Below are 72089 nucleotides of genomic sequence, written 5' to 3' on the forward strand. Positions count from 1 at the left end.
AAGGACATGTCAGGTACACAAAAGACACGATTCAGACAGCATGACTGCCCTAAAATGATAACTTTAGCATAATGCACTTGACAGTGGAAAAGCAATAATAGCTATTTTGGGAACAAAAGAAAAATACAATAGATCTGATGACTAAGTGTTCTGGTCCCCAGTGTAAAAGCAAAGTAGATCCCTGTCGTATTTAACTTGATTCCTTTGAATTAAACACTTCCATTAAAAGTTTCCCACAGTAGCTTTAATATTTAATTATGTATTCCACCAAAAGAAAGAACAAAATCTTTGCAAAGGGTTTTTTTGTGCATGTGAAATATTTATCAGCATATCTCTTTGGACAAGTATTTTTATCCCCCAGGCTGGGAAAAAGCTTCCATGTACAAATCAGTTTCAAAACATTTTATTTTACAGCTTGAAAGTTTTCTATACTTCAGCACCTCATGCCGTGACTTTGTTATTTCACTTGTTAATGAATGGTAATTAAATCTCTTTTGGCTGAAAAGGTTGGAGGGCTCCTGCTGTATTACAAAAACAATTTCTGAAAGTTACAAAAATGCCCAAGTGTCTAGAAATTAAAGAGCAAAGTTTGCCATGTTTTGAGTCCAAGTTTGAATCGCTTGGAAGGATTTATGTGGGAGAACAGCATGTCCCAGTCAGTGTGTACAGTCTCCCCAGCTGAACAGACATAATTATGTCACTTTGTGTCTACCACAGTAAACAGAATCACATTCTTAATAATGTACATTGTGGCCACAAACTTCCTTGATCTTACTAACAACTGTAGCAAACACTGCATAAACCCTATTATAAACTACCTGCACAAAGAACTGCTACATGTGTACATCTAAGTAAAGACTCCTTAATTTTGCATTTGCTCAGTAGGGCTTGAAACATCAGCCTATTAATTTTTCTTCTTTTCTGTTTTCTCATTTCTTTCAGGTGCTTTGAGTCAGAAGATAAATGGAGTAAGTGCTTACAACAGAGGTAGATAAAGGGGAAATAACTATATATTAAGGCATTTTGTGGTGTTACAGTGCTAAATAGAGACACAGTATTGAAGAAGAAATATCTGCATGGTCTCCATTATTCAGTTACACCAGTGCAGGCTTCTGCTGGCATCATATGGGCAGATTTGGTCCACAGTTTGTAAACCAAAACTACGTTAACTCTACTATAAACTGCCTTTTCCTGAAGGCAATACAGTGATTTCAGAGGGAAAGTTGATTCTGAATTTCTTTTAAAATTACAGGTTCTCAAACAACCCAGCACAAACAGAGTTTAGCAAGAAACTGGGGACAGGAATGTGATGAGTCCATTCCTAAGCTGTAACTCTGGGAAGGGGTCTGCTGAGAGCAAAGCCCCCTCCGGTGAAGCGAGGAACATCAGATCTGTGGCGTGGAAACTCAGGCTCCATGTCAGTCAAGAATCGCTCCTTCTCCCTTTAAATAGAAACAAAGAAAAGGAAAATACATATTTCATTCTGCAGCCCAGTGATGTTTACAAACTAAGGAAATCTGTGTCCTCCAAAGTTTCTTTGATGCAACCACATATCAAGAGATCATTAAAAAATTGTTGATTAAAGCCTGTTAAGCTAAACCACCAAGACTAGGTGTCTGTTTGGATCTAATTACAAGCCTACTGATGGGTTTTGGAATTAATAAAAATTAGAAATAAATGAGCTCTCTTCGTGCTACTCCCCAAAATGGTCAGAACACCTCATTAGAGCAAGTTTGTACATGAGCTCCGTGACTTCAGATTTCTAATCACCATCCCATTCCAGCAAGTATATGCCTGTTTTCAAACAAACAGCTAGATTCATCAAAGGGAGATATTTTTTCTTTGTTGAATTTTAATGCATAAGTAGTGTTATCTCTCTTCACATTTTAATAAAGTTCTAGTGATAATTACCCTGCCTATGACATTTGCAGAAAACTAACAGTGTGCTGTGGGTGCACTGATAGCCCTGGGAAGTTGCTCCATCTGAGGATCCAGGAGGGCTTGAATTTTATGGCCTTAAGAGGAGGGAACAAGGGTTAGCTGGTTTCACTCTTATGAGATTGGGGAGTTAAGCATAGCAGAACAAATACAAAGGGCAGTATTTCAAACTCACTGTGATATACCTGGAGGTTTCAGAGAAAGGTCCTGAGATATTTAAAATTAACCAAGTGGAGCTTTATGAAGTACTAGTTTATCATAACAGCAGAGGTCTCAAGGCTTTACAAAGAAGGTCAGTGCCATTACTTTTATTTTACAGTCATTAAGACTGAGACACAAACGTGAGTGCAACCACGCTTTTGCAAAATCCAGCGTTGTCACATTAGTACCCTTTCTCAGTCCCCAGTAAGGAAAAAGAAAACACTTCCCAGACTTAATACTTTTCTCTTTGTCCCTAAATAACTGTGTTGGGAGAGGAGGAAGTTCAGAGAAACCCTGTAGGATGACTAGTTATACTTCCTTTTCCAAATTTAACCCATATGGAGGTGGGAGAACAGGCAAAAGATGGCACAGATGAACTTAACCATGAAAACCATTTATAACTGGTTTTAATTTTATGAATGTAGCACTAATGGATGTGCCAGCTGACAGCACTAAAAACTAGCATGTTATATTTAGATGGCTCATCCTATCTCACTATTGGGCTTCCAACTCTGGGGAAAGAAAATGATCCAGAGTCCACGCTCATTCTTTCTTCATGCTCCCATGGAGACAGCCAACAGATGTGCTCATCAGTATGGAAAACTCTATGCAGCCGAATACTGTAATATATTTTGTAGAATTAATGTGCAAGCAGCCACGTGCAAAAGCTCCCAGTTACTACTGACATCCCTCAGTGCATTTATTTACATATATAGGACTGCAGGATCATGTCTCTGGTGTGGATTTAAGCTTCATATTTTCTCACCGATCCTTATCAAGATCAAACTGGAACCCTGGAGCTAAAAGCAACTAGGAAAAGTAGTGAAGCAGAAAGGAGAGAATGGGAAGAGTGAGAAAAAGAAAGCCTAAGGCATCTGGGAAAGACAACACTCAGAATCAGAGAGCAGAAAAAGAGGATTTCAAATTCACAACCAAAATCTTAAACATTGGATTTTCAGCTTGAACACAAAACAAAGCTAAATTCCTGTTGTCAGTTGTTATATTCCTTCAGCATCCCATGGAAAGCTGCATTAGTTTAGTATCAAGACTTTAAATCACAAACCAGAACTGTCTTGTGCAAATCAATAAAAGCTTTAGATGATACCTTTGTGTGAGGCTATCTGAGAGTATTAATTCTCTTTCATACCTGGGTAGTCAATAATGCTATTAATGCTATTGTCCTGACAGGATCCTCTTTTATTAGCAAAACCAGCCACATTTATTTCAGACATGATGTTAACATTAGCCAGCATGATAGAGATCAAGTCAGTGGTTTTGTGTCAGCTGGGATTTAGAGCAACCTGAGATTGTACAAATCAAATGGCCCTGGCTCTTTGGCGAGCACCTACACACCAGGCAGTGCCTGTCCAGCCCAGTCTGAGGCAAGAACAATGTGGAATGGCTGTGAAGGGGGTGAAGGACTCCTTGGGGAAGGATCTGGCTGCGCAGCAAGCTCTCTCCATTGCAGAAAGCAAAAGACATGTCATGGACAACTGGCACTTTGGAAAAGGAAGGCTGCAGAACAAGGTTGTTTCCTTTGCCCTGCTGCTGGGCAACACAAAGCACAGTCTAGAGACTGCAGAAGCTGCTGTTATCCAGGATTGATATGCCCAGTTATGCCTTGGGGTGTGCATATCCTTCAAAGGATTGATATGCCCAGTTATGCCTTGGGGTGTGCATATCCTTCAAAGCAGGATGTAGTCCAACACGTTTGACTGGGGAACAAACCAATGAGGGACAGAGGAGAGCAAAGCCCAGCACCTGCCCACCTCTTGGCTGCCACAAAGAGAAGAGAAGTGCAAGTCAGGGCTGACAGCACAGTATTGGTAGCTTCTGAGCCTCAGGTGGGAGCAATGAGATGCTATCATCCTGCAGAAGCACCACTAACAGCATCAGAATGTACTTCCAAAACACAGATGTCACAAAGACACCATGCTTATCGGACTACAGCCATGCCTGCCCACAAGAACAACAGCCTGACAAGCTGCACTAATGGCAGATATCTATCCTGAACCTAGAAACAGTGTAATGAGTCCGGCACTAACTGACCTGCAACATGAAATTCCATTCACTGTGTATGATTAACAGACCCAAGTTCAGTCACCATCACCTCACAAAAGATTTTTGTTTTACTTTGAAGGAGTTATGCCCCTAACAAGTTGGGTTTTGTCAATAGTTATGTCAGGAATTAATTCTAGGTACAATGTAACAGCAAAACATGAGTGGATTTCTTCTCATCTGATGAACAGAAAGAAACATGATGCCAGGGTCCAAAATGGAAACATTAAAACTATTGTGAAGAGGATACTTAGTTGCTGGAAATGGATTATTAGGCATTATGGTAGCCTCACATATTGATCCTAAAACTCCAGGAAGGCCATTTGCACTGCACAATTGTTGCTAATTCCAAACCTTAAGGTAACATTATGCAATTTGCAGATGGACAAAAGTCACTGTTTATCACTGACTATTTTGCTAATTCAGTCATCAAAACTGTTTGCTGGCTGAAATATGATTAAGGAAGAAATAGATACAGGCAGCTTTGAATTATATTCAGCTACATAGAGAATAGCTGGCTTTAGTGTGTGAGGAAGGGACAGGCTGGGGATGGAAAGGGGTGGAAAGACAGAGGTTCAACATGAGGTTCAACAAGGCCAAGTGCAAGGTCCCGCACCTGGGTCAGGGCAACCCCTGGTATCAATACAGGCTGGGGGATGACAGAATTGAGAGCAGCCCTGCCGAGAAGGACTTGGGGGTACTGGTAGATGAAAAGCTGGACATGAGCCGGCAATGTGCGCTTGCAACCCAGAAAGCCAGCTGCATCCTGGGCTGCAACAAAAGAAGTGTGACCAGCAGGTCGAGGGAGGTGATTCTGCCCCTCTGCTCCACTCTGGTGAGACCCCACCTGCAGTACTGCGTCCAGCTCTGGAGTCCGCAGAACAGGAAAGACATGGACCTGTTGGACCAGGTCCAGAGGAGGGCCACAAAAATAATCAGAGGGATGGAACACCTCTCCTGTGAGGAAGGGCTGAGAGAGTTGGTGTTGTTCAGCCTGGAGAAGAGAAGGCTCCGGGGACACCTTATAGCAGCTTTCAAGTAATTAAAGGGGGCTTATAAGAAAGATGGGGACAAACTTTTTAGCAGGGTCTGTTGCAATAGGACAAGGGCTAATGGTTTTAAACTAAAAGAGGGTAGATTTAGACTAGATACAAGGAAGAAATTTTTTAAAATGAGGGTAGTGAAACACTAGAACAGGTTGCCCAGAGAGGTAGTAGATGCTCCATCCCTGGGAACTTTCAAGGTCAAGCTCGAAGGGGCTCTGAGCAACCTGATCTAGTTGAAGATGTCCCTGCTCATTGCAGGGGGGATTGAACTAGATGACCTTTAAAGCTCCCTTCCAACCCAAACTATGCTATGATTCTATGATTTGATGTGAGAGACCAGACACTAATCTGTGTCCTCTGGGCACCATCTCATTGGTATGAATAATTTAACTGGACTGCAGAACATGTCAGCAACCTCTCTGCTGGATGTTCTTGTCCTGGCCATAGATCATGGTAAATCTAGACCAGACTGAAGTAATATGAAGGATAGCATTCAGGAAAATTGGGCAACAATATTATATCACCTCAGTCAAATTTGGCTACGTTCTGATCAAAAGGGTAAAGCAGGATCTAAAGAAAAATCTAGTTTATGCAGAAAGTTGTATAGACAAAACTGTTATTTTCCCATACTTGGCCTGTTGTTCCTTGCGTTTCTGAGCCAGATATTTCTTCTTCACATTCAGAAGCTCGTTGGCAAGTCTTTCAATTTCATATTTGTATTCTTGGCTCTGCGATTCATACATATTCAATTCTGAGGACAAAACCTAACAAACAAAAGAAAAAGCAGAAACAGGAGATGTTAGTTTCACTTACACATAAGTTAGTACTTTTACAAGCACTTTTTCCTTTCGCATTTGATGATATAAGACATCACCATTTTCCACCACATCTCATCTTCTATCATGATGTTTCATTTGATCACCTCTGCTCACCTAAGGACAATTTACAAAATTAAGGCTATGCCATTTAACCCTAACAAAACATGTAAAATACGCTCCAAGCATTATGGGAATGGTATTAATACATACATTAGCTCTTAATGTTCTGGGACGCAAACCTGGGTGAAAATCCAAAGTGAAGGTCTTAAAAAATAATAAAGTAGGGACTTATTTAATAATAATGGGGTTTATTCACAGGGATGCACTTTGTTATGTGAAGTAATTCAATCCACACAGGCAAAGTAGTACCAGGCAGTGTAAATACAATACTGCTTTCACGTGAATCAGTAAATCTTAAAGAAAGTAGGAGCATGCATAGTGTGTTTTCCTTCTTTAAGGGGAATAGCTTGACCTGGCACCACAAAATGGCTTGCATGCCAGTACGCTACAGCATACTGTGCCTCAAATACACAGTAGCAATTGACTGCATTAAGGACAAATGGGAACCATATGGAAAACTTCAAATCACATTCAGTTTAGCTAAACTTTGGCTTCTATTTTACATTTTCTACATTGTTTTTCTTCTCCGTGGACTAGGATTTGCATAACAGCCTCTTTGTTTCCTAAGGGCCCATCTGCTCCTGCATTTTTTTCCTCATGGTTAGTATAGACGTGATTATGATGCAGTGAACAGGAGATGATGACTTCAACAAAGAGAGGAGCTGTAGAAGTAGATGAACTCCTGGGGAGATCTTTCATGCAGGCAAGAACAAGGGAAGATCAGCTTATTCTATCAAACAATCACTTTTTAATATCATGCTTTCAAAGTTTCCCGTAAGATTCCTTCAGAAACAGGAAAGCCTCCCTTCTAGTGACAAAGGGTTAGGATAGGTTACTCCTGTCATCCCTATAAAAGTTGCAAGTCTAATATACATGTACACATTGCATGAGAAATAACAAGAATTTGAGACTGCATTCTCAATATATTCCCACTAGTTTGTTAAAAAGAAAATTAAATTGCTTTGATTTGCTTATTAAAGATCTTAATAGTTCAAGAACAGGGAAGGAGAATAAGCGTAATGGAAAACTGATAGTGTCCCAGTATGCCCATGCACAAAAAGCATTTACAGCATTGTGCTGCATACTCATATTCTAATAAGACTTCTCCTCTATTTTAATGAAACAAACTAGCATGATGTGACAAAAAGTTCTTCTACTGCTATTGGTTCTCCCTTGGGGAGATGCAGTATTAACCTTATTTTCCTGACCTAATATACTAAGGCATGCACACTGTTTATCCAAAATCTTCCTGAAACCTCGCTCCCCAGGATCACCGGTGAAATCATTCTGCAAGCCTGGCAGCCCCTCAGCCAGAGACAGAGGGCATCTCTTACTTTCAGCTGTTTAGTCTTCTCTCGCAGAGTGTGCCGGTAGAGCTGTAACTGTTCTGCGGCTTCAGGCCCAGGCTGCCGGGCCAAGACGTGCTTCAATTCCACATACAGTTTCTCTTTTTCCTAAGAAAAAGACAAGAGGAAGAGCTCTTATAGAACTACTATAGCAGCAGCACAACCTGTGATGAAATCAACCTCACTGAAGAATGCAACTCAATCAGGATGATATTTGCAGAAACAAATCTGCCTGTGTGTCAGTCTTTCCTCAATAGCCATAAGGTATTTAAAGTTGTTGTGATAGCAGCGGGAGAGCTCATTAAGAGAAACATCCAGCTACTTCGAACCACGAATGAAATACTCTTAAACATTGTCATCAGTGAGCACGCTCTACCACAGAGAATATAAAACAGTCACTGGAAGAGTATCCAGGGGTGGAAAATTAATTACTAGTAACTGTGCTTATTGCAATCTTTCTTCTTATGAGCTACATTTCCTTACATTAAGGATCATAGCTTCACCCAACAGGATGTGAGCAGGCCATAGAAATGTCAGGGAAGGACTGTACAAAAGAATAACTTCTTCCAAAGAAAATCCTGCAAAGCACATGTACACACTCACATATGTATGTATGTGTGTATATATATATATAAAACCTTTCAGTTTAACTGCAGGGGCCCTGGGAAAGGGAAAGAAAGTATAAACAGCAACAACTATGACTAGCACAATTACCACCAAGTAATTTTTCTTTGTCATGTGTCTCCTCTTCCTTCATGTTGGAACAGTATACTTGTGGGAATTTGATATAGCCATGCCTGAACAGAAACTACACCATGGACCCACTTACAGCTTTCTGTACTGAAATGCTGCTTTCAACTGTGTTTTGAGGATGTACTTGGTTTTAGTCTGAGGAATAAAGGTCTAGAACAAAGCCACCTTCATAGCTTTGCACATTACAATATTTTTAGTATCTACCCTGTCAGACTAAGGCTATTATTATTTAACATTATTTAGCAAGATCCCATCCTTGTCTGGTACCTGGAGACCTGAAATTAAAAGGGAGGGTTATTTGACTGGAAGTCGGACTAGCAGACAAAAGATTTAACTGAAGAAGACAAAAATGCCAAGTAGGAGATCAGACACGTGATTATTTACACTGGCTTTGACAAAACCCGCTTTTGCTGTCTTTTTTATAAGCTCTGTCTAAACTCTTCCCACAGAATTCTTCCATTGATGTGGGAAACGGTGCCATCACATCACCTAGAATTGTTACATTTGGCCTTGCTCAGTGGTTGAGCGAGGATTTTCAAAAGTGGCTTGTTATTTTGAAGATGTAAAATTCTAGGAGTCCAGTCTTCAAGAGCATAAGGAGCCTGGAATTTTTAAACCTCAGCATTTCCTGAAAACCATGTGCTATAATGGTCACAAGTTGGGACCCAAAATGGAAGCACTTCAAATCATAAATTACTTTTGCAAGCATTGCTCTTAAACTCTGAATATTACTGAGGAAGAGTTCTTTATAAATGAAGTTGTTCACAGTTTATCTTTGGAAAAATCAAAACCTCCTGAGACTCAGACTGAAGTTTGCATAGTGGCAAAAATTAAATTGACAATTCATTCTCAGCAGAGAGTTGTTATGTCACTACAAGTGGTTTCTACTACCACCTTTTCTTTCTGAGGAAGCAAGATTTTACTGCAAGTTAGAAACAACAGCAAAAGAAAAATCTGCCTTGTCAAAATCTAGCCGGTCAGTATTAACATTCCACCCCTGAATGTATCACAGATTTGTATTTTGGAAGAGTGTAATGGTAATTTGGATAAATATGGAGCAGCTGATGGATTGAAGGTCTTATGTGCAATTGTTTTCCAATTTATTTCTCTCCTAACCCTCTACAAGGGCCAACCAAGCTCTTCAAACATTGTGCAATGGTGTGTATAATAACCTCATTTAGAGACAAAGCGTGCAATTCTATTATAAGGAGAATCTATCTTATGCAACAGAGACTCGTTAGCTGTCCAATGTATATTGTCTCCATAATCCAACAGAGGCAGAACCAGCTGTCTTATAATGCACATCCTGTCCTTCCTTGCTAAGCGCTGTCCATCTCTTTTACATCCAGTCAATTAATTTGTCACTGTGTTAAAAGCACCATATGTCAGCAAAACGTTAAAAGAAAAACCTGGATACTTCTTTCCTCATCAGCAGAAGTTTGTATTCACAGGTTGGCATTTCTATAATTTCTGACATTTTACCCCAGGATGCAAGAAAAAAAAATAAAATCAATTCATTTCAATTAATTTTAAAACAGCAATCACCAGAGTATATCTAAGTCAGTCACAAGGTTCATGTGATAATACCACCAAAAAATGCATTGCTTACAGTAGGTACTTTTATCGCTACACATAAGAAATCAGGAATGCCCAGGGAAAAAAAATCAGCACAAATTAATAAAGAAAAATTTTGGCTTCTACTATACTCTAGCTATATTCAAAGAACAGACAAGCTGTGCAATGTGCATTACATGCAGATATCTTATAAATAGTCAACTATCAGATACAGCATAGAACATGCAGAAAGACCTGTAGGGTTGTCTGATGTGTGAGTTGTATTCAAAGTAGCTTTCAGCTGTAGTGCATAAATTAATACCACCAGAAGATGGATCTATGTTGCTTTATTGTTTTGGAAACAAGTAAAATGCATGTGCATTCCCTAAAATGTCTGAGAACAGTGGGGCCAGATGGAGAGAAGGTATCTTGACACTGACAAGAAAATCCTAAGTCAGCAGTGATGATCAGCAGTGTAGCAGTAATTAAAAAACAAGAGAGTAAGCTGATCTGGTGCCTATTGGAAGTCAGTTAACACTATTTTGCCCAAAGCAGAAGTCAGTAAACATTTATTTCTGTTGGCGGCTGCACAGATGACGTTGCAGAAAAAGCTACCTGAAATCTTACACCCATTGTGCAGGAATAAGTCAATCCATTATAGCATGTCTAAGATGGGTTTCTTTGGCTTGTCCCAAACTGCCTTCCCTCAAAACTCCCCTCCGTCCTTGTGCCAGGCTGCAATCACAACGTACATCTTGTCAGTTATGTGTTCTTGAGATGAAAAGAACTTTAAGTTACAAACACGCTACAAGGCACTACCCTTCTTCTTGAGGAGGTGAAGGAAGATCCATCAGATCTCTCTGTAACTCCATGCTGTTAAGCCTTCACCGTTAAGAGTAATGTACATGTCTTCAGATCAGGTCTAGACCAATAACAAAGCTTTTTATGTGATCCTTCCCATAGCAAAATTCCCATGGAATTCAGCATGTGTTTGACTATAGGACTGAACCCATAATGTCAACCAGCTTCATTGGTTTATGACATAACCAAAGCCAAGCCAATGGTGGAGAGATGAGGGCACATTCATTTTGTGCACGTAGGGCACACTGGGAGACTCAGATTGAGGGTTACAGTCACATTTCAGGCATTCCAAAGAGAATTTCAGCACCTCTGTGACTATCTGCTGTAAAAATTGTGTAAATAGAACTCCACATTAGTTTTAGAACAGCCCTTCCTGTCTTAGATTTGTTTTCCAGGGGAGCTCCAAGGAGCCCACAGATCTACCTTTAGGCTCGGCCATGACAATAAGTTTCTGCATCCCTAAGTCTCTCACCCATTAATTGGGAGAGGGAGGGTGGGGAGGTGAGTGGTGCTTTCCCCTAAGCTTAACTAGCTGCTGTCTCAGCCAGAATCCGGAGTTCTCCTGGCCTGCTTGCTCTACAGCAAATTGAGAAAAAATAATTTTCTTCTGCAGAGAACTGACTGGTGTTTGGCAAATTTCAACTGATTCTTCAGGAGCCGGTGGTCATGAGTTGGCTCGGTTTACAGCAAGAAGAATCACTATTGCAAGCACAATCCTACTTCAAAAGAAGCTATTGCTGACCAGCACAGCCCAATTTGCTCATTTTTTCCCTGCCAGAGGTACCATCAGCACCATCAGACACATTCCCAAAGTGACACCAAGGCATTTCACTGCTTTGACAAGGACTGGGAGGCAGTCACCTAGGATAGACAAATGCACCTGGTATTAGCTCTAAAGATGTGACTTCATTTTATGTCATCTTCTCCCTCACCATGACACCAGAAAACTCCTGAAATAACCCATCTTGTTAGTTAGCCCAGGGTATCATTCTGAGCCAGAGACGATGGATGACCGTACATTTAATGAAGATGTATTCACAGCAGAAATAGGGCATGAAGTCCCAGCTTCCTCATTTTTATCAGCTTGTCTTTCCAAGTAGATAATTCAACAAATTTACCTGGCGTAGCAGCACACCAACAGCCTTCTCAACCAGTCCTGCAAAAATCCTATTGTGCACCAAAAGCTTTCAATCACACAAATTATTAAAAAAAATCCCCACAAAAAAAATCCCAAAGCCTTTGACTCAGAGTAAATTTCATTTATGTTAGCTCCTGTCTCCAGCCATTGAGCTGAAGAAAAAAACCCTGCAAAACAAAGATGTAGAGCAAAAGTGTGCAATGTAGTATATGGTGGCAAACCCCAAAACGTTTAACCTAGCTAAAAATCCTTATTTTAATTGGTAAGGTGGAGAAAGCAACACAGTTACTCTGTAAGCATGCTACAGTTCCTCATGGCTTTGGTGAGGAAAACAAGTCAGTCAATGTGCCACAGGGGGTTTCTTGTTTATTGGCATTATAACCAAAATGTCAGCGCTATGCTGAACTCCAGAGCCATTTTGTTTATGATGCCATGCAGCAGCAGAGCATCCTTAAGGGGTTGTGATTCCTCTTCAAAAGTGTTAAACAGGACACTGAAATCTGGATTAAATACATACATGGACATACACATCTAGTCATCATCATTTTACCCATATAAGCTGCATGTTTATTTGTGTGTATGCGTATACCTAACACAGTAGCTGTTGGCTCAGGACATCTATGATTAAAAGTTTTATGAGGTGTAGAAAAAATTAGCATACGGTAACCTTCACGAATTTTATAACAATAGAAGAAAGTTGCCTCCAGCACTGGGAGAAATGTGCAGTATAAACTTTCTCAATAAACACTTTTCAAAAGCTCCTGCTCTTTCTTGTCTATTCCACATCCATCAGCAAACACCTTTGCAAGCATGCAGTTCCCTAGAACAGCTTGTATTTTCATCATCATCTAGACCCTCCTTTAACTGTCCAATGTGAGGTTTTTTATTGGGTAAATTAATTCAGGTTTGAAACAGGGCACTAAAGCCCTTTTGCAATGTGGCAACACTAACACTGCATGAGATGCTTTGGGTTTTCTAGTTAAAATGCTGCCACCAAAATCTGTTTCCTTTGGCACAGAGCAGACTGCACCAAATTGACTGGCATTTTCCAAGCAGCTTAATGAGAGGAAGAAACACCTTGGAGCATCTTCTAAGGTCTTCACCCTTGACTCTTTTTTTTTTAACAGTAAGAGCTGAATGCTGCATTATTACCATCTTCCAGGAACAACAAAAGTACAAACATTTCCAGCTAAAGTGCAATTGCAACATTATTATTTGTATTATTATTGTTAGGTACTGGTATCATTGTATCTTTCTCAGAAAGTGTGTGGGAAAAGTGTGGGGGGGGTGTCCAATGGACAAACAAATAGGTTACATATCCTCCTCTCCTTTCAACTTCTGAACTCCAACACACAAGGATAAGAATCTATCAGAAGCAAATGGCATGGATGCCTCTTGCTGAAACAACAGCTGCAATTCCCTTTTTACTATTGACATTACACAAGAGTTTATAAAATTATTAATCAGGGTAGCTCATTTAATCATAGTGTTTATACTTTACATTGCAGAAGACTAATTATCCCCTGTTCTTCCATATGTGTGAACAGGAACACACATACACATATATACACACAAAATAAAAGTGAGCTGTTCCTTGAAGCTGAGAATTACCCTTGACACAGCATGGATTGATGTAAATATTCTAGCTATTTCCACAGTGCCTGCAGCTTGACAGTTGGGCTGAAGAGAGCTCTAAACAAACCTTTGTTTCACATTATAGAAGCAGCTTGTCTTAAAGTGTCCTGGAGGAGATTCAGAGGTTGATACAAATCTTATCAACAAGGAATCTAAATATTCTAAGTGAGTAAGTCTACAAAGCAAACACTGGAGAACCTTTTACTGGCTAATAATTACTATATAGAGGGTTTCAAGCAAAAAAAAAAAAAAAGTCTCTTCTTCAAATGTAGACTATTCGACTTAAAACCTCTGTATTTTAACGTCAGTGTAAGAGCATGTATTTTAGCTATTCAATAGCCATTTAGATTTTTAAAATAAAAGATTAATCAAATGAGAATTATCACAACTCTGCTGTTAATGATTAGCTGTTCCTGCAGGTGGAGGCTTGGGATGGGGATTCCCAGCATACCCAGCTTCTGCTCTCACTTCTGACTGATCTGACAGATGACCTCAAAGGGTCAGAGAAACTGCAGAGCTGCTTCTAGAAATACCTATCTGTGAGTTAGACACCCACATCTCTTTAATCACCTGCTTGACTTAGATCCTTAGATTTCCCTGAAAGATGAGAGCACTTAGCTTCAAGTCCTTTGGTGTTCTGGAATTGCTACCTCTGAACAGCTGTCTCAAAGTCAAACCACCACTTAAACCTACAAATACTTGTCTAACAAGGCAGTAAAGCCTACATACATCTTTCTGACAGGATAGCAGAGTTTCTCTGCATATGCCAAGTACCTCAGGGAAGAAAGAGTGGTCTCCTGTTACACTTTGGAACCTATTAAGAAATAACAGTACATCTAAGAAACACACACAGCAATTCTGAAATCATGAATGTTTTAATATATGGCTTCCTTCAGACTCACTGTAATGAGAGCTGACCCTCTGCTAGCCTTCGAGGAGTTCTGTTTCAGCTCCCCTTGCCTGCTTCTTAAAATTCAAAGAAACAGAAACAGGACTAAAGGAAGGGGAAAGAGAGCAAATCCTAATGTTCATGTAAAGACAACTGCTGTGCCCTAGCATGCCATGCCCTGTTTAAGATTACAGCTATAGCTACTAAGACAGGCACGGAAAGACTTGAGCTCTGAGCCCAGAGGATGTAGAGCAACTGGCTGACTGATGCACCCTACTTGGCAGAGAGTTTCCCTACATGGAGTTCATGGCTCCTGTGCACTCAGCAGCTCATGTCTGGCTGTCTCAAAGTGAAGAATGGAGGAACAGGGTTCTTTCTGCACCTGCCTGTGTCCTCATGTGTCCAATTTTAAGCTACTTTAAAAAAAAAAAAAAAACCAACACCAAACACAACGCAGTGACTCTGCCTGCCTGCCTCTAACTGCCCCAGAACAGCCTTAGCGCTGCTGCATCTTTCTGCATGTGTTTTCTCAACAGCAGCACCATTCACACTCCTATAAGAATGAAAGTGATCCAAAATAGATAAAAATCTAGTCTGTCCCTATGGAATGTCTTTTTTTGTTGTTGTTGGGTTTTGTTGTTGTTGTTGCAACTATCATACAAAATAATAATCCATCACTGAATGGGATGCTGTAGGTTGTCCATATCTTGCTGCTGGGGGAAGAGCAGAACACCCTTGCCTCAATGGAAGAACACCTGCCAAAGGGTACACCTGAATAATAAAGATTTGCAGCTGGCTCTGGGCCACACTATATAATATTGGCTTGTGAATGTATTGCTACACTGCTGTTGCACTCGTCCAGTATCTTAACTTCTCTAGCAGCTTCTGGATGGCTGACAGTCAGTATCGGATTGCTAACAGCACTGCAAAGTTTGTGCATTGCAATGTATTCAGTCAGCACAGCAAGTCATTTACTTTCCCTTAACAAGATAACTGGTTGATTAATATACTTTACCCTGGGGTGTGCAGCAGATTTATTTCCTTCCCAAATACATGCTGAATACAGGAATGAGGAGTAAACAAGTTTGTTTTCAGTAATTTGTTATTTACTGGAACAGTTCCTGAACTTTTTACTCAAGCTTTATTCTAGCAAACTATCATTGAAGCTTATGGCAATTTTGACTGAGTAAGAACTTTAGGAATGGGTCGTTTTACAAAATATTTTAAGTCTAATGACACAAGGTATCCATGCTCAGGATTTCTGGGTTCAAACCAGATGTAACGCATTTGAATAAAATACTTTGGTGATCACTGTTTCTGCTTTTCTGATGCAGATTACAGGTAACAGTGATGTACCTTGGGTACTTATATGGCCTCCTCCTTTCAGTATCTGAATGCTGTTAAATCTTAATGTACTTATGCTAAAGTACGGCTTCCAGGCAGGGCAGTGATCCTCTTCTCATTCTACAAGAGGTCTGAACACAAAGAGTTGCTACATGAATTGCCAAAGTTCACTAAAACTCCTCAAAGATACACAGAAATGAAACTCAGTCTCCCAAGCTTCCAGGACCACCATGCTGAGTAAGCCAATACATCTGCTCCTTGCCTTTCAGAAACACCAGGGCTAGACTACAACAGTAGTTTAGAAGTGTGGGAGAAAAGTCACAACCATAAACCACAGTATACTTCAAGCCAACAATTTCTTCATGCATGCTAAAATTCATGGACTATGAGTACATGTATTAGAATGCAGGAAACAAATATATACTTGACATTCATCTATCAAGGATAGTATTTGTGTAATTAAAACAATCTTGCATGATGTGGAGGAATGGCATCTGATGACCTACTAGAGCTCTCTTTCAAGCTCAAACTCAAGTAAATATACCAATTCTCCTAAAAAAACTATAAAAACAGATTACATGTTCAGGTACATTTGCTACCTATAAACCCCAAGAGATTTTTACTCCACCTGCAACATCTTTGTAAATGGCATCTGAATATTTCTGACTAAAACACCATTAGAGCAGCTAAAAATGGTGCAGATCCCCAGAAGTTATTTTGATCTGTTTTCTTCTAATTTCTCAAATCAATTTGCACCTTGCTTCTGTCCTAAACCATTTATCATGGGAAATCTGTTTTGTTTATGAGGGCAATGTAGTTACACAAAGATTCAGTAAAAATTAAACTCTTCCTCTAAGAAAATTCTTCACCAAAAATGTTTTGTTTCATCGCTCAGTAATCTGCTTTGCTTCCCATTTCCCAGTGCCAGAAACATTTGCACTATTTTTATTGGAAAATTATTTTCTTAGTCTAAAGAGCAGCCGATTATCTTCACCTGATGACATTAAAGTGATCAGCACCTTTCCTACCTGATTTTTCAAAACCCTCCTTAAACAAACATATCCTAAACAAAAAAAACCAAAAAGGCTATTTTCCTGGGAAGACTTTATTCTCTTCCATTTGAATTGCAGCATATGTGGGAGGAGGGAAAGAATGTAAATGCCAGTGTGTTTTTTAAGAGCAGTTTATCATGCTGTAAGTTTCTATAGCATAGAACAACTTCTAATTCTAGATGGACTGAGATTAGAAGGGCTAAAATAAACTAATGCGCCAAGAAGTGTATTCAAAATATGCAGAAATAGAAATCAGCTCCTTTCTGAGGAGAGCGAGGGCAAGAACTGAACACCCCTCAAATCCCTGTTGAATTCTTAAGGTTTACAGAAAAGTTTCAGGTAGATATGTAGGCCCTCAATAGACCTTCACACAGGTGACTCCTATCTTTTCTGTTTATGTGATGTGATTACTTATTATATCATAACAGGATTGCATATGAGCCCAAGTAAATTGCACTGAGAATTAACACAACGATCCTACAATTTGCTCATTGTGAGTGGTTCTACACTACTCACAGAACCCTACTGGATACACAATCAGTGTTACAAAAAAAAAAATAATTAAATTAACTGGAAAAAAATAGTATCAGTGTCAGAACAAAAGGCACTAGAGAAATTCTAATTGTATGGAGAAATCACCATGCCAGGCATAGAATCACTAAAAGACACTAATCCTTCAACTTAACACCAATACTAAAACACAGAACATTTCCACTTACAGCCAAAGTTAAAATCCCCAATCAAAGCCCTAGTTCAGCAATGAACATTTCAAGCACAACAAAAGGAAAATAAAAGGACAGCACAAGAAGGAAAGAACCTGAAAAAGTAGTCCTGAAGGATGACTCAATGCATTAAGTACCTCCATATGTCACTTCATACTGCATTGGAGACTCCAGTTCAAATCAGACTCAAGGCACTAACTCAGTAGACTGTTGTGCATCAAAATATTGTGCTGATAATTAGATATTTTCTGTTCATCCTAGTTAGAACTGGGTTACAGCCAGAGTTCATGGGAATACATTATTTTTTCATTTGAAAACAGAACAGAGATTCTCTTCGGAGTCCAATTCTAAATCAAGGCAATTCTTACAGTATGCCTTTAACACACCAGTGCCTAATTCCGCATGACACTGGGGAAGTAAACTTTTTCTTTATGATTCATACCCAGCTGAAAGCCAAAAAGTAAATGTTAGGCCTGAGCCCTTACTGTATTTCTCATTCTATATTCCAATATAAATCCCTTGAAATTCTGGCCACCAACTTAGAACTGGAGTCATAAACTCAAAAACCACACTCCACCACGTACTGTTTTCTTTCTCTCCTCTTACTTAAGATACATAACAACCCTTAGGTTTTTATAAGGACAGGAAAGCATTTTTCTGCTTTTTTTTCCCCATGTCAGGAACCATTTGATCAATGGTTAGAAGTTTTGCCAGCTTAGCTTTCTCAGTTAGTGGTGCAATTTCTTTGTGCTGACATGGCTATGCCAGCTACTGGCTATGCAATTAGATGCAATTATACTGGCAAGAAAGTCTTCTGCCATTCAAGAGCTGGTATAAGCTAAATCAGAAAAGTGACTTTTTTGCCAGTAGGAATGGTACTTTTAAGCATAGAAAAGGCCTAAAGCTCAATATACTCACCCCTTTAATTGAGGGCTGAGAGAGCCACTAGCTTCAGCCGCAAGATAGGGCATTAATCCAGTGCTTCCAGAGGAAGTCAAATCCTCCAGGAAATAGAGAGAGAAAAGAGCCAAGTCCTAGTAAAGTATAAAAAGCCAAAAAGAAAATTTCCCTTTTCATTTTCAGATGGAAAAATCCCTTCAAAAGGCTGACTTTATATATAAATGATAAAGGAGCAGCAAAGAAAGGATTGTATTTTGGCAGTGGATTTTGCAGTTCACCTGTAAGTTTCAGTGCGTACAAAGCACTCTCCCAAACTACCTCTGCTAAAATCTCTCTAAAGGCAAGATGACAGAGAAACAATAATGGGCAGGTCAAAAGACACTCTTAGGGATTCTACAGTCATTAGTTTCCTGACGTGAATTGCAGTTATTTTTATGAAAATAGACAATTCTGCCAAAAAAATCCCCAACTCAGACTACCTACTCTACATGTAACATGTAAGTAGGTTATACTCTCAAATCCAAGCAGAATCTATACTCAGCACTGAAAATATATAAATGCCAAATTTGAGAGGGTAAAGTAAATCTCAGCCATTTTGAACAGGTGCAGATAATACCTAAAATAAAACTGAACTGGGCCTTAAGAATATCAAAATAAAGGCAGGTAATAGGAGAGTATTCTCCTATTTTCCCTAGCAGGCTGGTTGATGAGAAAATCTCTTACTCTACATTTGAGCACACTTTTCTGTACTACATGCTGTATAATGGAAGCTACATAAGCACTGCAAAAGCAATGAAGAACCTAGCAGAAGCATGCTTCATGAAACTGCCAAGCTAGGGAAAGAAATGATTTTCAGAAGGACTAGGCTCTCATGGACTGGGCTGAAAAAAGTGACACAAGATTGAAAAAATAGTATTTTAGATAATGAATGAGCAGAAAATTTTTGTATACACGGAAGCAAATCCCAAAGCTCCTCCATTAGTTGGGAGAAAACTTTGATTTCAGTAGCTGCCAGCCTGTATAAATCCACATGGTAACACACTGTTCTAAAGCAGATTTCTTTATGAAACTATCATACCAGCTCTGAGAAATAAAGATGGTTATGTATATGTTCAGACACTATAGCAACAAGCACCTCAAATTGGATAGAATAGCTCTACTACCAAGTTAGCACAAATGAAATAAAACATCTGCCTATTTTGAGTGTTTAGCTAGCTATCGTTACTACTGAATTGAGTCATGTCTCCAATATATTCATTCACATACCACTATAAGAGTGGAAATGATTTTATACCCTTTTTACTTGATGTGAGGCATGCAAAAGCTAAGTAAGCTGCCCAAGGTCACACAGAAAGTCTCTTCTGCTCTCTCCTCCCTGTATCTTACAATACCTGAAATGAAACTCTGCTGATTTATACTGGAGACAGCAGCATCCCCTCTACTCCTCCTACTCTCTGTCAGTGGGACTGTCAGTTCTTTGGGGGGATTGAAACTTAGCTCAAAACTTGGCTCAACACAAGGACATGTGGGTGTTATCTGGCTGTAATGTCTGAGTCAGATATATGAGCTAATCATGCCTTTTGCCCTTGCACTCTTTGAAACTATGAGCTCAAGATGCTAACAGTCTGGAAGCATCACATCCTGACTGCCCAGTCCTGGTCTTTGTTTGTTGACAACTTAAAACAATAGTGATTAAAAATATATATGTACAGAAAAACAATACTTTCACTACTACATGCAAGGCTTAAATGAGACACATTTGCTTTCGCCTCCCTCCACAAATAGTCTTGGTTGCACATCTCTTTTACATTTATGAACAATCTTCTGAGATGACTGACAACAGAGGTAAATGACATATAATGTGAATCTTCCCACTGTTATCCATTCCAAGACGTGCAGCTGAATAAAATTCCACTCAGTCAGACATAAAAATCAAATTAGAGGAGTTCACTCTTAAGAGAAAGAACTAAATTTGAAACAAATAAAGCAGTACATAATTCACTTTTAATGGCATAAGTTCCTAAACCACACTAATCATAATCCGAACAAGGTAATACATTACATTGTGAGTTTACCACACCACTGTTCAGTATGCAGTAGAGCAGTAGAGCTTCAGTCACGTGAAGGATTTGCCTTACATGCAAAGTGAACGAGTAGTTTTTTTGCAGTCAGGAGTTGTTCAGCAAAGCCTTCTGTTTTTTAATAATTATACCTTATGGCCATACAACACATTTTGTTCATACCACATGTGTTCACAAAGACCTTCACCCATCATTGAAAGCCCTTGTTTAACACACAACGTATTTCTCCACAAAGCCCTGCAGTATTACTCAATGGTTTAGAAAAGAACCAAAAACGCTGTACCTTTTAACTGCACAAATTCAGAAGGAAGGTAATGACTCAAACATGGAAGTTGGCTAACCCTGAAGTAACATTTCCTATGTTTGGCAAAAATGCCATTGGATTTTTATTGACTCTAAGTATTCAAGACCTTGGGTTTGGATCTGATTTTTAAGACAGCATTTTTCATCAGCACAGCAGCTCACAACTGTGAGAATGTCCGAGTTAAAGGAGAAAGTATGACCGCCTGCTTTGCAGCTACTCTTCAAAGTCTCAGGATTTCCACACTTATTCGGTGTATGAGAGCTGATAGGTTATAACCCAAGGTGCTGTGGCTACAGGTCATAGATAAATCAGAAACAAGAAAAGAGTTTAATAATTTCTGTAACATGGGACATCATTCTACACCTTTATTAAGTGTTCAACTCTGAAAAGTCATTCCAAGAAAAACAACATTCATCATGTTGCATATTCAATACCTCTCAGTAAATGTCTGATACAAAAAATGTGCCCTGCTGACAGGTTAAGCGATATTTTTGTATGGGATTTTAGAGTCAAGCTGGGTTCTTCCTGTACTGTCAGCAATCAAAATTTTCTGATTGAAACATAGTGTATCTTTCTTTAATCACATAGCATGGATTGTAGCATGCTTTTACAGCTGCATCATTTTTAAAGAACTAACAGGTGGAAAACAGTGAAAAAGCTAACAAAAAGGATATGATCAAATACACATCAGGAGCAGGTAAGGTAAGAAAATGCTTTTCTACATTAATCTATATACTGTGATCCTTACCTAGCAAAAATTTCTGTTTATTTATCCAGCTCATCCTGAAACATTGTTCCCTGCATAAACCAGCTTTTATTTAAAAGACCATTTACCAAAAAAAAAAAAAAAAAAAAGTAACAGTCAGAAGACATAACTACAGTGCATACAATACAAGTGGAATTATTTTTTCCTTACACAAACATTATGGCTCTGCATGAGGATGCAGCAAGATGAATACCCTACAAATCAAACTGCAGGTTGCTGACACTGGGCTCAACCATTTCCAGACGTGGGTTACTTCTAAATTCCAAAGGTGTTTTTAATACTCAATATTCAATCCACATAGATTTTTTTGCACTCCATTTCAATACTACACTTTGATGTGAGGGAATTTAAGTTACATAATATGCACACACAGAAATCATAGACACAGACACTCGCAAGCTTCACCTTCAACAAATATCCTATTTGCCAGCATGATGGCCACATATACATTAAAACAGTTATGTATGGGAAGCAAGAGATTAAGGTCGGTTCAAAGCAGATACATTCAATGGCTATGCCCTTGTCACAGGGCAAGATGTAGACGAAGACAACTGGGAGTGTGGAGGTGTCACTTACGCGAGCAAATACAACATGGGCAAAGCAGTTATCTGATGTAGTAGGTTTGTATCCCTCAGCTCCTCCAGTCTCTAACTCTGAATACAGGGGATGTTACGCCAACTAGGCACAGGCCAAGTCATCAGCAATTCTCCCACTCCTGCAAACAAGTGGAGACTGAACTGAACTGAGCTGACTTCCAGGAGAGACCCATGAAAAAACAAGAATGCCTTTAAGCATGAGGGGTTTACCAGGATTTAAAGGAATGATTAGACCTTATGGGGGAGCAGTGCCTTATACACTGGCTGTTATATTGATCAGACAGCAAAACTCTAAGCAAGACAAATTATATTGAGGGGAAAAAAATTAAAAATTCCAGAAATGGGAGCTAAATTTCTGCTGTGTCCCATAATTCTAAATTTCAGTCATGATCAAACCCTACACTCTCTATCAAATAAGAATACACTGCCCAGAAGGGGATCTGGTGAAGCAATCATCCTGGTGCGTACAGCTCAACTCCCTCTGGAAAGTTAATATTACTGCTCTCCATTAATTTCCTTCTGCTGGAGGTGTTCCTCATGCCTGCTTTTTCACCAGAGAAGTTTGGAACACGACAGCATCAGTTTCATAAGTTATTAGCCAACATTTTGCTTCAGTGAGTATCAGAGTATCACTTTACAAAACAGACATTATCATCATGCCAAGGAAAACACGTCCAAAGAATAATAAAATTACTTGTACAAGGTTATCCAGACACTTAGCAAAAGCAGCTCAGCTAGTACACTTAACATGCGAGCCCTATGCCAATGACCTATCCAGTAGGACATACCCTTTGAGGAAATGAGCTGGGGATGTCCTCCATCTCTGGTTACCTCTCCTTACCCATGCCCTGCTATGAAAAAGCCCTATTTAAGTCATTGTGGAGGACTCAGAAACACTGTGGTAAAACAGAAAAGAGCTCAGAAATGTTGATGGTAAAGCCCTGAACAGAATGTTGAGCATGGTATTTTTGGCCTTTTCTTTACTATCAGTCTCTCTGAGCAAGACCTTAATTTCAGTATTGTCGCACAGGTATCAGTGACTGAATTAAGGACTCAAAGGATCTCATTAACAAGTCTAGGCATAATAATTATTTTTTATATAGCCAAACTCTGACTTAAATCTAGGAAAATAATAATAATAAAAAAAATAGAGTTGCCATAGAAGGACTGCTGCATAGACAGAAAGATTGTGCCAATGGCTAGTATAGTAACATAAGCTCAAATACCTATTATTTCAAAGATTTTCTTGGGCAGGCAACTCAATGGCTCTGTATCTCAGTTCTTCACTTCTAAATAAGGATAATAGCTAAATGGGAGCACACTAAGGATAAGGCAAAGTACACAATAGAGACTATGTAAAAATCTAACAGAATTGGGTTTGTGCATGGGTAAAGCACAGTAAATTTGAAGCTATTTTTGCTACATTTTGTTTAAGCTAACAAACTATTTCACTGACAGCATTTCAGTGCTATGCAACAAAAATTACATTTTTCCAAGCAAAGGCATAATATACCATACATTACCTTCAAATGAAATTGCAGATCTATTTTTTCCTACAAAAAAATAGAGAGAGACAAATCCTGCCTTGATAACATCTGCTGAGCTTCTTAAGACAGAAGGAGATTCAGGTCACATTCCACTCTCCATTGAGTGATACCCCACATAGGCATCAAGACTATTAGGGTATTTAAGACCAAGATGTTAAAATCATACCTAGAGTGGCAAACTGTAGCTATCCCTACAGTCACCAGAGAGAGGGAGGAATATTTCCCAGTTTTACACCTATGGTTGAAGCCCAGAGACAGTCCTTTTTTGTTATATTTGAGAGCAACGTTTGCACTATAGGAATATAGTCTCTCCTTGATTCTACAACATAAATCTTACTGGTATCACTGGGGTTAAGGGACATCTGATACAGTTAAAAAAAAGATAAGCTATTACAAAAATTATTTTTTGGCAAAGTTCAGCACAAAGACCTTGAAGTCAAACATCGTTCAGACAGCAACATATCTAAATCATGCAAACTCTGTAGGATTCTTTCTGCCAAAAGCCAAGCTAAGCACAAATGGAATCAAGCAAGGATTTTCCTTCATGTCCTGGTCATAACAGGCATGTTTAAAAGGACAAAAAAGCCTTTCCAAAAGTCTAACACTGACTTGAAGATTAATCTATGACATGAATAAACTAAAGCAAACCTTTAATTTTATTTTCCAGAGTTGTCCAGGTATCAGTAACCAGAATATAAAAATCAACTAATCAGATGCTATTTGTTCTCTTTCAGTGAGTCAGTGCTGCCATCTAAAGCTATCTAAGGGGCATGCAAAAGAAATTCAAAGTCATGCATATAACATGAATATAACATTCAGTAAGCACATCTGAGTAGACAGAGAATGCAGGGTAAGTCAAATATGTCAATAAGATACAATAAAATAATGATGCTGTAGTACCTGAAGGAGCAATTCTTTCTCTATCACTTCACCTGTCTTGCTGATAAGCTGCTTCTGTAGTCTTTGTATTTTCTGAATCAGCTCATAGGTACTTGGGTCACTGGCCTAGACAAGAGCAAAGCAGTCTCAAAAATTATACATTATAAGAAGTTAGTGTTTCTTGGTTGCAAATGAAATCTATAATATTTAAGTGTTCAAAAGTGACAAATATAAAGGGGGGGGTAGTGTTGGGTTTTTTTTAAATGGCACGTACACAAGCAGTCCTGAAACTGGAATCTCTGTCTCTTGAAGATCAGTTGGATCATGCTCATGTTTAACACTATTACCCTTACGAATCGTGCTCAAAACAACTAATATAAAAAGGAGTCCTTCAGAGCTTAACCCCCAAACCAACAAAGATTGGTAGAACCACGTGGCAGGGAAGCAGGTTAGTATATCATTTTTAGCAGAAACTGAAACTGCCTACTGACAAATGAAGAGCAGTGCAAGTACTTCCTACTGTTTTAAAAACTTCAGAGTGCCAGCTGAGTTTTAAGGTGAGGAAGATTTTTCTCTTGAACAAAAGAAAGAGTAATTGCAATAGTCTTGAAACAGGTCGAGAAGTTAAGAGGAACAAATTATAGGGGTACATTACATTGATAAATTATTATGAGGCTTTAAAGTTTCCATACGTGTGGAACCTCGTTCTTCAATGGAATTAAGTGCTTAAAGAGGTGACAGAGTGTAGGCACTATACTGCTGCCCTCTATCTACATAGCCTGTAAAGACCAGGAGCTAGTAGATGTCTGCCTCTCCTTCCTTTTTCATTCTTTTGTCAGAGATTGCATCTGGAGGAAGCTTTAAGGGGCAAACAAACAATTCTGTGAGGAGCAGCCAGCAAAGCTCACTTTCCCCACCACTTTTTATCTTCTTGTTGGATCCTTTAATGAAGGGCAAACTCTGACTGAAGCTTTTGCCCACTTGGGGTTTCACAACACCTCTCTCCCACGTGGTTTTTCCTCTCTCATGTGGTGTCTCATAAGCATTAAACTCACACTGCAGTAAAGGCTCCAATAAAGTCCTGCTCTCTGTATATTTGCTTGAGTTCATAAGGAACTTGGTATCTCATGGCTCAATCTTTTGTCTGATTTTATCTAAACTGACTAATCAATTGAAGTGTAACTGGGACACTAACACAGATACACATGCAGGGCTCACAACACAACATCATTTCCTGAGAAACGAGGCTAAAAAGTAGTTGAGCTCCCATGACCCACTCAGTCCTTGATTTTTTTATAGCATTGCCCAAACATGGTGTCAATTTGTAACAACTGTAATGATATGAGGGTGTCTGTTCATTAGGAATTGAACCAAAACTGCATCAGGATTATTTCATATGGATCTTGCCATCTGCTGGCCTTCCTGTGTTCCAAATACAAACCAGTGACATAGAATGGAAAGACATCATTTCCCATTATCAGTCTCTTCATACATTCATTTTCCCAACACTGGATGTTTTGACTAGCCTGATTTTCCTTTGTTACAAGGTGCTGCTGCAGATTGTACCTAAATGTCTTTAACCTAGTTCAGCATCCTGCGTTTCATCTCCCTTCCACAAGAAAAGCTAACCACACCACTCAGCTTTAAGCTCAGCATGGAAAGATCAGAAAGTAACTATCATGCTAGTAAGCACAGCCAAAATATTCAGCTCTGCTTCTGTACAGACTAGCATGTTGCCACTCATTATTAGAGCAGCTAAGCAACCCAGGCTGGCATCAGATCAGAGATCCATGCAACAGAGAAATCTCAGCTAGCTCTGACTTCAAAAATATCCAGTGATCCCAATTGATGTTCATATATTTGGTCTGTGCTTGACAGATTTTTTATTTTTCCCCTTTATTTGGCAGGTTCAAATAGTGTGAAACATAACAGTTGAACTCACATTACCTGGAATGGCTATCTTTGGGAGGCCACCACTGTTTATGTGGAAGCCTCTTCCTTTTCTCACAGATGTAATTTACCTTCTGACTTCATGTCTGTCTACTCCCCAGTCTACCTGTTCTATGAACCTTTCTAATTCCGGCTTTCTTCCCATATACATCTCCCTAATTGGTGAAGGTAGGATTGTGTCTTTCCCCTATCATCCTCTTTCTCATCATCCATGTTAAGCAATCAACCCCTTCTAAATTCACCTTATGCATTCCTATTCCCTTTAGCATTTGACTGGCTCCTTACAAATCCCTCTGCAATTTTTCATTGAGAAAGTGACACAAAAATAACACTGATTGCATTGTGCAAGGAAACCATTCAGCAGTTAACCATTCCACAGGCACTATGGAAATTTCAGTCTGCCTGGCCCTCCACATAATTTGCATAACAGTAAACGAAATAGGCTTTGTGCTGTGTCACTGATTTGGCAATATAGGCTTTGGGAACTTGACATGCTGACACATCACCTCTAATTTTCTCCATCTGTGAACATTCAAGGGATTCTCCAGTTCTTCTTCCAAAACTTTGCACCGAGTCTGTTCCCTTAATAGTTCCTTCCGCATGTGATGAACCTCCTGCCTTAAGACCAGCATAAAACAAACAGAAAAAAAACCACAATGAAACCACATCAGTGTGACCAAGGCACTAATATAGACATTAACAAATTATTCTCCCAAGCATTACAGCACTGGCAAAGTGTCTCTTGTGATTAATAGTCGACACTGATACCATGAAACAGGTGGAACCATAAGATAACACAGTTAGACCTCTGCACTCACTTCAGTAAGAATGGCTCCAAAAAAGGGACTTTTCATCATTTCCTGTGGAATCTACTCCACAGCCTACTGGATCTCACTGCCCACATCTTCCCATGTACATTAAAGCCAGAAGGACAGTTAGTTCATCTAGAGTAACCTACAAATCAGTTATGGAGTCATATCCAGTTACTGCTGTATTGAAACTAACAGCCTGTGTTTGAAAGAAGGTTTTAAATCTACATGGCTCACACAACCCAGTAAACAAAACACACTTTAGGACCTAAGTGTGATGGACACTGTTCTTTAAAGAACCCAAGTTTGATTTCTTTTATTACCTCTCCCCAAGGAATTTCAGGGGTGATTTGTTGCTGAATTTAAAATTAATTGAGGACTCCCAGGATGCTTTGACAACTAGGCTCTTACAGTGGGGATAGGCGGTCAAGGAGCAGGAAAAAAAGGCACATTTTACAGTGGTCTGACCCTTATCACTTTAGTGTGTGGATCCTGTAAGTTCTCCAAGGGGAAAGGGCGTGAAGGATCACCATGTGCCTAATCTGCCACTGAATCTTTTCCTGCCAAGCTCAGAGTTGCATTTAGCTCACTAGAGAGAAAAAGGCCTTTTTTAACTGTGAGGTTGGACAAGGTTATGGAAGAGGAAAAAACCCCACATCTCCAATTGGCAAATCAAGAAAGCTAATTAGCAGCACCAGTGATAAATGGAGTCTTTCGACAGGCAGTTTTCATGACGGTTTTGGACTTCATTAAAGTACGTGATTACTGCTGCAGTTAGCAAGAATTGATCCACCCATCATGGCATGCATTGCACTATACTTCAATATCGTCACTGAGTTTCAATACAGCACAGACTTTCAGCTGAATGCATTTGGGCAGCAAGTTCAAATCCTATTCCTATCTGCAGTCAGTCAATGAAAACTGCAATCGCTAATGTTTTGCGCACAGTTGTCTTTTCTGTTACACCAAATCAAACTGGCATAATTCCACTGGAGTCAATGGGACTGACCATGGACTGAAGTTAATTTGCTCCAGTGAAAGCCGTGGAATTATACTAATACAGTTAAGCTAAAGATGTCACCCAAAACTGTGGTAGCTACACAGAATTAGTATGACTTATCTGCTAAAAACATAGCTGCCTCCCCTTACAAACCAAGACTGATTCTATAGAAAACGACAATAGTTTCCCATCAGCAAAGAATTCACCTCAGATACGGGAGGGTTAAAAAAAAGAAGGGAAGCATTAAGCCAGAGAAGGAGGAGATAAATCAGGCTGGGGCTATTAAACTTCTGTTTTAAAGAAACACAACCTTCAATGAAAATTTAGCTAAATCTTTCTTAGAGAGCAAGTCTGCATATAAATCTGGAAGGAGAGAGCTCTGAAAATGTGCAAGGGTTTGTTATAAATATGTCAAGTGCTCCCCATCCTCTGTGGATTGCCTAATAAAAAGCAGTTCCACTAATTTGGGCCTTGGGTACCACTAAGTAGCTCACTGAACTATGAACACCTTTTCTGCTGCTGTCTGTCAAGTTTATTCTGTAGGCAGTAACTCACAGTACGAGGGGAAATATGGAAACTATTTCAACTTTGGCCAAGATGTCTTTTTTCCTGCTTTCCTCCTTCTTATGTTTTGATTTTCTTAATTGCTGATAAGTTGTTTTGTGAATTTAATCCAGTCTGTGTTTGAGGTCAAACCAAACAATCCCCTTCTCTAAGGTATAATATTTGTTGATACAAATCTTCACCATGCATAAAACATATTTTCTGTCTCAAACACAGAATCATGGATGCAGTCACTATGGAAATGTATTCAGTCAGTTTTTCTACCTGAGCTCCTCCACATTAGCCACACTCTTGCCAAGTATTCCTTTCTCACGACGAAGTTTTTTGATCTCGAGCTTGAGAAGTCGGATGTCTTCCATTCTCTGTCGGTATTGGGTTTCACCCTTGTTTAAGATGGACTGCTGGATTTTTATCTTTTCATAGAGCAGAGCTACTTCATCATTGCGCCGAACAAGCTGGGACCCTAGGATATCTCTCTCATTGATAACCTAAGGACACAGGGCAAAACAATAATTTCACAGTTCCTCAGTACAATCCCGAAGTATCATGACTATATTTGCATCAGTCAAAATCATGTACATTAAGAGGTTTCACTGTTATTAGTGAAAGAAATATGGCAAGGGCCTAATAGTTTCCCCTATAAGGGTTCAGTCACCTGAATAGTATAAACTACGTATACTGTTCAATTCAGTATCTTAACATTTTTGTTTCAATGGCACTATAAAGCTTTAGTAGTACCACATTTACAGTAGCTGAGTATCTTGACCTTAAAAATACACTGGACAAATGAGGGAACAAAATGCAGTGTGTTCGAAAAGTCAATTAGAGATTCCTACCTGGTCAAATTCCTTCTTCTGCTTCAGCCTCTCAGCATCAGCTTCAGCAATGATTTTTAGGAGTCTTCTCTCTTCTGCCTCCTGATTTTCTATAAAGTGTTTGGTTTCCAGAGCCTGTTTTTTCATCTTAAGCAGTTCAGCCTGATGGAGTCAAAGAATATAGGTAACCTGTGCTTAGTAATAACTTTCCATTACATAAACCTGGGATTAAGAGTCAGGATTTTAATAAAATCTCATACGTTCTTTTAGTTTCCTGAGAGGTACATATTTTAGTGATTTGTTCTCAAAAACTAACAAGACAAGCAAGCATGAAGAACCATAAAGAATGTTGTAAACAGTATTTTAATATCGTTTTGTTATACACAACAGAAATTTGAATGGATTTTTATCTATGACAATGGCTCAAGTTGTAATTCAGGGACACTTCATTTAATAAAAATTTTTTTTAAATTAAATAGGTCATATTTGGAAAGCTTTTCAATGGAGTTGTTATTCAAATTTCAAAGTCAGTCTGGGATGTAAGAAAGGATAGTTCACTCTGCTGGAAAGAGAAACATCTATGGTACGTATTACAAACCAGCATCAACTCGGAACAGGCTTCAGACTGGAATAACAGAATTGGTGGAGAAGATGCCAACCAGGTGTGGAACAGCAAAACTAAAGAGCTTTAGAACTTTCTTAGTGGATGTGTAGATGAGGAAGACTGTGAAAAGAGGGGCTGTCCCTAAGCGCAGGAGTAGTAATGCACTCTTACAGGAACTGCACACCACTAATACAAACTAACACTGGAATGTGCTCAATAATTCTATCCCACTATCATGAACTCTGTAATTCAAGGCATGTTTGTAGATAAAAACTAATAAGGTCTTCTTGGATTATTAGAAATTTCTATCATTGCTAGGCAATTAGTTAAAGCCAAGATGGAACTAGCTGACTACAGCCCATTTTCACAGATATGAAACTTTCAAGCCTTGACTCAAAGACTTTGCCACAACTCTGACCCTTATAAAGGATGATGTTCAAGCTGCCTTTTGGGAAAGAGCATCATCCAATGCTGAAAGAATGAGGCTGTGATGAAGGCTGCACCTGCAAAAACATTGATTTAAGACAGAAACAGTTCCATTGTCATAATAAAATAGCTTATTCCATTCTTATTTTCTTTAATAAAATTCTCATTTTCCCATATGTGCAACATTCATATCTCTCTTACTCAGTGTTAGATGTTCATCAGAATCCATCAGCCGAATAAAAATGCAAGCCACTTGATATTGAAATGCAATCAACACTGTGCAAAAGCTGTCTACAAATGTAAAACTGCTCATGTGTTTGGCATTGCTGGATAATATTTTTTTAATATATCAAAATTCTATGTTCTCCTTATGTCAGAAAAAATATGAGTTGTAAACAAGAAGTGGCATTAGATGTTGGCAGCAAACATTCATATAAACAAATCTCCTCACTGGAATGCACTAAGTTATAATAAATCTGAACTGCCTTGCATAGTAAAGAACATAAATACTTTAAGCCACACAAAGGCCCCAAAAGCTAACAGGACTTGCAGTGAGATTAAATATGCTAAAAACTACAGTATGAGGGTCTGTGTACATTAGGTAAGAAAAAAGGAAATGAATAAACAGTCACTGTGCAAGCAGAAAAATGGTCAGGTCTAAAACTGCTGTAAATCAGCACAGCTCGTTTGAAGTTGGTTCAGAGAGTTTGTAAGAACTGAAGAACAGTCAGCAAGAACAAAGAATTTAAATGGGACCTACGCCAATATCTCAAACCAAATTCTTGTTTAGATTCTGAAATATTTGCCTAAGTGAAGACTTTTTTTATTTGTTCTAGAGGTGGGAGGAAGATATGAATTTTATAAAAGGTATAACTGGGGCTGGACACAGAATGCTGAAATAATAACAAGTCAGAGGTTTAACATCCAGATTTCTAGAAAATGCTTAAAAAAAAAAAAAACCAAACACGAAAACCTGCATGAACACCTACAAAAAATATACAAAAGCACTTGACAGCAGGTCAAACCTGGAGGGCCATAGCTCTTACAGCTTTCAGATATATATTTTTCAACATTTGGATGCTTTGTCAAACCAGCCCGATCCACAAGCCTGTATGAAGGCCAAGTGAAACCAAAAGATGGCATTGTACTGGCTTTAATGGAGCTGGGATCAGGCATCCTCCATTTCATTTACCATGATTACACATTTAAGACCTCTGTGCTAGCTGAGGCAAGCATAAATCCAATGTCTGTATAATCTCATTCCTATAAATCCCAGTCCTCCATGATTTAGCATGTTCTTTAAACTGATTTCCCAGGAACAGCTTGCTCGCTTCCTTCACATCAGCACAAACAGGACAAATTGAAGCTGGCCTGCTACACAAATAATTGGGTTCTTTTGCCTGTGTCAATCAGCTCCCTCTTTGAATCCCCTTCTGCTTTAGTATTCAGCAGAGACGCTCAGGTAGAAGACCACAATGCCCCAAAGCTAGCTGGTAATGTGATGTCAGCGTATGGACATACTTGCTAGTGAATAATTGAGTGGGTAAACCACGTAGCAATCACACGTTTGTCAAATGGATGGCAGACAGTTCTGAGGTGATGAGACAGAATTGGGGACTAGTTAAGGCAGAAAGCTGCACACAGGAAATGAAACACTGTTTGACTTCTCCATCACTGATAGAACAACTCTGAGACAAATCAGGTACAAGAACACAAATTCATCACCTTTTTACAAAGCTCTATTGACATTTTGTCATAACTGTAATATGCTGAGAGGGGCTGAAAACTCAAGGAGTCATTGCAGCATAGCAATAAACTGACAAAAGAAAACACTGTGGAAAGTGGCAGGGGACTTTTGATTTTGAGGGGTGTTGTTTGTTTCCTGGTTTTGGTTTTTTCCTAGTGCTTAGTGAAGAGAAAAAATAAGCTGCTGTGGACACTAACTCCTTAAATCTTTTGAGAGCGCAGCAAATTAGGTTGCGATATCACCACAAATCTAATAGCTTATCTAAGGATGGGCTGCAGCCAGTGCTGAGAAGAACCAGAGCTTTAAGTTCAGTTTTCCTTTGATTTAAAACAGATTCTTGCTGCTTTATACCACAATATTAAAATAACTTTCTGTGCAGATGGACCTACTAAGAGGCACTGCCTAACTCCCAGAAGGCTAATGCTTGCTAGTCACACAGAAATACAAGATTGTGAAGTGTAATATAATGGGGTTTTCACTTAAAAACAGCAGAGAGAAAAAAGTTTTTAAAAAGAAAAAACTTGAATTATAAGGGTCTATTTTAAAAAGTATGTTAGAATCAAGCTATCCCCAAAATCCACATTTCTACAAGCAAAATGGAACTTTTTAGTAAAAATGTTCAGTCACCCAGAGATTTAAAGCTTCCAACAGACAATCCAGGACCTTTCTGATTACAATTATAGGCAGAGATTAAATTTGTCAGATACACAGAAGATTTGTGTAACTAATACCTCTAAAGGGTAGTGAAATCTTGTGCTTCAATTACAGAATAGTTTATTAAAATACAGCAAAACCACTAGCACAGACCAGGAACATAATACAGTCTGTGAACTTATGGAAGCCATCCTTTGTAAGAAGGTATATATGTAAAGGCTCTTACTTTCAATGATTCCTTCTCCTTCTCTGTTTGCTGATGTTCTAGATGTGCTTTCACAAGGGCTGCTTCTTTGTCTGTGATCTCTTCTTTCAGCTGATCCACCTGATGTGTCACAGTTTTCAGTTTCTTCTTCATTTCTGCTATCTCATCCTAATAGGACAGGAAGTGTGATCACAGAAAGGGATCAAAAAAGAGGAAGTTTGTGACTGGATGTTCAGGCTATTTTGATGTTGGAAAATGCAACAGATCTCCTCTCAAGAACTGTGGCTGTACATATCACAAGACATTACTTTTTAATCCAACAGAACAAAACAGTTTCATTAAATGACATTTTTTTGTTTATGCCAGCATGACATTACAGTAAAAAAGCCTTTAAAAGATACATTGACAAAAATAATGACCAACAGTTATGAGTATAATAAGCCATTTAATTTAAAGTGCTGGGCACACAATAAGAACTAGCATTCAATCCAAATTAATAAGATTCTGATCCTACCCATCTGTTTTCATGCTTCTAGTAATGTGTTTTTCAATAAGGTTGTATGCAGTTGGGCACAAATGTTTGGAGAGAAGCTGTTTTTATGCAAATGAACACACCCATAAGTAAGATAGTTATATGCCTTTAAGGGAGTATAGGAAATGCTTATCTCCATTTTGCCTACGTGGTAGCTTGCACATAGGTGCAAGGGGGAAAAGAGTGTGCTCAGAGATTGAGAAGTCCCTGGTATGATAATATTTAGTATATATTTTAAGCTCAAAACACAGAGCAAAAAGCCTGGTATCACTGCAGAGAGATCAGGTCAGTAGGAATACTTCTACTCACAGCAGAGAGGTGCCTGCCCATACAAAATTAAGAAACTGTTTCAACTCATTGCAGTGACAGCACATGTCGTGACGTGAAATGGAAGCTAATAAATTCAATGCTTAGACAGACATGCTCTTCTGGATCTAATGAAAGTAGCTTTAGAAGCTATTACTCCTCCGCCAGAGGCTGCCACCTCACAGAGAGTACATCATAACCTTTCATGTGAATACACTCTGTTTCAGTACAAAACCAGGGTAGCTTAGAGCTCTTTCAGCACTGTCCACCATAGGTGTGAATTTACTTGACAAATGAGTGATGTTTTCTTGCGTGAAATGCTTAACATAGTTAAGCAAGATCTTGAGTCATCGCAGTCTTCACAAATAGTACAGAGAAAGTACTGATTAGTAGTCTGACAGCCCTCAAAAACAAAATCCATGGATTCCACACTTACTTGGCAAATTAAATGAACCAGAAATAAATGTGGCAATATGCCATTAGGCCCACCTGTTTGCATGTTCAGTCACTCCCGTGAATGCAAAAGTCATATTAAAAGCTGGTTTTGCTAAATAGCCTATAAATCTCTTCAATGTTGCAAAAGATGAGAGAGATTTAAAATATGGTGCCCAGACATACACCCAAATACGTTCCTGATTCTGTATTTAATGAAGAACAGTAAGAACACACAGTTTTTGCAAACAGGTCTCCTAATCAACTTGCTTAAACAAATGAGCTCCTAACACCAAAACAAACCCCAAGGATGAAAGCATCAGATATTTATCTCATATTAAAAGCCTGCCAGCATGCCTTTTCTCAGAGATTTTACCGAGCTGAACATTATGTTACTCTGGAGACCACTAGCAAGGTGGGCCACAGGGGATCTTTCCACATTAAGCAATCCAAAAATACTTACATCTAGCTTTATCTAAATAGGCTTGTGCAAATTTGTTTTTCCCAGAAGGAAAAAGAATTTGCCATAATTTTTTTAACACAACCCTCTTTTTTATTTTTTTCTTTCATGGCTGGCTGACCTGTTACTGAACTATGAATGGCTACTTTTTCACTGCTACACACAATATTGCCTTGGCCAAAAGATCTTTTGAGGTCAGCTATCTTCTCACACAAGACTTGCTAAAGAAGTTTTATGGTAAGCCAAGTAAGCTATTAAAGTCTAAACACCAGCCTCTAATGACTGGAACCATAAATTGCATTGCGTATACCACCATATAACATTCAAAACCTGAAAAGGCTGTTGAGTTCATTGCTTCATTTTGTAACTCAGCACATAGATGCCAGTTCTTTATAAGTAAGCAAATTTATGTTGTATATTTAAAAAAAAAAAAAAACGTCATCAGTGTTGCAATTTTTCACCCTTATTTCTCCTGAGAAACTGTTTAGGAGCAGCAAGACTCCCAACACCACGTCCGCTGATGAGAAGCAGACAAAGGTCAAGTAAAGCATCCCACATCAATAGCAAAATGGTTAATTCCTAATCAAATTCAGCACACAGTTGGATAGGAACTTGGGCAGTTCATTCCCATCTGTTTCTCAAGCAAAACACCTACCTATCCAAACCAGTGTATAAATTGGTAATCTACTATATATGTTTATGTTACAAATCCTTATTCTGAAATAACCTGAGGCTGTAAGTCACAGCTATCCAAGGCCCCAATCTCTTCCAATTGCAATAGGATTTGTGTAGTATTTTAGATCTTTACATCAGAATAACAGAACGTATCATTAAGTGATCTGTTCGCTTCCTCTAGTATTGTTAGTGAGATCCCCAAGGAAGAGAGATGAATGGAGAGAATCATTATCTGAGGAAAAAGACACTCCCTGAAAGGAGCAAGCAAGGTGGAAGTGTTAAGTTCTGTCAGAAAATTCCACTTCAGCTGGGAAAGTTTTCCTTCTGCTTTCTAAATCATGATTCACAGTAATGTGCATACACATTCAGGGCTAAAGAGGCAATCTTATTTCCCCTTATACCCTATTTCCCATACATGCAGACAACTCCTAAAGGGATAAAACAGAGCGGAACCAGGATGGAAAGGAAAAAGTTTCTTCTCTGATAGGGTTTTATGATTCCATAGCTACAGTGTACCGTGATTTTATGCGTGGTTTGAAGCAGGGATATTGCCACACGATGACTGTGGACTCCTACTTCCAGTTCAAATACAAACTGTCCAGATAAAGTGTCAGGGACCCAAAACATTCATTTCCCCAAAACACAGTGGAATGAAGAAATCACTTCTGCCATTTATCCAGTGAGCTTTCCTTTTAACAAATTAAAAGTACATCAGGAAAAAAAACAAGAGCAGAGAGAGAAACGCAAGGAAAAAATGTATCCTTCTACCTTAGCTTCAATCAGTTTTTTACTGTACAGGTTCCTCTCTGTTCTCACAGCTTCACAGCGGTTTTGTTGCTGTTTTAATTTAATCGCAGACTCTTCAATTTTCTTCTCATAGTCACAGATCTGCATTTCCCGTATTTCAATATCTTTCAGGTGCTGGAGGACCTGGAGCGGAAAGAAGTGAACATGATTAAACCATCATCACAAAATTATAAGGATGGGACAGAGTTTGTGATTTTCTTCTAAGATGACAAGTTCAAATCCTGTGATAAGAAGTTTTAGCTACAGCTAAAAATCACTTCGGTCCAAGTACAAGTTTAACCTTTCTGGATTGCTTATGTGGGACAACATTTCATTTTAATCTGCTACCTAGGTTTTGTTCAAGACTAAAACAGCTTTCACCAAGAATAGCCTTAGGTTATTTATAGAGCAAAGCTAGACTTTGTATGTTGTTTTAGATGTCAGCTGTATGATAAGAGGAATAAAAACACATATGTTTTTCCAAGAAGTCCTGCATGTACTCCTATCTTCTATCAACCCAACTTTTTTTTAATGAACACACGATCACAAACTGTTGATATATAATTACAATAAGAAGAAAGTGGGTTAATGTAACTTACACTTGATCTAAATAAGCAGGTAATCACCATTAGTTGCCTCTAAGAAGGATTACAAATAATGATGTGAAGATTACCTAAAGAGAATGGAGTATTGTAGACTGTAGAAAGAAGATAATCACATGCAGTATCAATAAAAAAATACAAAATTTTATATACACCTTTATTAAACAGTTACCACCATAACAATACATAAGAATTACTACATTAAAGGAGCAAAAATACAAATAGTTGCTAATTATTATGATGGGCTTCCTAATTATTTTTTTAAGACATAAGAACCTTCCTCCTGCCATACAAAATTGAAAACTGAGGAGCGCAAACAGGCAGTATTCAAACAGAATCCAGCATTACAAAGAAAGAAGATTAAAAGAAATAAAAAGAAAACTAAGGAATACACACATCAAGAACATTATTTTTCAGGTTCATTGCCCAGGGGAGAAAACAATGCCACCCTTAAAGCTGGGGAAAAGATCAAACATTAAAGAAAAAGCTGAGGAATCACATGGACAAAATCCAGGAGAGAAGTCCCATTTACAGCTGCATTTCATACCCAGTTCTCCTGAAACTGTTTTTGAAGGTAACAGTTTGAGCTAAGATTTATGTTCATACATCAAAGCAGAAGAATAAAAATATATATATGTAATATATATATATGTTTACATCAAATAGTCAATAACTGCAAAGTTTGCAGTCAACAATGTTGTCCCTTGCTTAGCAGTAAAGCCTTGTGAGGTCTAACTATGGGGCAGGAGCTTAATTAATTGATCATTCTACCAGGTACCTCCAACCAACTTTGAAGACAGGGGATAGCTAAATAGAGAAAATTTTATTACAGCAGCAGGAATACAATTCCAGCACATTTGTAGCTGACTGCAGAGGATCTCAGGAACTGCTTACAGTGCAATACAAAAACACAGTCCCAGTTTATAACTTACTCCTGCCTTTTCCTTTTCTGTTAAAACAACCTGCCAATAGTAATAGCAGGGAGAAGAAATCAATAAGGCATGATCACTAAGGTGATCATAGGCTGGAGCAAGATTTGAAAGTAGGTCACTGCATTTGTAAGTCTTTTACTTGGTTTTGATACAACGTAAGTGCAATAAGCTTGTGGACTAAGTTTTCTGAGTTGTGCTCACAGGCTGGATGCTGACTCTGCTTTTCCAGGAATGATTAAGCTCAAATAATTCTCCCTTATAAATACAGAAAAGATACATGGAATGTTTTCCAGCAGAGCCCTGTGGGAGGCTGAGCATTCTCAATTCTGATTTGGTTGATAGCACACTACACCTCTCAGATTTGGCGAGGAGGTGCCAAAACTAAGCAGAAAGTATTAGATATTCATAGATTTCTTCTGTACCCTCACAGGGTTTTTTTTATCTGTACACTTATCTATCATCTACTCTTGGTTACCTGTTAGTTCAATGAACCTACTAAAGATCTCGGTAATGGTGCCATCCTTATTTGCTTACCTTTATTTAACCACTCTGAGAAGTGCTGCCATGGTCTTAATGATATGCCTAATGTTGAGCATTAGGTTTTCCAAAAGATTATGCAAATTTAAAAAAGAAAATAGTTTTTTTAATGTTCCTGGATATGTTGTTAAACTGTAAACTTAACATTGTGAATGGCTTTTTTTTAAAAAAACAACATATTACAGACTGGTTTTGTGACCTCTTATAAGGTGCAGTCAGGGAACACTTCAGGTGAGACTGAAGGGTATACTTCACTGCTTCCTCTCAGCAGCCTAACCTTCTACAGGGAAACTAAGATTTCATAATCTAAGAATTTCAATTCAAAAAAGAAATACTCTAATAACATTTGTAGCTCAGTAATACAGGCTATACAACAGAGGAAAGAGCCAGATTTTTTTTCTTATTTGTGTTGGCTAATCTAGAAGTCAGACTATTCAACAAGTGACACTGGCTTAAAAATGGTACAAATGAGCAGTCAGCCAGGCCAATAATTAGAAGAGCAAGGCTAGCATGAATTCTCACCACTAAAAATCTTTTACTGCTGTGGATATAACTTTGCTGACTCTGTTCATCAGTCACTCATTAGTAAATGATGATTTTTGAAAGAGGAATTCTGCAGCTCTATAGATTGTCCTGCTCTAAATAACCAGACAGCTTTCAGAGCCAGCATGGCTCTGTCTGCCTTGCAGAAGTTCCAAGAAGTCTTTGGACTTAGATGGGTTTGGCTCTTTACCAGCTCTTACACAATTCAGAAGGTGTGCGGCGAGCTGCTTCAGAGATGGCTTGATGGTAAAAGGTGACAGAAGAACATTGACTGGCCATATGATTACTGCCCATCAGTAGCTCATTCCCTACAAACTGTGAAATGGCTCCTGAAGTTTTTCCACAGTTTCTCAAGTCTGCATAGGTCAAAGAGTAAACCTAAATATTACCTAGTGGATATAATACTCCTGATCCTATATCCTCCTTCCACCCTGTATTTTGCCCTATCTTATCCTTCCAAAAAATGTGTAATTTCATGTAGGGAACCTCTGTAGGGACAAGACTATTGTCTCACATACTCCTGTGCTCAGAACTGCTTCTGCTGCTCTTCACCTGCAAGCTGAGTCAGGAATTGCCCCTTTAGTGAACCACAGAAGCATGCAAGTCCTTCGGAAATTTCCAATCACAACACAGGCATCATTATACAAACGGCTGAAGTGTCATAACCCATTTACTGAGGCTCTGCCTTATAAGAAGTGACAGAAAATTTGCACCCAAAGTGGCAGGGGAAAAAAAGAAAAAGTAAACAAGTAAACCTTTGTCACTTTCACCCTCAAAATATTGTTAGCAACCCTAATCAGAATTGAAAGCAAGAACCTTGTAGTTCTGAGTGTTACGAATTACTCCCTGGCTCTAGTTTAAAATGTTCTTAACTCATATCTATACTGTTAGAAATGCACTATGAGAGAAAGATGTAAAATATGACTTTGCAACAAAGACAATTCTCATGTTTATAGAATATTATTCCAAAGAAATGACAAAAGGTATTCCAGACAAGGGAGCATATACCATTCAAAAAATTATTTAAAAGCCCCTGGTCACATGAAGTTGGAAAGGATAATTTTAAAGTGAAAAGACAGGAAATAACTTGTGAGTTGAAACAGCTTGAAAGCTAATCCCAGTAAATCAATGAGCTTCTTGGAGGGCCCTTCAATGTGATCTTCAGCAATTAATGGAACATGTTACAACCGTGTTCCTGAGTATACCATCAGGAATAAAGTTGTACATAATAATGGGCAGCAGGCAACAGAAATTTTATGCAGTGTTTCTCTGCAGCTGTTCCTGGAAAACTTCGATTTTGCAAACTAACTTGAACGTGTTCAGAGGTTTTCACATACTGGGAGTAATCCTTCAAAATGCTAAGTGTCTTACAAAGATGTCGAGCACTGTCAGTTCTCACTGGCCTCAATTTGAGGACACCAGTAGTATGGAAGATAAGGTCTTTTGCAGGTAAGACAGAACAACCAGAGTAATTTCCAACTGCATATGAGTTTCAATTGTGGGACTCAGGTATAGGGAGTCAGAGGCCTTGTTTTGAACTCCAGCCCTAGTTTCATTTCCCAAATGATCCCTGAATAAGAGAAATACATGGCTGTACTCCAAGTCTCTCACAGAATACACACCCATTGATGAGGTTCCCCCAGAGAGACCTGAAACAGTAGGAGGCAATAGGCACTGACAACTGACAAAAAGAAACATTTGTAAACTGTGTGAAGACCACTGATCTAAGCTTCCTCCCACTGGCACATTAGGAAATTAATATTTTGCATCTTTACAGTTTTGAGAGTAAGACAGGAAAGAACCACTTGCACAAAAAGCTGTTCCTACCTTCTGTTTGAGCTCACTGGTTTCATTGATGAAACAATCTCTCTCCTTCTCCAACTGGTAAATAATCTTCCTTTGTTTCTGAGCTTCATTCTTATAATTTTGGATTTCTTCTTCCAAGTTCTTCTTTGACTGTTCATGGAGCTTCACCAAATTTATCTGCTTCTGAGTAGCACTGGTAGCCTTGACCAAGTTCTACAGGGAAGACAAAATAATGAGTCTTGAGCTGAAAAGGCAACACTGCCACCACTATGACAAAAACATGCCATTGTCTAAGTGGATTATGGACTTCCCAATGTTACTACCTCTTATCTAATTTGTTCAGTTGAAATACTTGAGTCTCAAATCTGATATAAAAAAAAAAAAAAACAAAACTCTAACAGAGTTGCAAAATAGTGCTTTTTCTGATTTGAAGTTAAAACGCTAGTGTCTGCATTACAAAAAAATTGCTAGGATTGTTTACAAGTGGATATAACTAATGACTGGAAAAACCTTACCAGCTTTAGGGCATTTAGATTGTAAAACATGCCAATAGCCAGTAAAATAAATAATAAAGCCAAACACCCTTCCTTCTCATGTCCTAAATAACAAGTTCAAACTGGAAATTAACCAAGCTTGGTTTAAAATTATGCATAAGGGTTAAACAGAAAACACCAAGATACTATCTTTAAAAAAATCAGCCTTCTGGTCCCACTTTGAAATTTCTTTCCCTATACAAAGCAGGTATTTGTTACCTGCCAGATCTGAGCCTCTCCTAGAGTCAAGACACAGGACAGTGAATCCATACCAAGTAAAGCACCTCAGAAATCATCTTTTACCATTGAATTTACTAGATTACACTTCAGGAATGCCCATAAACATGAGATGCTATCCTGCAGTACAAGAACCTTGGGCTGATGGAAAATGATCAGTGTGAGAAATGGACCTAAAAGCAAGGATTAACATTAACACAGCCTGCCAAGCTACTACATGGTGCATCAACGTTTTGGTTTGTTCTTTTACTAGCAAAGACTTAGTTTGCCTAGATTAATATGAAACTTCATATGCTACAGAGTGTAAAAGCACAGATGTAATGAATTCTTGGGATATCAAAAACCAGGTTTGCAATAAAGGTGAACACACGTAGCATTTTTTAGCTCCCTAACGGTTTATATGTTAAAATTTAGAAATCCTTTGTGTGTTTATGGGTACTAATGCTACTTCAATGCACAGAAAAGAAGCAGTGTGAGCATCTGCTTAAGGAAATCTGAATGCTTTATTTAATGTTATTTATTCTACAACATTTCTGTGCCACTGTGTTTAAACTACAGACATTCAATTCTCAAGATGTGAGATTTGTTTATCAGTATTCCCAGTGCACGCTCACCTTGCTTAGCATGTCCCTTTCCCTCACAAGCTCATCTATAGCTTTCTTGTCAATCTCCGCCTGCTTTTTGGCAGCCTCCAACTCTAGAGAAAAAGAGGAAAGAGGATAAATCCTGGGTTCAAACTGTATAGCTCTTAAAAATGCAGAAACAACTTAATGGACTTTTTAAAAAGCCTCAACATTATATGAGCAGTTCAATTAGCTATGACCAGGTTTTGCAACCACAGGTACCAGCTAATGATGTTAATACTTATTTGGGTACTTAGAACAGCTTAGAAGAACTCAGGCACAGTAATTAATGGTATGAGGACTTATTATACTTGGGTGTTCAAACCAAGATACCACAAAGAAGTTGTATTTTCAGAAATCATGGAGCACACTGAAAATCAGAGCCTTTTAAGAAGCTTCAGTGTGAGCATCCAAAAATTGAGGCACTTTCAAAAACAGTGACTTTCAGAATTATTCTAATCCCTCTATGTGAAGTCCAGTTCTCCTTTGAAGCAGTGAGATTCTGCTGGCTTCAGTGGAGGTAAACTACTTGCTATGGGTCAAGATTAACACTGGACATAAACTGTTAAAAAGATATTAAAAATTGGAGACATTTTCACTATATTTTAAGATTAATTAAAACCTTTCACACTAACACAGCAGCTCAGGAAATGCAGTACATTGGCTACTAATGACATGTCTTTTTGCAATATTTGACACATCTTAGCACTGCATTCTCAGGCGTTCCAGTACAGATTTGAATTTCCTAAGTTCCTTTCTCCTTTCTAGTACAGAGCATGACCTTAAGAATTACTAGCAAAACGCTTGTGGGAAAGCTCTTCCACCCTCACAGGGATGTATGAAAAACAGACACAACTTCCCATAAATACAGTTATATGGAAGGATTCATATCTCATACATGCAGTCTCTTCAGGACACAAGCTAGAAACAAGCAAGAGCAGGGAGAGGCATTTATGCCAGTATATATCAACTTGAACTAGATGAAGTTTTTTTCTGCCCCAAAAAATAAAGTCTCATCAACTCAAATATTTTGCCAGCTTCATAATATTATTTTAGAAAAAATAAATAAATCATAAAACTGTTTTTTCTGAAAATCACTTGAAAATGTGTCTAATTTTATTTCAAAGCATATTTGATTTTGAAATTTATTTTCATTTTAAAGTTAAAAAAAAGAAAATGGTTTTAAATGCTCAAAAATACCCCAAAAGGTTTTTTTTTAAAGTTAAAATATTTTGTTAGACCCAAGGCATTTTCTTCCGAAATTTCCATCTGTCAAAAATGTTGAAAGTTCCTTCTTAAAGTTTTCCAGATCTACTAACAAGTCAAAGTCAATACTCAGACAGCTCTAGTATCCGTGATGACCAACTGAAGTTCTAAACATACCAAAACTAAGTTTATCAGCTAACTTGCACATATACATTTCCAGGCTGTAACTATTCAGCAGAATCAAATCAGGAAAAAAGTGTCCCCTAACCATGTCTGATTTCAGTAAGCTCCAAGATTGATTCTCTCTCACAGGTCAGTGCAGGAGCAATGAAGGTGCATTGTAGACAGCTCTCTATGTGACATGGCACAAACTGGCACACCCCAAAGTTCAGTTATGTCTGTTGTATTTTCACCCCACATATGCTACATTATGAAAATTCTGTAAGCCTGCAAGGTTTTTAAAATGCTGCTGTAGATTCCAACTGTCATTTATACAGTCTCATACTAGACATTAAAGGGGAATGATCCTAACAGGAGGATGTACCCTGAATGAATAAATTACAAATCAGAAGACAGATCCACCCATCAGTTAGGCACTAACCTCTCTCCAGTCCAGATATTTGATTTTTTAGGGTGTTTCTCTCATGTCCTGCATCAACTTTTTGTTCCTCTGCAACATGCAGCTTATTCTGGAGAACATCTCTTACTTTGTTCAGCTTTGAAATTTCAAGGCGCGTCTGAGCCACTTCATCATCTCTGGCCTACAGAACAGCAAGAAGGAAAGGGGAGAGAAAGTATTCACAGAAAGAAAATGCCTCTGTACTTGGTATATGTTTGTTCCATGAAATTCAGGAAGCAACGGTCTAAATGCTGTGTGTCACCTGAGAGATGATAATTAGTTAATTGAACAATATTAAAAATAATTTAAACAAAGCCAGATAGGGCAAGGAAAATTATAATCAAATCTTATGCTTTAGGGCTGAAGACAATCAATAAAGAATCCTCAGCTGCAAACCTCACACAGCACTACCCAATTAGTCCTGCAGATTAAACATGGGCAGCTTTAATTTCCTTTGAAGTATTAGCAACAGTGACTGTGATGAAAAAGATATCTGTACTGTGTCTGATTGCATGTCCCTAATAGCAGGTATCTACTGTCCCCATCTCTTTTATAACCTATGGCTTTAAAGAAAAAGCAAAATGTAGAGTTCATCTCATTTGCTATACAATCAGAGAAGAAAATAATCAATCAAAACACTGCATAACTGGTTACTAGGAAACACAACCAATAATCACAACAGAAATTAGTCTCTTTCCTTTTAAGAAGTAAATACAACTTCCTCATATAATTCAGTGCCACAGTTAGGTTTTACAGCCATCACAGACTACAGTGTTCCACTTACAGCCTCAGATACTGATTCTGTGAGATGGTGAATCCTGCTATGTGAGTATCCTCTGGGAGGATGTGAATCTCCTCAATTCTTACTGACAATAACCTTCAGGAGATTTATGAGTACTTTCACAGTTTGGGCTGCCCAACGCTGTAGTGGAGGCACTCAGCACACTGCAGGATGAAACTGCAAGCACAGGGCCTACAAAAAGGCCATCTCAAATCATGACTGGGGTGCTTAGAAACTTTAGCAATTGGCTTAATTACTAAGTGGGCAGTATCTTCTACTTTTTTGTCCCCAGAAGTCCGTGTGCATGACTCTACAAGTTCCATCAACTTTTCTTGAAGTTAGGATAAGATCATAGAATCAAAATCCTCCTTTTGACACTCTAGAGCCCCAAATGTAAGTCACATTTGAACACATTGTAAAGTTTTAAAAAATGATGGTGTTGCTAGAAGTAATGATAAAACCAGATAACCTGGAAAAGACAGTAATTTTTTTTTTCAAATAGGTAAGAAAAAGATCCTCCAGTCTGCCTAACAAAATATACCAGAAAACGAGCTCCTACCATAGAGCACATTAATGATCCAAATCAGAATTATCTGTCTTATATTAGTTGTGAACTGAGCTTTTAATCTGTCAGTGGTTACTTTTAATCATTCTGACTAACAGTTCCCTTTTTTTTTTTTTTTTTAAAAAAGCTCTCTATTGGCAAACAACATTTTTATTTAGATGAATTGGTTATACTTGACTAAACCTTGAGAAGATAATGATTTTCTGCCTGAATTTTCTAATGTTTAGTGTTTTATCCCCAGTGATGATACAAATGCAAGATATGGTAGACAGAGTAATAACATCTAACACTTATACATTACCCTTTATCACAAATGCTCTCAAAGTACCCTAAAAAGCATATGCAGAAATCATTTAATCCTTCCCCAACTGAAACTCACCAGCTTCTGAGTGGTACAAAACAACTGTTAAACAATGTAAAGTCAGGCAAGAAAACCCTTTAGGTCAAAAAGTAAACACCATCTTGGTTACTTACAATTAACTTCCCCAACTGATGCTGTGGGGGGAAAATTTTAGTGTTGGAAGCAACTCCCTTCAGTGGAAGCTATCCAGGACACTGTCGTTATAATTTATTAACATTTTTCAATGGGTTTTGGCAACATTCAGTTTATGTTAATCACTGTAAGAAAGTTGTTGCTCTTATCTGAAGACGTCACAATCGAAAAAAGACCTTATGCTTGTCAAAAGTACCATGCATCCTTCATGAACACAATGTGTTGAGCATTTTGCTTTATGTGTTTTATGAAACACAGCTCCTCCAGCAAGACAGGTGCTACACTGTCGGGTGACAGGGTTAGAGACTGCACCATGGCACTGCCACAGAAAGAATGACATCCAGTGACAGCCAGATCTATTCCTAAAAACTCCTCAGATTTCCTCCAAAACTGCCCATAGGGAACTATCAGTTCAAGAACTGAGGTCATCCCTGTCCCAACTGGTAAGACTGCCATCAGAGTGATACGGCTGATAGGATGCATGCAACTTCTGTACTTACTTTCAGTTCTGCTGTCTTCTGCTGGATGTCCTGCATCACCTCTTCAAACATCACACTGTGCTGCTCGCTCTCTTGCATGAGCTTATTATTTCTCATCTGACATTGCTCAAGTTCCTTACCAGCTCTTTCATTCAAGATCTGTTAGATTAAAGAACAATCCTATTAATTCTTTTTAATCTCATTACAATTTCTACATATACATGAAGACAGAGCCTTCCATCTCCCCAGGAGATAAAAGCTGCTACAGATTGTTGTCTGGTTAAAAACCACTCTTCATTGCAGATGAAATTACTAATGTGAAATATGATACATGTTCATATTGACTAGTGGAAATTATAATTTCTAATGAATAACACAGTGTCATTTTTTTTCTGGGAGCTTAGCAGGTCTCTCTTGCAGGTGGTAGATAAATATTTTACTTCTTGTTAGGCATTTGGCAAGCATCACGTAACACAACTTGCTACTTATAATTACTGAAAATGAATATGAGATTCAAATTACTTCAATCAGCATAGGGCAGGGGAGCTCTGTTCCTTAGCAAGCAAATCCTACATTAATATGCTGATAACATTTCTCTGGGCACATGGTTTGCTGAGACCAGGACACAAACCATTTTCCTCTCTAATTTGTCTTCAGTCAAAAGCCTGGAACAGCAGTTTCATGGTTTCTATGGAGAACATATACCTCAATACTGGAGCTGCCAGTCTTTTCTTCCGCTTGATGGGACTTCCCCTAACAGATATTACTCCATAAGCGAGGAAATCACAACCATCATATTTTTCACTTCAAGCATTAATGTGTGATAAACTGATGAAGTCAGTATGTACTATGCCCTTAACAAACATTGAAGGAAGAGAAGCATAATCTCCCTCTTCTGAATGCATGCAGAAGCAAAGACAATGTGAAAACAAGGAATACTGTTTCTTGTGTTGCAAATGTCAGGATAACACTGTGTTTCAGGCGATTCTTTATTGAGACTTGGACATGGGTGGGATGAAGCCTATAGTAGCTGAAAGCACTGTCATGCAGGCAAGGATATTTTATTAGAAATTTCAGTGGAATAAGAGCGGGCATAACAGCCAACTACAATTCAGTTGAGAAGCAATAACCCAATGACATTGCAATAGCTGAGACACCTTCTCTTGCAGATGCCTACCCTGACTCTTGCACAGTTAGATAGCTGGTGTTTTGGACAGATTTTTTGCAAAAGACAATGCAGGGTCTGCTGCATTGAAGGCAGCACAGTGCAGTAGTCTGGTTCATTAGCCTAGGCACAGCACTTTATGTGAACTATTGGTTTCCAGGGTAGTTTGGACAATTGAACACCCCTAAAATCTGCACTTAGAAAGGTTGAAAGGAACTATAGAAAGGAGGACAAAGAATGGAACAGAACCAGGAATTGTAGATATCCTATTTAAAAACAATGTGATTGTCCTGGCAGATCATGGAGCTGCCCTCAAAAGCTGCTCAAATCAGTGATATTCAAAGAAATAATCAAGTCTTCTCTGTATCTCTTTATGTGAAGTATTTTACTAAGACTCTATGTTGACAAAAAATTGTCACAGACCTCTACCTTCACAAATTCAGGGACCTGAAGGGAAGAAAAAGCCATAAAAGTCATAAATTTACAAGATACACACAACTCCCAGAGAAGTTTCCCTTGAGGTAGGACTGTTTTACAGTGATGAGATCTCCCCTGCCATTTACTGAAATTGCTTCTCTGAGAGTTTCTCAAAGTCAGGGGAAATGGACTGAAAATCTGAAAATTCAAACACTCACAGAACACTATGTTAGGACATTTCCACATAAAGTTTTTAGAAACAGAATGGGGAAAATCAATCAAAAAGGTTTATGAAGACAGTTCTCTGCTCCTTCACAGAAACTCTTCCACAAGCTTGAGAGATAGAAAAAAATTATTGTGACAGAGAAGAAAGAAGGGTCGGAGGTAAAATGACTTTACCAATGCCACTACGGTCAATCAGTGGCAAAACGGGCAATATATGTCAGAAGTCCAACCCAGCAGTCTCCTGTTACTGTCATTAGATCATCCATGCTCTTCACGGACTTTGTCTCATTTGCTGTGATTTTTTCAAGATGATCTCTAACAATATCATTGTGATCCACTACTGATTTCTGTGGAGAAATCTATCTGAAATCTGCCAACAAGCTTTAAAGATTTACTTATTAGTAAAGTAATATTTATATAAAAATAAATATTTATTAACATTTATTGACTTAAAATAATCACCCTCCCTCTCCCTTCAGGAAAACCCATTTTCTTCTTATGTTGACATCTGACCCTAATCTTAGACCTGATGAATACAGTGGGCCATGTACCCTACCTTCTGCTCTTTTAGATGCTGTTCCATTTTCAGTTGTTCCTCTTTGTTCCTCTGTATATGTTGCTGTAAATTCTTGATCTCAGCTTGCTTGTTACCCATTTCAGCTAGAAGATTTTTCAGCTCCTTCTCCATTTTTTCCTTCTTTCGAGCCTCTCGTGATGCCTCATTCTGATGCAGCTGGATTTCTTGCTGAAGCTATAATAATAAAGACAAAAGTTTTAAGTTCTGCTGCCTTTTATTCAGGAAAACAAGGCCTCTCACCTCTCCTTCCACTATACTTGATTTTAAAAACAACAGCTTCTGTACTACTGTACCCACTACTACATGCAATATGCCAGGTCTTCTCAGAAGTAAATATGTTCTCTAAGAGTTGAACAAAAAATCCTGCATGAGGGAACCTATTTACTGATGACAAGAATTTGTTAAGCAACAGTCATTTCACCCACACAGAAAGGTCTGATACAGTTCAGACATAAAAGCATTGCTCTGGAGATGCAGTGGCACAAATGTATTTTCAGTTGTAAGTTACTTGTAAAGTGGTACTTTCTGAATGCAGCATTAAAACTAATTAGGGCTTGATGTTGTATTGGAAGGATTTTATTTTGATTTTTCTATCTCACTAGCAGAAACACTTATTACACTGATATTAAAGGAAAGAGAGAGATATCAGACCAATGTTCATTTTCACAACTGCTCTCAATCTTTCTGCTCTCAAAGTTCCTCTGTGGGAACTTTGAAAGAGGAGCTTTCTCTCATGTTTAATAGACTGTCTTGTGACTTCTGCTCTCTCCCTCCCCCAAAATGTGATGGAGCAGAATCAGCAGAGAGGAGACACAGGGGGCTGATCCACATGGAAATACTCAGTTCAGCCAGGGACTGGCAATTGAAAGATGTTCTTTGCTGAAAGATTCCTCTCCCTCTGAGCCCACAGATGAAAAGTTGCCAGAACTGACAGGGTCTTCAAGAGGATCTTCAAAAAGACATTGTCATTTAAGCAGTCTGAAGTGGAGAATAATTTCATACTGGGAGAATGGGAGGTGGTTACAAACGCTGTAACAATCCCGTAAATTTAAGGGCTGATGAAGTGAGTATCAGAAGATTAAGGCTGGCAAGATTCACTAAGTTTTGACGGGAGTTTCAATCCTCTCTCTTTTCTCCCATGCCCACAATGCTGTCAGAAAAGCAAAGATTTATATTCTCTTATAATACATTCCCATCCATCTGCTTTAGAAACAGAAATGTGTTCTGTGCATGAAACTTAGGCTGGTCATTATTTTCCTATTTGTGATTAATACAAAACTGTAAGCGAAATGCTGCTTCTATCTCTTCTCTGTTCTTTAAGCGTTCTTTTCTGCTTTTCCTTTCTCCTGTTGTCTTGCTCCAGCCCCTATTTATATTCTGCTTTAAATTCTCTTATGCCTCATTATTATATTTTTATATTTTGATGTATCAGAGTTCTGTATTCCATCTTCCATTCTTTTCTACTTTCTCTCCATTCAGTGGGTATCCTATTGATCCTCAGTCTTCTGTATCTCTAGCTGCTATACACATTTAAAGGAAGCTATACATATTGATCAGTAAAGAAGAGCTGTCTACTCAAGATGGTCAGAAAAACAGGACCTAACTTAAAGAGGAGACAAAAAAGTAAAACTGAGATGGAATATGACTACTCTCTACAGACACTGGTGAGGTGAAAAATTATTTAAGCTCAAAAACAGTAGGCAGAAATCCATGTGAAGAAGAAAGTAGGAGGTCTCTAACCATTAGAAAAGTTAGGTTCTGGAAAAGCTTCCCATAAGAAGTAGGGGAGAAAATAGCCTAATTCTCTTTTATGTCAGAATTTGGTACATTCTTAAAAATGATGGTATGGCATCATATGACAACCACGGCCAACAGCAAGGGACCTAGGACCTCCATTCCAGGTCTATGTTTTAAGTGGTTCTTTGGAGGCATAAGGATTTACAATGCAGAAAAAAACCCACATGTCCAGTATGAGAAATAACTATGACTCAGGCAAAGGAACCTTGGCCTCATTCAGGGTATTGGGAAGCTATGCAAGCAGCTGGTACATGACAATACACTTTGCAAAGGACATAGCCTAGAAGTAGAGAAAAATATAAAAATAATTCACAACAGACTCCTTTCTGAGCACTCCTGAAAATGTTTGAGATGTGAAAGAACAGGTAGTAGCATACTAGTCAATGGAGATCATTTGCAAGAGTGGAGAATGGTTCAGGACAAAGCCTAAAATCACCACCTGGTGATCTGTACAGACCTGCAAAATGGATTGATCTGCCTCGTTTTTTGCCCTCTCTGTATCCTGCTGCTGCTCTGTGGCTTGAGTTAGACTTTGACGCAACTTCACGACCTCTGACAACAGTTGGTCTCGCTCCTTTGTTATGTCTTCTTTAAGTTTTAGCAAATCCCGGATACTGGAAGCAAGGAAATAATAGTCAAGCAGTGTCACAGGCCATTTCTGTACTTCCTCCTATGCCAGAGCAAGATCTTTTGTGAGAAACAGGAGTTTGAAAGTAATTTGTTTCATTTTAAACTCCTCTTGGAATAAGGCTCTGCTGGTCAATTGAATTATATGCTCTACCTACTGTGATTCTAGTCACTGTCAACATAGGCAGCTTTAAAAGCTAACCTAGTCCAATAAATCACTCTTTCTTGTTTTATCACACCCTCATGGGTCTGAAGAAACCTTCAGTTTCCCAAAAAGGTAACAGGGAACAAAATTCCTTCCTCTCCACCCATTCCAAAATTACTCAGGGACCAAAAATGTTACGTTGTTGTAACCAGTCTCTCTGCAGCTTACCTGACTGGGCACCTATAGGTTATGCTTTACAGTCACCTAATGTAAGAATAAAACAGACTCCCTGTTTGGACACATTTACAATCTGAAAGAAAAGTCCAAGCAGCGTGGGTTCAAGCTCAACTTTAAAAACCAGCGTTACAGTTTTAAAAGACTATAAGGACTTGTCTAGTCCCATGGCCTTGTCACTGGACAGAGTATTTAAGCATGGAACTGGAGGGCAATACAGAAGGAACTTTAAGGAGAAATTGTAAGTAAGCAGGTCTCAGCAGCCTGGGCAGCAGCTGGAAACAGCAGGAGTGAGGCCTTGGCAAGGTAACAGCTCCTGGCTCTTGCAGGAAAATGCAAAAAGCAGCCACAGAGAGCTGCCTTTAGGGAGAGTTATACTAGGGAAGGCTTAATGACCAAGCTTTTAGATCCAAGGAAACCTGTTACACAGGTCCAGACCATTTCAGGGACAGAAGGTGAAGGAGTGGATTTCTCATGCATCCAGGTGGTTTATGTGCTGGCACATTCCTTGAAGGGGAAATATCTGAGCACACTAAAAGCCTTGCTCACAGACACAAGTCTTGTTTATGCAGCCTGGATACACAGTGCATGGGGAGATGAGCATATCCTGAATGCATAAGATAAATAAATACCCTACACTGTGTGAAATTTTCAAGCCAGAACCAGCTGGGTCAACCATCAGCAGTCTTGATAGAAAGTGCACAGGTCATAGGGATAATATACTTAATCTTATATTTGAGTTTACACTTAATCTTACAGCATAAGCACAGTCTGAGGACCTGATACTACAAACACTAGCTTTTGGAGGGCTTTTGAGCAGCTTTTGAGGATCATTATTATTTGCACAGTGTAGCAGCTAGAGGGTCCACCTGAGACTGGGTCCCTCTATGCATAAGTATTCAGTAAAAAAAACTCATAGTCTTGAAAATGCATAAATATAAAATGCAAACAAGAATACAGACAGTGATAATGCCTTATAACAAAGCTGGGAACAGAAGTGAAATCACGTCTCCTGCTTCCTTGACTTACTCACTTGACCTTGCTGCCATCACATGTAAAAATATTGACAGGATCCTATTCTCAAAGACAGAGTATGTTGAAATGCTAGTCAGATAAAACAATACGACAGATACTGAGGAAGTGCGTAATACCGATTTTTATTTGATCTCTCAGCTTAAGCCAATGCTGAATGAACTCACTCAGAGCCTGATTCTGTACTTGCTCACTGCATAAACACATAGACTAATAAATGTGCACTCATGAGAAAAGCAAAAGGCAGAAAAGACCTCTCCTGTTTTCCAGTGTCTTTGTACTGTCTAAACGGCTAAACAAGGTGTAGAATGATAAAAAATCAGATCAGGCTTTCCCCCTCCCTGGGGAAACCTAACTTGTACTCCTGTCCCAGGGATGGTCCAGATCCTTGCTCCAGTAAATTCATTAGGCGTGCAATTTCCTCTTGCAGTGAATTTATTGTTTCCTTCGCTTTCTGTTCCTTTTCATAGGCTGTATCCACCATTTTCCAGGCCTTTTCAAGCTCCTAGGAACAAAATGGAAAACAATTACATAAATTAAATTGGGTTTAAAATGAACAACAAATTAAAAATTAATTGCCTTGCATTTTGGTTAATTAAGAAAATAGAATTTCATGCCTTTTGATGCTTAGATTCACAACAGTTTTCCTCACCAGTTGTCTTTTCTTTTGGACAAGGGTATAGCAAACATTTTGAGCCATTCAGGCTATGTCAATTTATACCACAAAAGCTCTAAGACACATCGATCCTAACATTATCAAATCTCACTCTATGAGATTTTGGTCATCTGAGTCCCACTAATATCTAAAAATTTACTGAAAATTCAGTGCCCACAAAGGTACCATCTACTTAAATAGCTCACTTATGTCTGTAAAAATCTTATTAGCTGTTATGACAATGAACATCCAATTTGATTTGGATGAGAAAAAGATGTTACTCTGCGCTTATCTCCCTCTTTGTTCATTTTAATCTCTGAGCACCTAGTGTATTTTCATTTTAACTACATATTTAGACAAGCCACAATTCTCATGCCAAATTTCAGCACATGGAATTACTTGAATGACAGACTCGTGTGGCTCTCAAGCCCAGGGTTTGATATCCACAAACAGGATAGGGGAGGAGGGTTCACTTGATTTTTTAACTTCCTCTGCATCTCTCTCCCTTGAATCAGATCCTTAAGAATAATACAGCAGACTTATTCCTTGCCAGGTTCAAACCAAGCTCCTACCAATTCTGGAATCCTGTGCTAAAAAAATGCATACATTCAGACAGCGACTGGACTGGAAGAAAAGTTCCCAAAGACTCAGTAAATAATGAAGACACTACTTCTGACACTAGAAGTCCCTGAGCTGCAAATCACAGCATGATGTCCTCTCTCTCATGCTCTTTTCTCAGCTGGCTCATGGCGGAGTTCTGGGCTTGACGGACTCATACAGATTTAGACTCCAAGTGTGGCTGTGCAGCTCTACATGAGCTCTAGGGTCTCCCTAAGCAGAGCCAGACAGAAGCATCATTACATCAGGCCGTAATGTCCCTTTCAACTCCTACTTGCATCATATGAAAATGAGGCAGGGGAAAAAAAAAATTTAAAAACACCTCCACAATGAAGAATATAAAATAATTTCATTTATATCAAATTGTTTACAGCAGGTCTTTGCTGAAATTAATATCTCTGGTTCTAAAAAAACCCATTTAACTTTAAACTCAAAATGATGACACCTATATTATGGTATATTGTTAATATATTTATTGAACTCTTTTAAACCAAATAAATGTAGTACTTAGCTGTTTACTGCCTAAATTAAAAATTCAAGATATTGAACTAGCAGAAGTAGCAAGCTACCAGAATTTGCTGAAAAGATAACACAAAATATAACATCTGTAGCCTCTTCAAACTGGAGAGGGAATACATTTTCATTTTATTTATTCAACTAGTTCAGCATATCCAAATTTGAGAAACCATCTGGAACTTAAAGATCGGGAATGTTTGCTCTTCTTTTTTTTTTCCAACCTATTAATAAAGAGTTAAACGGTAGGCTTTACTTGTTCAGAAATTCTAAAGGAGATCATAGTCAATTAAATTTACTACCTACAAACAGTATTTTCATTACTTAATAAATTACTTAGTTCAAAATTTAGTTTGAAAAATGTGCTTTTCACTTACATATCAAGCATATTTAGACAGTTTTAAATATTAAAGTCAATTTTTACATTTTATACATTCTGAGTTCTAATTTCCATTCAAATGCAGCAATGATCACACATAAAGTATTAAGTATCATCTAGTAAATAATAAATTTGTCATTCATTATTATCTTACATAAAAATGTTCAATTATGAAATTTAAGTAAATGCACAGTAGGCTGAAATAATGGCATGAAGACATAGTGTATCATCTTGACTGGCAGAAAAGCATAAAATATAGCTGTAAATAAACATGTTTCAGATTTGCCAACCAATAAGAGGCAACCAACCTTTCTCTAAAAAAATGCAACTGGAAAATAAGATTAAAGCTGATTACTTAAATCAAAGCTTCCTGCTGGCTGATTAGACTGTGATTAAAATTGGTGAATTAAATCTTTACGATTGGACTTTTGGCAGATAGAACTGGTGAATAAAATCAATATGCCTTCTGAGAGGTCTTACTGGCTTCAGTGAGTATTTTGTTCTTTTGAGTATTCACAAAATGATCCCCTGTAGTCAATGAGGCTATTCAGAGAAGCAGTGATTTCAGGTCACCCTAAGCTGTGGTTTTTGAACTTTATCCTGCTTTTGATGTGTAAAAACAATTGTATTGAATCTGTATGGATAAAATCAATTTTTATCAATAAAGGTACCAGGGGCAGATGATGGCCCCATTAATAAGCAAAATCTAAATAAGAATTTGCTACAGACTTCAGCATCAGCAAAACTGGGCTTCATTGTAGTTGTTTCTTGGTTGTGTCTTTTACTTTGAATAGTGGATCAACAGATTGCTTCCTTTAACTTCAAAAGTAAAGAGAAGGAAATGTTTGATGGTGGAAGCCTTCATTGAAAAAATATTCACATTATTACTCAGTGGAGAGGGGAACTGAAAGAATGCAGTGTGTCAGTATCACTGGGTAATTGCAGTACATGCTAGGTAGGTAGCATGCATTGCAGTCTGTTGTATAATTAAAGATAGAAGTACACTGGATGTTTGCAGTTAGAATAATTCAAAAATTTTTGGAGAAGTACTGGAACTCTGGAAATTGTGAAGCAGAATTCATAAAGTGTGACTGCCTTACTTTATTTTCATTAAATACCCCAAAAGATCACATCAGTTTCACTGCTTTGAAACTGAGAATAACTGAAATGCTTTCTTAGTGTATTGGATTGATACCCCCGGAAATTGAAAACTTGGTAATTCCAAGCAGAGCAGTACAAGCTCCTATAAATTCCCCTTCTAGCATTCTTCCAGTGCAGCCTTGTGGATCACTATCCCTGTCAATGAAAAAGAGAATTGTGTTGCCTTCGTGATCAGCTTGGCCCTTTGCTCCTTTGATATGACTGTAAACAGCAGACTATTACATCCAGTTTATTAAAACTACAAAACAGAGCACTGAACAACCATCAGACATTTAACAGCTATCGATTATTACCGACCTGGGTCCTACCAGCCACTCATCTGTGTAGTTAACCCCTGCCCCTAAACAAATCCTACTGATCACAACCAGGCTTCAAATGGAGAAAAATTTTGCTCTTCCAACTTTTATTTGTATATGAAACAATGACCTAGAAAAGGAAGGCTGTACACCTGTTACCCTGATGACCCATCAAGTCACTAAGATTTAGGGCCTTAATTTGAAGCAACTATACCATTTTTCAGGAACAGTCCCACCAGGATTCTCTTATCTTTTATAAATAATGAAAGAGTGGAACAGATTGTTTGTTTAATTTAGTGCTGAAGAATACATTCTTTGCTATTTTAGCGCTTGAACTTTCCTCAATATTTGCCTTGGGCACTTCCAAAACACAGTTTTTGAATGTTAGTGAAATTGTAGTGAAACGCTACAACCATAATTGCACTTCCCTTCAGAAAGGAGAGTAACATGAAATATGAAGGGTATACCAAACAAAACCCCAAAACATGACATGAACATTTTAAACAATATTCAAATCATTCCTGAACATTTAAAGGAAAGACTAATTCTCATAACCAAACTGAAAAAGTATCAGTGCTGCTTACTTGGCCCACAGCACACCACTAGAAATGAAACGTCACATGTTGTGCATTGCACATCATTTCTAATAGGATCATATTGTCAAGCAGCTTTTTCACTACAAAATCTCTTAGCTGGTTCAATAGTAGGTGGTATTGTTAAGCCATACCTTGCCTGAGCTTCAAATTAGCTGCTGAAATTGGAAAGGGTCTTATTTTTCGTACTCTTCAGCTCCTCAGTTTTATGACATTACTAAGACAATGTCTTCTCAGCTTGGGAACATCTTTAAGGATTGCCTCTGCTACTGTACACACTCAGAGTATTGCCATGTAATAGCAGAAAGAAAATTATAAGAATCATCACAGTTCCTGACACCCACCTAACCAGGTTTTGATTAGCAGCAGTGAAAATCAAAAAGATTTTATACAGTTTTCCTCCTCCTTGAGGATACTTTGAGCAGTACCATGGACTTGCAAGCTGCAGCCATAGGATGACAGCATTGCTATTTATATTTATTCTGAGTGTATTTTCTTCATAATTCTAAGGACAAGAAACTTCATTTCAAAGAACTTCTATTTCTGTAGTGTTCATAGATCGCTCTGGACTGTTACACTGAATTTACTTTATTGGAACAAAACACTTTATTGTAAGGCACGGAGGTTTCTTAACTAAATGCTAAATTAAAGCCTGTCTAGGTACCGCAGCCTAAGTTTTTAAACCATCAGAAGGAAAAAAGTTCAAAATACAGTCTTCTGATCATTTGGCAGCTTTAGGTTTCTGGTAGTCAAGCCTCACTGCGAGGCTAAAAACTTCAATTCGGGGGGGGCGAGTCAAGCACTTTGATTCGACAGAGTGCAAATCAATAATAACAAAGAACACATCAGAGTAAATTGGCAAAATCACATTGAAATGCTATATAGGATTCCTTTTCAAAAACACCATGAAACATTTATTTATATGAGTTGATGACACTTCCCTGGTCTACAATCCATATTTCAGCAAGTAAGCAGATTTTTTTTATGTTCTGGCAATAGTTAACATCCAAGCAGCCCTTCAAAAATATTAATGAATCAAAAACTGTATATTAAGTTGAAAATGTGCTATTTTACAGAAGGAAATCTTAAACTAAAACTATTAGTGAGTACTTGAAAGCTGATAGAGTTGGTTTAGTGCAGATAAACACAGAATTGGACTGGGACCTATAAAAATACCAGGCTGAGGAAACAAAGCCATTGGTAGCAAAGCAGAGGTCAAAGAACTGGAGATGCCAGCTCTATACTTAGTCCTCTGGCTAGTTCTCTACATAAAATAAAGTGTTCTTGTAGATACTTTTCTTATTACCATGTTTTTCATTAGCAATTTCAGATCATATTTAATGCAATTCAAAACTTTACCGTCTTCATTGATGATATAGTTCCCCGATCATCTTTAGAGAGCTTTGTGAGAGCAGCTACTTTAGATGAATTCACCACAAGCTCAGCGTTCAGCTCCCTGCATTTCTCCATGAGGCGCTTTTCATTTTCATGAGATTTCTTCATAACAGCGTGGAGCTTCTCATATTCTATTCGGAATTTTTCCAGAGTTTTATCTCCCTTAAGTAGATTGATGACTTCTTGGAAGTCTTTTTCCAATGCTTCAAATGCACTTTCTTCTAGATATGGTTTGCCAGACTTTTCCTGAATGAAATTAGATAGATAATCAACAAACAGGAGGAATTCAACATCTCACTTATGACCCCAGAATATAAAAAAGCAATGCACTGAGTGTGTAACAGCTACTAAGAAATCATGACAAAATTTTCTGAAATAACAGTTCTCTTGCTAGTATATGATATGGACATTGCAGGCTATTTTTCAAACAGGTCTCCCCCGATTTTACTGAAATAATTTGAGCTTTAACAGTCAGAGTTCCTGTAACTGAGTACTACTGAGCCACAACTACTTTAAAGATAGGTCTATAAAATACCATCATTGCGATAGTGTTTAAATAATACATCAACTATTCAGGAAGCCCAGTATTTTAGCCTCAATTCTTCCCAGTTCTCTACACTCTAAAGTCTGATTAGTACTCACGATTTGAACATAAACAGTTTAAAGGTGAGAATTTTCAAAATTCTAAAAAAAAAAAAAAAAAATTCTGAGAGCAAAATGATACGTTTCATTGTTTTTGGAGGGGGGAGGATCTAAGTTCATGCAACCTGGAAAACCTGACATTAAAAGGGTAAAAACAGACCCTTACAACTTGAAAGAAAGGTCAGGCCGCGCAATGCACCGAGGCAGAGGCACCGGCTCCAAATCCCCCCTCCTTGCCAAGGCTCTGATTTGACGGGGTTTTTTTCTGTGTCAGAAACTTCAGTGGGAAAACAGCAAAGGCAACTTGAATATTAAAACCCACGCTCCTTGGCACCCTTGGCATGGAAGGGTGGTCTGCGCGGCATGCCCCAAGTTTGGTGCGTAGCCCCTTCAAACCTGCTCTGGCGCCCACAGCAATGAATTTGGGTTTCTTCTTATTTCATCCTCCTCTCCAGCATCAAACCTTCAGTTTTGATCTCATTTACGTTTGTGATCATAAATAAGAGTTAAAAGAAGAGCAGTAATGGCATACCTTACCGGGGGGGGGGGGGGGGGAAATCACACCCAGGATCTTAAAAATAACAGGTGTTCCTAAATTTTAAGTGTTCTTACTGCCTATGTACAAGTAGCCCAATTGCTCCTGCTTTCAACACAGGCTCTAACTGAGCTCTGCTCACAGGAGTAACTCGACACATAAAGACGGTGTATAGATACAGACGACACATCCATGATGTTCTTGGGCTTATTCTGAGGCACGGCACTCGTCCTGTCCGAAAAACAGGCGGGGAATGGAGGCGGGGGGGGCTTACCTCAGCCATGCTGCCGGCGGGCTGGGGGCGGTAGGGGTCGGGGCGGGGGGGGGGGCCGGGGCCGGGGCCGTGGCGGCCGGAGGCCGCGGCGGTGCAGAGGCCGCCGCGCCGTATCGTAGCAACGGCGGCGGGCGGCGGGCGGGGCCGGAGCGCGGCGGGCCGGGCCGGGCCGGGCCGTTGGGGCCGCGGGGGCGGCCAGGTTTGGCTCCGTGTGCCCCGCAGCGCTGTGCGGGCCCGCGGCCCGGAGGCTACTCGAAGAGGCCCGTCGCGGCCCTGTACAAGGCCCTGGTCACCCAGCCCCCCCCCCCCCCCCGTTCCCTTAGGCCTCGGGGTTTTCTTCCACAGCTGTCCATCTTGCTGTTGAAGTTCAGCCGTCAGGGATTTTAATCCACGACACGGAGGAGTGTTTCTCCTCTGACACGAAAGGCCAGGAGCTGCTCCGTCAGCAGAGAGGTGCAGCAGCAAGAGTCAAATGTCCCCTCAGAGCAGGGAGGGAGCCAGGGTGCTGTGGAAGGTGATAAAAGGGGATTTCTGCGGTTTTGGGGGCACAAATTACATTTGGAGCCTGGCTTCTGCCGTTTCATTGCACCTGACTAGTCACGCTGGCTTGTCTGTGATTTTGTACACACCGTGGTGTAGAACAAGGGAACGCAGGACAGTGGCTCTGCGCTGCTCAAGAATCAGCTGCTGCTGTTTGCTCCGCTCCCACCCAAACCCTGAAATAGTTGGTTTTATCTCTATGGGGTTACAAATTGTTTCATCTGATAGCTTTTTAGGGCAGAGAATGCATTGTACCACATGTACGCTCCCTAGCAGAATGGATGTTGATTATGACCTTAAAGTACCACTTGAAACTAATAATGACAATGGGAAACGTCTTCTCCTCCTGGTTTAATGAAGCCTGAATTGTAGCGCTTCATTTTACTGATTACATGGCAAAATAGGCAATTTCGAATGGATGCTTTCAAATGGTCTGATTTTACCATTAGAACTGGAGAATAATACACATTTTATAATGTATTCTCTGTATGTATGACTTAATTTACAAAATATCCTACATGCTGAAACGTAGTTTCAGTCATTTCCAAGCAGACTTCTAAGAAAAAAAATCAATAAAGTTCCTTTTCTAAGTTTTGCACTCTTCTTTTCCCTCATTTTCTTTTGTACTGTTTCTTACATAATAAAATTACCAGGAAGATGATCATGATAAATTCCTTGATTCTAGGATTTCAGATTCTCAAGAGGACCAAACTCTTAGACCTTTAAAACAAAACAGCTGCACATGTAAATAAATATCAAAAGGTATGATTTTAATTTTGCTAGCAAAATACTGCTGGAGGAAGGGAATATTCTCAGAATTAAAAAAACAAACAAACAAACAAACAAAAAACCAAAAAACCCACAAAAACACAATAAATTATATGATAAATAAAAAAACCTTCAAATTTACCTCTTAAATATATAATCTTGATATTTATTATACTCCTTCTTATGGCTTTAACAACAAAACAGGAGTGGGAACTTATGAAGGGAGGTAGTTACCTTTGTGCTTTAGGTTCATGTTTGCACTTGTGGGTAACAGCATAAATATGTCCAAAAATTATATCCATTTATTGAGGCATTCCCATGAGCTTCCTGATCTAGTTGAAGATGTCCCTGCTCATTGCAGCGGGGTTGGACCAGATGACATTTAAAGGTCCCTTCCAACCCAAACCATTCTATGATTCTATTCCATGTTTTTCAAACTCCTGGTGATTTGTGTCCTGTGAGACCCTCTAAGGGTGACTGTACAGGCTGGTCTTCACAACAAGTGCCATTTGAGCTAAATTCTTTCAAATTCGATGAGCTCACCATCATGGTAGCTGCACCTCTAACTGCAGTGCAGATATAGTAGGGTGGCTGTGTTAGGAGTCCATGATAACTCATGCTAAAGCCCATTTTTGGTAAGTCAGCCACCATACCTTGAAACATCACAACTCACAGCGCATAGTTTTAAGTGCAACCAGGACACAAATCTGTGTCAAGACTCAAATGTTTACTTTTGAATTAATTCTGCAGCAAACCTACAGAATGCCTCAACAGATTCATGACCGAGGATCTGGACTGACACTCAAGAGGACATCTGGGTTTCTAACCTTAGCAAGAATTTCCTGTAGCCTGGGACCAGCCACTTAAAATTCCCTGTGCTTCATATTCATCAGTAAAGTGGAAATAACCACATCTGCCATCCTGCAACAGTGTTGTGACTGTCATGGCTAAAAAGGACGCATTTGTGTCATAGAGTGAACCTCTAGACAAGGTGGAGCTCTTGAAGTGGGATCGCTTTTTAATGCTCCCTTTTAAGCTGAGCCCATGGTCCCAGCTCTGGGAAAACCTTTCTGCTAGTAAGAGCAAAAAACTCCCACAGCCACAGAAGATGACATAAATAAATAAATCACCTTAAATAAAAATAAATAAATCTCCATTAACAGCAGCAACAAGCCAGACTCAGAAAGTTTAGTTCATTGAAAAGATTGTTATTTATTTCCCTGAATATCTGACTTTGCTCAAGAGACACCTGTACTTTATGGTAAATAAGCAGAATCACCTGTTTCACCAGCTGCATGAGAGAGTTTCACATCAGTGGGGTGTGTTTGTGTGTGTGCAGAAAGGGTTACTAGAGAAGAAATATTTGCTCACTGATTTATCTGAGGTCACAACCCTCAGGCAGTTAATTTAATGCATGTTTTAAACTGTAGTGGCATGAAAATGATAAGCCATCACTTCCTGAGTGCAAGGATTTATGGGCTACAGCAGAGATATAAATAAATAAAGTAAAATCTCATCATAACATCACCCAGGAGAATGTAAGCAATTTGGGGCAGGGACCATGACAGTACATGTCTTCTGGACAGTGTAAAATGGCACTGGAAGGTAGCGATGAGAAGAATTGATAAAGGAAAGCTCGGGGCGGGGGGGGGGGGGTGGTGAAATGTGTTTCCTTCCACACCACGCTGTTGTAAGGAAGAATATCACTAGGTGGCACTCCACCACCACAGAGGTTTGATAAACTGCACACCCTCCCCGCCCCAAACAATAGCTATTTTCAGCCCTGACAAGCTTTTTCTCGTTTAGAAACATGTTACACATATTAATTAACACATGAAGACATAATGGTTGGGTGAACATGTGCTCATGGATGAGGTCCTGTATTTGCATATAATTTTGCTCAATTTACTCCGATAATATCATCAATGGGAGATTACCACTAAGGAAAGTAAAACTTGTCTAACAATTTACTAATATTAAAATAGTATTTTATATATATTACAAATGTGTTACATAAATACTACTTATGTAGCTGCAAGTCTTGTAATTTCCCTAGCGATATGGAAATCCATCACAACCTCATGGCCTCAAACACGAGTGATGCTACAGACACTGTCAGTGGGCTGACATCCTGGGATGCACCCTGGAAGCCAATTTGCATTCTCAGAGTTACATCAGTTTTGCAGTATTAAAAGGAACAAGAGCTTACTAAAAATACTTCTTTTTCTCCAGTGATAAGGAAACGCTATGCGGTCCTCAATTACTTAATTATCTAACTGATATTTTTACTATATTCTTTTTGAATGTCCTCTCCGCCTGTTATTTTCAAACTAAATGATAGTTTTATAATGTGAACAGTTGTTCAGTTTAAATTGGATTGAGGCTTTCTACTTTGTTCATAAAGATCACAAAACAGTTCTCAAATAGCAATAACCTTTGATCATGTTTGGCACTAGAGTAGAGCCAGTGATCTCAAGAGGAAGAAACATTACCATTTTCATAAAAGGTTAAGCTATGGAAATGTTTTGATTAACAGAGACACCCAAATAAAGAGCTCAGTTAGTTCTGAGACAGAAGCTAAAGCTGACAAGCGGTCTGTGTATAACGTACAATTACATGGTTTACATAAAAAATAAAATAGATGACAATTATGGAAAGCAACTAAAATTAAGTCAATAATCCTGGAACTAAGCTGAACTTGCCATTCCCCAGTGTGGTTTGAAACTGAGAACAGTTTTCTGTCCCAGTTTTTCCTCACAGTTCTGCAACTAGGATTACAATGGCCTGCCACACGTGTTAGAAAATTCCTCTCATCTGCCTTTCCCCGGGCCAAACACAGGAATTCTCCAAGACTGCTGGAGGAAAGCAGTGCTCTGTGGAGCCCCATCACCATCGCTGCCCACTGCGGCCTCTTACCACCACAAGTATTATGGTTTATGCTACCAATCTGACCTACAGCTTTGGAGAGCGACATGGAGGGGATGCTTCCTCCTGTGTATTTGGAGGAACAGTCTGGTAGAAGTGACCCCCTCCCATCCTGGCTGCCCAGCACCATTAATCCCTGGAGAGGCTCTGAAGGAAAGCCTACAAGGGAACAGAAACACACTTGGCCCTGCACAGCACTCAGGTTTCTTCAGTGGACAATTTCCATTACCTGCTTACCAGTTCTGATCCATGGCTGTCTTCCCAATCATGAACATTTGGGTGTATTTAAAAATGAGTTTCAAATATGTCTAGAGTCGTCATGTGTTCATTAGCAGAAACAACTTCCCCTCATGCATTCCAACAGCCTTTCAGTTCCAGCAGCAGAATCCAGGCCCTAATCTCTGATTCCTGTTCCCCTCATATTTTATTCTTCAGCCTTTTAATTCTCAACCACCAAATCTTTCCCTAGCTGAAAATTTGTCTGGCATCTTTCACTACTTGACATTTGAGTCCTCTGGGAGGAAGAGGCTATTAAAAAAAAAAACTGAATACCCAGGGAAGGCTATAGAAATCACAGAGATTTAAGATGTTTATAAGGTCAGGTATAAGGGGGTAGATGAGGACACCATATGGTGAGCTGTGAGGAGGTGACCCCGTCTCCCTGCACATTTCCTTGCATGGTAGCTAGGAGGTGTGAAATATTCATGGGTGTAAGGGAGTCCCTCACTCCCTTCTCCCCTTGGTCTGCTCATGCTCCTGCTCTGCTGGGTCATGCTGACCTGTGCCTATTAAAAAACTGTCCTGCTGCAGTCTCCTTTAGGCTTACAGAATCTTTTGCAGTATAAAAGGTAGGGCCCCAGCAAGGCCTAGGACTCGAGCAAGGTGATCATTCCTGCTTTCTCTACATTAAGTGTTAGCTTGATCCCTCCGTGTGCTCCAGGTTGGCAGCCATCTCCTGTGCTCCTTGTGAAGGTGACAGCTGGAAGCTGTACTAAAACCTGTTTCACTGCTGCCTACCCATGGCCTCTCTATCGCATCCCTATTCTCTGTTTGTAGATCTTGCAAGATGGTTTTTTTATTTACTCCTTGTAGTAATTTAAGGAAATATTGCTAGTTTTGTAATGGATTAGAAATACTAGTGGAAAGAATAAAATAATTCCTCGATCTTCTAACATGTCTGAAAGCAGCTGAGAAAGACACCTAGAATTTAACTCTCAGCCTAAATCTTGCTCGTCCTGCTCCTGCTGATGGGATCTTAGAGTCCATTTTAGAAATAATATTATTATATCTAATTTCTGCTGCAGTAGCAGCCATGACACAGAGCCACAGGTTATGTCCCAGCATGCAAGGAAGTGTGGTACTGTTACTCCACTGCTCACAGCTTTAGGTCCTGCCCAACATCTGAGTAAGGTTAGCGGAGCTTGGCTCATTATCAAATAAATTACTACCTTTAGCAAGATAATGATCTTAAGCCTTCTGCAGTGCAGCAATACTCAAACAATGAATCATGTGCCGGAGTTGCCAGGATATGTGCTTCTAGCTTTCCCTCCTCTTTCAAACTGCTGAACTGCATCAAAAAACCTAATATAAATCAAATGAATGTCTTGGTTTGACTTTTCCATTTACATGTATCATACTGTTATCATTTTATACCATCTTAGGTGGCACAGAAAGTAGATCCTGAATGGGATGGTGGATATGTAATATAATCTGTTGGGATGTGAGCCTTCCTTTGAAAAATATTCAGGCCTTTTCCCTGTATCCCAGGGAATCATTTGCAGATGAATGTAAATTACAGTCGCTGTAACCTGTAGTGATTTGTACTGTCCAATGTGTGTGTGTGTATATATATATATATATACATGGTCAGAATCAGTAATTACTACCTTGTCAGGCTTTATGCAGGTGATATTTAATAGACATTTTCCTTTGGCTTAGGTGATGAATAGCTGTGATCTTGGAGAAGGAGCTGTTTTCTCTCCTGCTGCTGCCGTGAAGTTCCCAGGGGAAATAAATAATGCACCAAGACAGGCTGCGTCCTGCAGCACAGAAGCGGGGAGATTCCAGTACTGCTCTTGCTAGAGATGATTTTCATAGACTATGGCATAATGAGAAAGGAATGTACTAACAACACCCAGGTTGCCAATAAACCTGAGTAAACTTGATTCAGACGCTAAGGAAATAATACCCATACATACACATTTACGAACACAAACCCTTTGAATAACAAAATCGTTACTTAATTCAATAAGCACTTCAGGAAATTCAAAGAACGGGCTGACTTAACAGTCCCAGTTATTGCTCACAAGCTAGATGGCTTCAGTGCAAAGCTGCGCCACCACATTTGCCTGGTGCCCTCTTGATATTGCAAAGTCTTAGTGCAACATAACACGCAGACTGTCTCCCACTGCAGCACATGTCCACCACCTGAGCTTAAAAAAAAAAAAATCAAAGCAGCGGTGGTGGAGAACATGCAGCATGCCATACCCAGTGGTAATATAAGACAGTTGTTGCAATGCTGCGGAAAGAGGAAGGGTGCAATAAAGGGATCTATAGCTCCCCTAAATCAGATAGATGTTGCTATGCTGTCGCTCAGACCTGGTGCCCTTAAGTTTCTTTGTGGAAGTGATAGCTGTCGAGCAAACTTTCTCTGCTAGATCTGTAAGAAGATGCCCTTTAACTGTGTAATGTGGGCAGTGTTGGAAACCACTTTTTTAAAACCCTTACCGTGGCCTTTACCATCAGCTAAGTTAACCCTGCTGTGCCTCATCTCCCTCACCCCTATGAGGAAACTAGTGCCACTTCTCTGCCTCGAAAGGAGGTTGGGCAGGGTCACAGGTTTGTATTCGTGCCAGCTCAGAGCAGGAAAATGGTTCAGCGTCCCTGGGATCCGCTCCAGTCCTTTGATAAGAACTACAAGCGAGGTTACGTGTTTCAGCTGCGTTCCTGACGCTCAGGCACGACCACCAGGAGGTCAGAATACATCCGAGAAGCAAAATGAGCGCATTTCCTCTCCGTCCCCCGTGCCCTCAGTACAAAACCATCTGGGAAGCTAATGGGGGAGCCGGGAGGGAGCTCGGAGAGCGAACCGCAGCCTGCCTAGGGCTGGCGGCGGGGGTGGTTTGAAGGAGGAGAGAAACAAAAAACCAAAGAGAAAAGGAAACCCGCTCCGGCCAGGCTGGGCGGACTCGCCCGCACCTCGCCGAGCGGAGCCGCCGCGCTGCGGGACGCCCCGCCGCCCCGGGGAGCGGCCGCCGCCGCCCCGACAGCCGCCGGTCTGCGCGGACCTCCCGCGGGGAGCGGCGGCCCCGGCGGAGGCCCGGCCCGGCCCGGTAAGTCTCGGCCGGGGGACCCTGAGCACACGGCGGGGGCGGGGGGGGAGGGTGTCCCGCTTCCCCGCGCGGCCGCCGTGGGAAGGGCTTTGCCAGCGTTTGCCGCGGCCGTTTTGGGGAGGAAAGCCGCGGGACTAGGTGCGGCGGGTGCCGGTGTCAGCCTGCAACAGGTCGCGTTGGCGTGACTTTCCCCGGTTTCTCTTTGCGCAGTAACTTTTGCGTTTCGCGCTCTCTCCGTGCCGAAGTGGCTCGTCTCGGTGGGAATTCGGGCATCGGGCCGGGTCAGGCCCCCGAGGCAGATTGCCGTGCCCACCGAAGTTCCTGCACATCTTTCGGCTTTCCTCTCCCAGCAGCCCCGGCGGGAGCCGAAGGCAGGGAGCAGAAGGCAGCCTGCTTTCAGGGGCTCCGTGAGCTGCAGGAGGACTGGCTGCAGCCCCCTTCAGGGGAGCACATGGGGAACCTCTGCGCGATCGAGTCACGCTGAAAAGAGACCCCACGGCTGCCTCTTTCTGCTGGTGAGGACAGCTCGTGGGGTCCTTAGGCCAGTGATGATCTCGGGCATGTACAGTCCGTGCAAAATGCATCACCGAGCTTTGCTGCGTGTTCAGTATTACGTGGCTTGGGCTTAGCTTGTTACAAAACTTCTTTGCCTTTCTTCTGAGACACAGTATGTTTCTCTAATGACTGCAGAGAGAAGCAGCGATGTTTTTAGTGGAGCTGCTGTTCGTGCGTGTGGGCACCTTTTTGAAGATGGCCAGTAGGTATTTGTAGCTCAAATCACAGTCAGGACCGGGATACTGGAAGTCATGGGCTGTAAAACTGACACACAGAACCAGAGCCTTAGTGGCCTTTGCATCTTCAGCTTGGCAATCTCCCACTTGAAGCAATTCTCTTGGGACTGCCATATTAAAATCCTTGAGGAAAATACAGCATGTTGCTATTGGTGTCTCTTATGTGGTCAGGCAAGATGAGCACCAGCAGCATCTCTAAGTGAACATTACTATTAACATGTTTTTAATGCGTGCTATATGCCTAAACCATACCCAGCGCATCTCCTTCAGGCATGAGTGTTTGCAGTGAGCTGCCAGGCAAGGGCCTGAGCTGCCAGGTAAGCAACACTTGGACAGGAGAGCAGCTGTAGTGTAGTATGGCTTGTTCTGTGAGGTTTTTGAGCTCGGTTTGGTGATGATGGTAATGCTCTTCTGCAGCTCTGACTAAAGTGATTCTGTCTACCTTCATAGGCATCTGCTTTTAAAACCAGTTTTTCCTTAATATACGTGAAAGGGGTTCTTTCAATCCTTGAGAAAAAGCAGAGCATGGAAATTAGGAAGGGAAACTTAAAGCCTTCTCTTCAACCTTGTTTTCAGCAGAATAGGCACTTCACACTGCTCCAATGTGGGAAATGCACATACTAAGTGTGATTGCCACAGATGGGTAGAGAGGTGAATTGATTTGCCAAAGGTCAGAGTGCCAATGTCAGTGCCGGGATCAGTCCCGAGGGCTTTTTGGCTCCCGGCTGGTAGATGATGGGGTTTGGGTTTGGGGGTTTTTTTTTTCATTACTTGGATGTGCAGAATGCAGTGATCTGTGTTTGCACCAGTGGAATCTGCAAGGAAGAAGCGACCTGTGCACGCCAAAGATCTTGTACCTGTTTATCAAGAGCTCAGGCAGTGGCCCCTCCCCACCTAACTGTCTTCCTCTTTTTGTTGCTTGGAGCATTATGATATACTAAGAACAGCCTTTTTTTTTTTTTTTTTTTTTTTTCCTCCTTACAAGTCAGACTAAATCTAAATAGCCCTGGATGGGGACTGGGGGATTTGGTTTTCCTGAGTGATTATTTTGGGCTGTCTGAGGACTAGGGCCACCAAAGCTGCATGTCCTGCTCCCCTTTTGTTTTTTGTTTGTTCTCTCCATGGCAATAAGGGCTCCTGTGTACCTCTGCTGCATGGTGGTCTCAGAGGGATGCTAGTGCTTGTGATCCTCCTTATGTGGCAATGAGTAACAGGGGGAGGGAATCTGACCTGTAGAAACCTAACACTGGCCTTCCATGAGCTGATCTTACTAATTTCTGAGTCTGTTTTTTAAGCAAAAACTGTATGGCTTTCAAAAGGACAATTTTAGGGTGGCTGTTGTGACTGTCCAACTGCTGACTGTTGTTTCAGTATCTTGGAGCTTGCCTGCAAATATTTTTTTTTTTTTTTTTTTTCCTGATAGCTTAAATTAGTTCCCCGAGTGCAATGGGTACACAGCAAAAGGGGTGGTTTATTTTTCCAGTTGTATTGTTTTCTCCTGACACATCTGCATCCCCTCTAAAACAACTGTCCTGGCAAAATTTAAGCTAAATTCAGCCTCTGTCAACAAGGTGAGCATTAAGAAGCAGTTGTTCTGGGGAGCACTGATAAAGTCTATGAACTCCATGAAGAGTCTGCAGGACTCTCCCTGCTGTCCTGTGCTGTCCCATCCTGCACACTCTGCTCTGCAAAATTGCAATTGCTATCCATAGCAATGGTGCAATGGAGAAGGGAGCTGAAAAAAAGCTCCTGGCTTGTTCCCTCAGTTCCCCTTTAAAATGGGCTGTTGGGTGAGCCAGCTCTTTCCCTCCCAAGTGTTATGATAATCCACTTATACTGGGGGGAAAAAGCAAGTTTGCTGCCAGGCAGCATACTTTCCATCAGCACATGTAATTGCTGGGTGGTGGAAAGAGGTAGAGACTCTGGTTTTCAGGCTGGAGGGAAGGAGGGAGCGTGGCCAGGGTGTGCACTGGGTGGCATTGTCATGTGCCCGACCATGAATTCCAGGTTTTGCAGGCATGTGGGCTCAGTTGTGTAAGCAAAACCTTCTGCCTGTTCACCCCTCAGTGTGGGCAATAGAAAGGGAGGCAAGCTTGAGGGATGGAGAGGTGGCCCAGGGGTGCAGCTGCAACAGGGCTTTTTTTTTTTTTTTTTTTTTTTTTAGCTTGTTTTGATTTCCACGCACGTGTGAGCCATGCAAAGTTGGCCGAGCCAACCTTGACCAGCAGTTCAGCAAAACAAACAGGTTTTACTGCCATGACCTGAAGGCCAGACTAGCTGCTGAGCTTCAGGGGTGGATTTGATTTCTGGCCTGAAGAAGAGGCTCTCATATAGGGCTGACCCACAACAAACACTGTTCTCTGTTGCTCGGACTGCCTCCAAGGGAGCAAGAGGAGGTTTGTGGTAGCATGTGAGGATGCAGCGCAGATGCACCCACTGCTGAGAGGGACCTTCTTCTAGTGACTTTAGACCATCCTCTGAGGTTCAGTCAAGGTCTCTCCAACATCTATACACATATAGTAGAGGGAGACCCTGACTTAACTCTCTCTTTTGAGATTTAAAAATTATTTTAATAAGTGAGACCATGCTTACATGCTTCCCTGTAGCAGCAGTTCCTGTACAGCACTTCGTAGCTCCTTTCATACAAGCAGAAGCACCTGCTGTACCTAACTGGCCTTGAGCCACCATGAGACGAGCCATTGCAGGCCCTGAGGGCTAACAAACATCCACTGGGATGGTACAGCACAGATCCAGCCCTTTTGGGATTGGGGTGTTCTTGCCTCTGTGCTTGGCAGTCTGTGCTGCTACTGGTAGTGTCATGGCTGTGGTTGAGCAGAGGCACAAGCAGGCTGCGAGGCGCTGGGAGGTCAGGGCAGAGCACGTTTACCCAATCTGGCCTCACAGTTGAAGGCTGAAGTGGAGAAGTGAAACTGTACACATGGTCTGGTCTGAGCAGGTACGTGGGAGGAGGGAGGGTTGAGCCGTCCCCCCCAACAGCTGCCGAAGTGAAGGGGTTCAGGAGAGCAAGGACGCATCAAGCTAATACTGAGCCCTTAAAGGACCCAGCTCCGAAGCCCAGCTCAGCCCACGCTATTCATGATTTCATCAGGCTTTGGATCAAGACAGTCGGAGGGTTTGAGGTGGCGATCGTGGCTGGTAATGAGCATGGTGGATTCCTGTTCCCCAGCCCACTTGTGTGCAGCTGGCTGACGTCTCCCTTGTCAGCCTGCAACCAGCTTGTTGGGCCCGTCCTCTCCTCCTTCTGGTTGGAGGACTTTGTTTGCTGTTTCATATAATATTTCTTAACTTCTCTCTCCTGAAATATGGTAGTTTATCTTTTGCGGTTCTGTGTTTCACATCTTCCTGTATGCTCTTAGACTTACTTCCTGCCTCTTCTCCTGTGTTTTCTGTTTCTCACATTAGCTCACTAAACCCAGCTCCCCGAGCAAGTATTTCTACCTCGCAAGCTGCTTACAGCAGCTAGATGCCTTTTCTGAGACAAACCAATCCCAGACAAAACTGTCCCAGCCCTTGCACTTACACAGCTGCTAATTTGACCCTAATCCATTTTAAAAGGGGAGGGCTGGTGGGTGAGGATGGAGTCAGAGAAGGGAGCTCCTCACTTGCTGCTATGTCTGCAAAGCTGACGGACCTGCTGTGTGATTTGCACGCTTTCCCACAGGAGAAGCAGCATTTTAACTCATCCCTGATCACTTCAAAGCTGATTATTTCTGGCCTCTTGAGCTTTTATGATCATTTTATTAGGTAAGGGGGTGAGTTAATCTCTCTTTTAATCAATCCCTAATTTAGATAACTGTATTACATACCTATCTTCTGCCTGAACTTCCTCATTCGTTCTCTTTGTGTTTTGCAGACTTCCTGGCTGTGCTTCAGTCGTGGGTGACTGAATATAGTCTTCTCGGCATCGCGGTGATAGTAGTAATGTGAAGCTTAAAGAGCACCTGCAAAGTCGTGTAGCAGGTA

General features: G+C 39.8%; 2 protein-coding genes across 4 annotated transcripts in view; one reads left to right on the plus strand and one right to left on the minus strand.

Moving 5' to 3' along the window:
• Positions 1–387: 387 nt before the first annotated feature.
• Positions 388–59856, minus strand: CFAP58 (cilia and flagella associated protein 58). Its single transcript, XM_030031519.1, has 18 exons — positions 59750–59856; positions 58263–58544; positions 53045–53193; positions 51108–51264; positions 48833–49027; positions 46491–46628; positions 44134–44293; positions 42318–42400; positions 40955–41146; positions 36496–36657; positions 33344–33490; positions 29708–29848; positions 29136–29359; positions 27005–27116; positions 24570–24674; positions 7516–7635; positions 5874–6007; positions 388–1442 (listed from the first exon to the last, which is right to left on the minus strand). Exons 1-18 carry the CDS (start codon positions 59756–59758, stop codon positions 1322–1324), a joined length of 2631 nt encoding a protein of 876 aa, XP_029887379.1. The 5' UTR covers positions 59759–59856; the 3' UTR covers positions 388–1321.
• A 7418-nt stretch (positions 59857–67274) lies between these two features.
• LOC115348365 (inositol 1,4,5-trisphosphate receptor interacting protein) overlaps positions 67275–72089 on the plus strand; it is a 25526-nt gene continuing 20711 nt past the window's right edge. The window contains exons 1-2 of one of the 3 annotated variants that reach the window (XM_030030925.1): positions 67275–67314; positions 71980–72086. The gene's annotated coding sequence lies outside the window, so the exon portion shown is untranslated. Of the gene's footprint in view, positions 67315–71525; positions 71879–71979; positions 72087–72089 lie in introns of those variants that run through there. The other 2 variants (XM_041127280.1, XM_030030927.2) reach the window with 2 other exon arrangements.

This window comes from Aquila chrysaetos, chromosome 11, assembly GCF_900496995.4.
Source record: "Aquila chrysaetos chrysaetos chromosome 11, bAquChr1.4, whole genome shotgun sequence".
Taxonomy (NCBI): Eukaryota; Metazoa; Chordata; class Aves; order Accipitriformes; family Accipitridae; genus Aquila; species Aquila chrysaetos.

Coding starts and splice junctions, on each gene's coding strand:
- CFAP58 (XM_030031519.1), bottom strand. Junction 51,265..53,044: donor TCCCTGGGACAGGAGTACAA/GTTAGGTTTCCC, acceptor CCTTGCTTCCAG/TATCCGGGATTTGCTAAAAC. Junction 29,360..29,707: donor AGAAGAAGGAATTTGACCAG/GTAGGAATCTCT, acceptor CTGTGTCCTTAG/GTTATCAATGAGAGAGATAT.